The sequence below is a fragment of the Bufo bufo genome, chromosome 4, assembly GCF_905171765.1.
Source record: "Bufo bufo chromosome 4, aBufBuf1.1, whole genome shotgun sequence".
In the NCBI taxonomy this organism is placed as follows: domain Eukaryota; kingdom Metazoa; phylum Chordata; class Amphibia; order Anura; family Bufonidae; genus Bufo; species Bufo bufo.
Genome location: NC_053392.1, coordinates 178,533,359 through 178,605,447, shown reverse-complemented (window position 1 = coordinate 178,605,447; position 72,089 = coordinate 178,533,359). Strand labels below are relative to the sequence as shown.

General features: G+C 44.3%; 1 protein-coding gene across 1 annotated transcript; it reads right to left on the bottom strand.

The window, feature by feature from the left end:
- Window positions 1-24,386: 24,386 nt before the first annotated feature.
- On the bottom strand, window positions 24,387-60,158 carry LOC120997832 (TCDD inducible poly(ADP-ribose) polymerase). The gene is made up of 6 exons (XM_040428140.1): window positions 59,997-60,158; window positions 53,597-54,547; window positions 35,197-35,365; window positions 34,907-35,088; window positions 26,259-26,534; window positions 24,387-25,040 (listed from the first exon to the last, which is right to left on the bottom strand). The coding sequence occupies exons 2-6, from the start codon at window positions 54,520-54,522 to the stop codon at window positions 24,593-24,595; spliced, it is 2,001 nt and encodes a 666-aa protein (XP_040284074.1). The 5' UTR covers window positions 54,523-54,547; window positions 59,997-60,158; the 3' UTR covers window positions 24,387-24,592.
- Window positions 60,159-72,089: the final 11,931 nt, after the last annotated feature.

Below are 72,089 nucleotides of genomic sequence, written 5' to 3'. Positions count from 1 at the left end.
ATTGATAGTATCCCTAATAACAGTGACATCCACAACCCCCTAACCCTTAACACTGACCCCCACAGTGCCCCGCCTCCTTGAAATGGGACCTTCACAGCAGCCCACCCCCTTAACTTTTACCTTCACAGCAGCATGTCCCTTTAACAGTGAGTTCCACAGCACCCTACCCCCTTGACAGTGACCTCCACAGGGGCCCGCCCCCTTAACAGTGACCTCTACAGCACCCGCCCCTTAACACAGACCATAGGTTACAGTCCCCTTAACTGTGACTTCCACAGCGACTGCCCCTTTAACAGTGACTGCCACTGTACCCTGCTCCCTTAACAGTGACCTCACAGTACCCCGCTGCCTTAACAGTGACCTCACAGTACCCCACTGCCCCTTTAAAGTGGCCTCCACAGTCCCCTCCTCCCTTAACAGTAACCTCCACAGTGCCCGCCCCTTTAACAGTGACCTCCACAGCGGCTTTGCCCCCTTAACAGTAGCATCCACAGCGCCCTCCCCTTTAACAATGACCTCCACAGCGGCCGCCCCTTTATTAGTGACGTCCACAGTACTCTGTCTCCTTAACAGTAATCTCCACAATAACTCGCCCCCTTAACAGTGACCTCCACAGCAGCTGCCCCTTTAATAGTGACGTCCACAGTCCCCCACCCCCTTAACAGTAACCTCCACAGCGGCCGGCTCTTTATTTGTGACCTCCACAGTACCCAGTCTCGTTAACAGTGATTTCCACAATAACCCGTCCCCTTAATAGTGACCTCCACAGAGTTCCCTTAAAATGTGACCTCCACAACACCCCACCCCCTTAACAGTGACCTCTACAGAACCCCGCCCATTAACACTGACCTCCATAGCGGACCATCCCCTTAACTGTGACCTTCACCGTTCCCTGCCCCCTTAACAGTGACATCCGCCCCTTTCTTAATGACCTCCACAGTACCCCATCTCCTTAACAGTGATTTCCACAATGCCCCGCCCCCTTAACAGTGGCCTCTGCAGCAATCTGCTCCTTAACACTGACCTCCATAGCGAACCGTCCCCTTAACTGTGACCTCCACAGCAGTCTGCCCCCTTAACTGTGACCTCCAGAGCACTCCGCTCCCTTAACAATGTCATCCACAGCACCCCGCCCCTTTAAAGCTTACCTACAGCAGTGAAGAAAAATGGCTGGGTTGTTATGGAAACCTGGTGTATGTGGAGACAAAGGGCCTGCGAGCTTCTATTGGCTGATAAGGGTCATGTGACCATGTGTATGGCAGTTGGGATATGAGGAGAAAGACCTGCAGGCTTCTATTGGCTAATGTAGGTCATGTGATGTGCCATATTTGCATTTTTTTGGGAATATCTCAGGAACGGTACGTGCTAGAGAACTGAGACCCGGTCTAAAACCTTCCTGGGCACCTGATATATCTGTGTGCCAAATTTTGTGATTGTATATGCGATGGTGTGATTTCCTTTAGCGGACATACATACACTCAGCTTTATATATTAGAGATTTCTTTGGATTTATAGAATATCTAAATAGATTTTAGAAGGAAATTATCAGAAATTATAGCACTTTTTGCTTATATTAAGGGCTCATGCACAAGGCCATTGTCCGGCCGTGGACGTATTGCTGCCCGCATACAGACAGTCCGCTATACATGGGCACCGGTCGTGTGCACGAGGCACGGATCGGAAGCCCACAGATGCACTACGGAGTGCTTCCGCGGGTTTTCTGTACGTGACTTCGCACCGCAAAAAAAGTAGTGCATGCACTACGTTTTTGTGGTGCGGACCGTCGGATGTGGATCGCGGACCCCATTCAAGTGAATGGGTCAGCGATCTGCATGCAGCGGCCCCACAGTCGGTGCCCGTCCATTGTGGACTGCAATTTGCGGTCCGCAGCACAGGCCCGGCCAGCACACGTTCATGTGCATGAGCCCTAAGTCTGAGCAAGTGTCATGTAATCACTATCAGTGCTGCTGAAGGGCTGCGAACAATCTCACATGATCACGATCAGTGCTGCTGTCTGGTGGCAATGTCACGTGATCACTATCATTGCTGCTGACTGGCGGCAATCTCACGTGATCACTATCATTGCTGCTGACTGGTGGCAATGTCACGTGATCACTATCAGTGCTGCTGACTGGCCGCAATCTCATGTGATCACTATCAGTGCTGCTGACTGGTGGCAATGTCACGTGATCACTATCAGTGCTGCTGACTGGCCGCAATCTCATGTGATCACTATCAGTGCTGCTGACTGGTGGCAATGTCACGTGATCACTATCAGTGCTGCTGACTGGTGGCAATGTCACGTGATCACTATCATTGCTGCTGACTGGTGGCAATGTCACGTGATCACTATCAGTGCTGCTGACTGGCGGCAATCTCACGTGATCACTATCAGTGCTGCTGACTGGCTGCAATGTCACGTGATCATTATCATTGCTGCTGACTGGTGGCAATGTCACGTGATCACTATCATTGCTGCTGACTGGTGGCAATGTCACGTGATCACTATCATTGCTGCTGACTGGCGGCAATGTCACGTGATCACTATCAGTGCTGCTGACTGGTGGCAATGTCACGTGATCACTATCATTGCTGCTGACTGGTGGCAATCTCACGTGATCACTATCAGTGCTGCTGACTGGCTGCAATGTCACGTGATCACTATCAGTGCTGCTGACTGGCTGCAATGTCACGTGATCACTATCAGTGCTGCTGACTGGCTGCAATGTCACGTGATCACTATCAGTGCTGCTGACTGGCTGCAATGTCACGTGATCACTATCAGTGCTGCTGACTGGCGGCAATCTCACGTGATCACTATCAGTGCTGCTGACTGGCTGCAATGTCACGTGATCATTATCATTGCTGCTGACTGGTGGCAATGTCACGTGATCACTATCATTGCTGCTGACTGGTGGCAATGTCACGTGATCACTATCAGTGCTGCTGACTGGCTGCAATGTCACGTGATCATTATCATTGCTGCTGACTGGTGGCAATGTCACGTGATCACTATCATTGCTGCTGACTGGTGGCAATGTCACGTGATCACTATCATTGCTGCTGACTGGCGGCAATGTCACGTGATCACTATCAGTGCTGCTGACTGGTGGCAATGTCACGTGATCACTATCATTGCTGCTGACTGGTGGCAATCTCACGTGATCACTATCAGTGCTGCTGACTGGCTGCAATGTCACGTGATCACTATCAGTGCTGCTGACTGGCTGCAATGTCACGTGATCACTATCAGTGCTGCTGACTGGCTGCAATGTCACGTGATCACTATCAGTGCTGCTGACTGGCCGCTAACAATCTCACAGAACTGCTATTAGTGCTGTTGACAGGCCACAAACAATATAATGCAAATAGTATTAGTGCTGATGGCTGGTGACAAACAATTTCATGTGACCACTATCAGTGCTGATGACCAGTCATAAACAATCTCACATGATCACTATCAGAGATACTGACTGGCCGCAAACAGTCACTGAGAACATAGAAACTGTCTTATGCCCTCATTAGCATAGGTGACACACTTTATCCCTGCCCCCTACTAGCTGGAATAAAGTAGGAGGTTATTTGAGGGAGATTATTGCATCCGCTGTTTTACAGTCCAGGGCATCTGATAATGGGGTCTTTCTGGTTTCCCATAACCCCGTGACCTGAAAATTCAGGTCTGACTGTTGTTATCACATAATATAATCCCCAGGTCACCAGGAAATTGAGATATGGGAAGCTGTTTGTCCAGTTTGTCCATTGACCTCCTAAGGTGCCCTTGTTCTTGCCTATGAGGGGGAAACTGCTGTTTTAAGCCTCATGCACACAACCGTATCTTGGATCCATATCGACAGGCATTGTTTGCACATTCCACAAAGACCCATTTCTTTCTCTGGGTCCGCAACCGCAAAAAAAATAAAAAAAATGGACTGACTAACAAAACAGTGGCTGTGTAGGCTCAAAAAGGCATTATTTACATTTTTATTTTTACCATACTGAGCCATGAGAGGCATAACTTGAAGCTCCTGGGTCCCAGGTGCAGTTAAAGACAATCTGTCACCAGCGACCTCCCTATCCAGCTGTTTGCACAGACACATAGCTTTGGTTCACCTGATTAAAATCCAGTTGTTGTTTTTTTTGATCTGAGTCTCCATTCCCGAGTTATGACACTTTTTCTTAATATACAAATATACCTTTGGTGCAATGAGGGCGTCACTATTGCTCTTGCTGTACCTAAAGTCCACACTTCTGCAGTCAACCCCTCCCTCGCTGACAGCGAAGCAGAACACTGGGCCTTTCCCTGTTGACCCTGCCGATTTGGCGTTCTGCAATGGCTGTAGCTGCTCCGGCAGTTAGCGCCAGAACTAAACAGCCGCGTCCGTTTCTGTAGTGGGCGGAGCTAGCTATTGCAGCCCTTCTACCTTTCACATCGGTGGGGGCAGTGACCGGCTCCACCCACTACAGAAATAGAAGGAGCTGTGTATTTCCAATGGAGCTACTGCAGGACAGCTGATTGGCAGGGGTGCGGGTCGTCAGACCCCCACCGATGAGACGTCGATAGCCTATCCCGAGCATAGGCTATCCATATTAAAGTGCTGGGAAAGAGCTTTAACTCAAATGATCAAGCCACTTACTTCTTTCTATGGCAGAGTATACTGTGACTGTTTATCTCTCCTTTTCTCACATTGGGACATTGCCCCGTCACATGTAGCCCTCTCCTCACTAACATAATCACATTATGAACAGATCACTGCCTCACACAAGATTAGCATCCTCACAGGACACGCTGTGAATGTTCTGGTGACTGCCGGGAACAGGGCACACCACGGGTGAGCTGAATGAACTAACTTTCCGCCATACCAAGGCTTCCCCCTCAAAATAGCAAGGCTTGGCAAAAATAAGTGCTGTCATGCGGTCATAATTGGGCACAAAGGTACTTTGAGAGTAATGATGCAAACCCCAACACTGCGGCATATCTGTTCTCGACTGTGCGGGGGAATTTATTTCAATAAAGCCTCCTTTTCCAGCAGTGTTTTAAGACTTCAGTAGCATATTGCTTTGTAAATTGCATGTGTCTTAGATTTTAATTTATTTTTTTAAATGTCAGTGCAGAAATCAAATCTTGGGTATCTGTTATGTGAAATCTCTACCAAGGCCCACCAACACCAGCTGTTAACAGAACTGGAGACCTCCATGTGGTAAAAGGATTGTGGGCCTTCTTGGGTCTTCTGCAACTCCTATAGTTATGCACCTTCATATATCAAACTACAGGAATATTAGAGCACAGAACCCAACAATGCAAGTTTTTTCTGTATCCGGAGATACATGGTAGGGCTGAAAAATAACACTTGTCCATCAGATTCAGCCAAGGGATGGGAGGGGTTGTATATGAAGGGAAGGTACACTAGATAGAAATCAGATTTAGGCTGGTGTCACATCTGGTTTACACCAGTCTTTGTTTCCCATCTGAGCTGCTGGAGAATTTGGCTAATTTCTGAGGGGGCGTGCATCCCAAGTGGTGAGGACGGAATAAAAACGCCTGTGCAACAAAATATTGACGCATGGGCGTTAAAAAAATGGGGTCATTAAAATGTCAAAGACAGTGGTTCATAAGAACAAGGTTAGGCAGAAAACATTGGAGACAACAAAGCCACAGACTGGCAAAGTGCAGAAACGACTTTCTACTGCCTGTGATGACCGTCACCTCATTTAAATCTCACTTAACAACCGTAGGATGACATCAAGTGACCTACAAAAAGGATGGAAAGCAGAGCTGGGATGAAACGCACGGCGAGGACACCTTTACCAATAAGAAGCAAAGAAGAGCCATGCTGAAGTTTGCAAAACAATTGGACCATAGAGGACTGGAGAAAGGTCATCTTCTCTGATGAGCCCAATTTTCAGCTTTGGCCAACACAAGGTTGTGTAATGGTTTGAAGGAAACCTGGAAAGGCCTACAAGCCACAGTGTCTCGCGCTTCAGGCATGTTGGGGTGTTTTAGCAAGGCTGGAATTGGACAGATTTATTTGGACACATGAATAAAGCCATGTACAAAGTTATCCTAGAAGAAAGAAGAAGACTTAGGAGGTCATTTATTAAGACCGACGTTTTAGACTCCAGTCTTAATAAGCCCTTTATCTCCAGGTGGATCCACCGAAGTTATGTAGAGGCGCCATCCCCTACATAACTTCAGTGTATCCAGCGCTAGTCTAAATGTAAGCCAGCTTCCTTGCTGGCTTAAATATAGGCATCTTGCACACGAATGTTTTTTCTTTCCGTATGCCTTCTGTTTCCGTTTTTCCTTTCCATTCAAAGATAGAACATGTCTTATTATTGTCCGCATAACGGACAAAAATAGTACTTTTCAATCAGGGGCCAGCTGTTCCGTAGCGCAAAAAACGGAATGCACACATTTTTTTTGGATCCGTTTTTTTGCGGACCGCAAAATACTGAAAAAGCCATACGGTCGTATTTAAACCAGCCCCTCCGCCTCCCCACCCACATCACACCACTTTTTTTTTTAGACCTGGAGTGGGGAGAAAAGTAGCAGATTTGCGGCACAATAACCTTTGCGCCAGAATCTGCGCCAGAAATATGCCTAATATAGGCCATATTTCTGATAGTAAATGACCCCTTGGTTTTTTCTGCTCTGACAATATTCCACAACTCTTAGGCCCCTGCAGACAAGTGTGTCCGGATTAGGTCCGGATGCGTTCAGTGAAAAATGTGCGATTTCGCAAACAAGCCATTCAGTTTTGTTTGCAATCGCGTTCAGTTGTTCAGTTTTTATCATGCGGGTGCAATGCGATTTACTGCGTTTTGTACGCGCTTGATAAACATCTCTTGCAACCATCCATAAAAATCACATTGCATCTGCACTTGCTTGCCATGATTGAGCAGAGAACCATTGGCTCCCTTCCCCACTAAGCACAGGATGGTTTATGCTGAGCTTGAAATTGATGGCGTATCCTTAAGATATATCATCAGTATCTGATCAGTGTGGATATGACAACCAGTACTCCCGCCTATCTGAAGAGGCCATGGCTCCCCCAGAAAGCAGGTGCCTCCTCACAGCTTGTATAGGTCCTCACTAGTAGGCCTCATGCACACGACCGTAGTTCGGTTGTGCTGTCCGCATCCAGTTGCTCCGTTCCGTGGCCCCGCAAAAAAAATATAGCAATGTCCTATTCTTGTCCGTTTTGCGGGACAAGAATAGGCATTTCTACAATGGGCCGCCCGTTCCGTTCCGCAAAACGGAACGGTCGTGTGCATGAGGCCTTATATAGCACCTGTGCTTGGTAATGCAGCTCGGGCCCATGCTCTTGAATGGAAATGAGCTGCAACCAGGACATGTAACCAGTGAATGGAACTTCAATGGCCTAGGATAGGGGCTGTGGGTGCTTACCCAGAGCGTGTAGCCTCTATAAATAGCTTAAAGAGCGGGGCCTCACTACACACTACATGCTATACAGCTAGATGGATTGATGCAGTCCTGCCTATGATATAGCATCATGGCTGAGCAGCCTGACAGGAATGCACACCAATGTGTAGTATATGCAAGTGCCAGAACCTAGTGTCTAGTGAGGCCTCACCACCTTAGGCAGCTCTGCAAGTGGAGGCAACCTGTCAGGTTGTTGACTGCCATTTTTAATCATTCCTGGGGAACCTCTTTAAGGCTACATTCACACGACCGTAGTGTTTTGTGGATCCGCAAATCGTGGATCCGCAAAACACAGATATCAGCCCGTGTGCGTTCCCCAATTTGCTGACAGCACATGCCCACCGCTATCATAGAAAATACCTATACCTAGAATAGGACATGCTCTATATCATGCTCTATATTTTCTGTGGGGCTGCAGAACGGAACTACGGACAGCATCTTTTGCAGCCATTGAAATTAATAGAGTCCGCACCCATTCCGCAAAATTGCGGACGGATGTGGACTCATTCATGCGGTCGTGTGAATGAGCCTTAGGGTCCATTCACACGTCCGTTTTTCTTTCCTGATCTGTTCCGTTTTTTGCTGAACAGATCTGGACCCATTCATTTTCAATGGGTCCTGGAAAAAAACGGACAGCTCAATGTCTGATTTTTTTCAGGACCCATGAAAATGAATGGGTCCAGATCTGTTCAGCAAAAAACGGAACAGATCAGGAAAGAAACAACGGACGTGTGAATGGACCCTAAAGGTAGTGATTTGTCACAGATTTTGCTGTGGCTTCGCTGCAGTTTCCACCCTCTGAACGTTGGGGGAAATTAAAACCCACACCCAGGTCATTTTATGCTGCAATTTTTTTCTCATCCATTTGCTTGTATTATAAGGTGTCCTGGATTTTATTTATTTTTTTCAAATCTAGTTTCCATTCATGAGCATAACATTAGCAAACATCAGCTTTCATTTAGCCATTTCTATAAATTTTGTGCTTACCAAAGACATCATCTACATCAATCACTGCAATACACAATGGCTACCATTCTCGGCCTAATACTCCATTAAAGCTCCCGGAAATTTCTTAGTCTTTTGTGCCCAAAAGAAAGCAAATTGGAGATGTTTTCACTGCACAGTTGTTGGCAGAATAGATAATTGTTGCAGGATTTTTTTTATTAAGTATTTTCCTGTATTTTTTTTTACCTACTTTGTACTTTTTCTTACATAATTATTGTTTCTTCCATTACTGCTTTTATTCCTAATACATTCCCTTAAACACTTTCAAATTTAAGTAAGTCAATAAGAAATTTCTCCAGACTGTGATTAAAAAGTAGGCAGGATATTACCCGCTGTCTTGGGTGAAGCTTTAAACCCAGACTTGTACAGTTTGATCCCTTTTTAGTGAGGCAGAGTTCAGCTGGGTGGAACACAATTCAGCAGGATGTCTTTCTGTGATGAACAATGCGCTGCTCAGAGCAGCTGCAATGGTGTTGGAACATGAATACAAATGAACACAATTTGTTCTACTTGCTTTCCTAAAACATTCTTCTAGATGAGGCGCTCACAGTCAGGGCTCCTGCCCGGGGCATTGTACAAGCCCTCACCAATGAAAGCTCAGCACAACACGTGACTCATGGATCAGAACAGTTTGTTCTGTGACACACTTGTGGAACTGGATTCAGGTTGCAAACGGCAGTCATAAAGATATCTGGAAGTAACCACCTTCACAGCTTGATGCACCTGGAACCAGCGAATGTGTTCGCTGGTCTACGGCTTCTTACAGGACTAGGCAGATCTGGATTCAAACACACACCACATTGTCAGTGATTTAAGTGTTTGTAAAAAGTGCCATGAATTTTAAGCATTTTGGTGTTTTTTCATTTTTTTTGAATATTTAAAGGGATTGTCCATTTTGATGATCTATCCTCAGGGCATGCTGTGATTTTGAAAAAATGCCATGGACCTAAAAAACACACTGTAAGGGCTGTTTCACACGAGCGTATGCCGTGCGTGACATCCGCTCCGTGAATGACAGCCAAGACCCGATGCGGACAGCAGAAGCACAGAGCATTAACATGACTGATAATGCTCCGTGCCTCTCTGTGATCTCTTTACTACGAAATCACAGTGAGATAAAGTTGTCACTGTGATTTCGTAGTAAAGAGATCACAGAGAGGCACGGAGCGTTATCAGTCATGTTAATGCTCTGTGCCTCTGCAGTCTGCATCGGGTCTTGGCTGTCATTCACGCAGCGGATGTCACGCACGGCATCCGCTCGTGTGAAACAGCCCTAAGGCATCTTGCACACGACCGTATGGCTTTTTCTGTATTTGCGGTCTGCAAACAATGGATTCGCAATAAATACGGATGACGTCCGCGTGCATTCCGTTTTTTGCAGAACGGAACAGCTGGCCCCTGATAGAACAGCACTATCCTTGTCCGTTATGCGGACAATAATAGGACATGTTCTATCTTTGAACGGAACGGAAAAAAAGGAAATACGGAAACGGAAGGCATACGGAGTACCTTCCGTTTTTTTTGCAGATCCATTGAAAAGAATGCTTTCGTATAGGGAACACAAAAAACAGAACGTAAACGGAAAAAAGGAACGTTTGTGTGCAAGAGGCCTAAGTGAAGAATTTCATAACGTAGGGTGGGTTCACATCTGCGTTCTGGATTCCGTTATGGCTTTCCGTTATAAAATGGAAGACTGAAGGACGGATCCATTATGCTGCCCAGACTTGTATTATGACGGAATGCAAAACGGAAGCCTTTAAAGGCATTCCGTTTGCTCTCCGTCCTAATAGAAGTCTATGGGAACGCATAACGGATCCGTCTGGGTCCTGTCGACAGGACTTTGTTTTCCGTCTTGCATAACGGGACCCAGACGGTTCCGTTATGTTTTCCCATAGACTTCTATTAGGACGGAGCAAAACGGAATGCCTCTGAAAGGCTTCCATTTTGCATTCCGTCATATGGATTCCGTTATTTTCCGTTCTAACCATGTTAACGGGAAAGCCATAACGGAATCCCTAACGCTAGTGTGAACCCACCCTTAAGGGTGCATTCACATCACGTTTAGCTTTCCGTTCTTCTGATCCGTCAGAAGAAGGGTCCATTCACACATCCGCAATTTCGTTCCGCGTTTTGTGGAACAAAATTGCGGACCCATTCATTTCTATGGGGCAGCACGATGTGCTGCCCGGACACGGAATTGCGGACCAGCACTTCCGGGTCCGCAATTCCGTTCCCCCAAAAAATAGAACATGTCCTATTCTTGTCTGCAATTGCGGACAAGAACAGGCATATTCTATTAGTGCCGGCAATGTGCGGTCCGCCAAAATGCGGAAACGCACATTGCCACTGTCGTGTTTTGCGGATCTGTAAAACACGTTGCGGACGTGTGAATGGACCCGAAGAGAGAGAGAGAAAAATATAACAGGATCCAGTAAAAAAAACGGATCCTGTTGCATCAGTTGTCATCCGTTTGGGCCATTTCCTGTTTTTTACACTGGAAAAACTGCAAGCAGTACTTTTGTTTCCATCTAAAAAAATGGATCTCATATGGAAATGGCTCAAACGGATGACAACTGATGCAACTGGATCCGTTTTTTAACTGGATCCTGTAAAAAAACGGATCCTATGCAATCCTCGGCATAACTAATGCAACAGGATCCATTTGCATTCTGAATGGAGAGCATTCCGTTCAGAATGCATCAGTTCAGTCCCTCTTACGTTTTTTGGCCAGAGAAAATACCGCAGCATGCTGCAGTTTTATCTCCGGCCAAAAATCCTGAACACTTGCCGGAATGCCGTATCCGGCATTAATTTCCATTGAAATGTATTAGTGCCGGATCGGCATTAAGTGATCGGGCAAAACGGAACCGGTTTTCCGGTCTGCGCATGCGCTGACCTTTTAAAAATGCAAAAATAAATAAATACCCGATTTGTTTTTCCGGATGACACCGGAGAGACGGGTGCGGTATTTCAATGCATTTGTCAGACAGATCCGCATCCGGATCCGTCTGACAAATGCCATCTATTTGCTTCAGGCAGACGGAACTGCCTGCCAAATCCTCTGCCGCAAGTGTGAAAGTACCCTATACGGTGATGTGAATGCACCCTTAGTTGTCAGTAGAAACCAATCAAATTGGTCCTTTCATTTTCCAAAGGAGCTCTGAAAAATGAAAAGTGGAATCCATTGGTTGCTATGGGCAATTAAGCCAGTTTTCCTTTGCACCAATTTTGATAAATCTCCCCTATGTGTGAGACCAACCTAAGGGCTCACACACACGAACGTATTTTCTTTCCGTGTCCGTTCCGTTTTTTTTTTGCAGACCGTATGCGGAACCATTCACTTCAATGGGTCCGCAAAAAAAACTGAAGTTACTCCGTGTGCAGTCAGTTTCTGTATGTCCGTATTTCCGTTCCGCAAAAAGATAGAACATGTCCTGTTATTGTCCGCATTACGGACAAGAATAGTACTGTTCTATCAGGGTCCAGCTGTTCTGTTCCTCAAAATATGGAATTCACACGGATGTTATCCGTATTTTTACGGATCTGTTTTTTATGGTTGTATGCATGAGCCCTAACACTGGAAGACCATCTCTCCTGTTCTGACCTCCATACACCGAGGGGCACATTTATTAAGACCGACGTTTTAGACAGACTTAATAAACCCCTAAGCTCCAGCCTCTTCATAACTTCGGCGTATCCAGCGCCGCTTCTGAAATAGGTGTCCCTTTCCCGCCCACTTTTTTAGACCTGTCGTGAAAGGGGAAAGGTCACAGATTGCGTGTGACTAACTGTTGCGACTGAAATACACAGAATATAGGCATATTTCAGCTTAATAAATGATCCCCCAAGTGTGTATATGTTCATTGGGGAAAGGGCAATAACCTGCTGTCAGACAACTCTGGCATCAACTTTTCTCTCCCAAAAATAAAAGGATCAGGTATGTTGAAATCCACAGACCAATCCTTCTCTTCCCCCACATCTACTGCTGGGAAGAGTCACAAGTCCTGCTGAAGTTGGAAGGTTCAGCCAACAGTAGCCATCTTACAGGGACACTTCCGTCAGACATGGATATTTTTTTAACTTAATATTCATAGAGAACATTTTGTCTGTTTTTCTTTTTTATTTCATCAGCACTCTGCCACTGAAAATTAAATACAAAATATTTCCCATCTGTCAGCACAGAAATAAATCTACTATACTATATATAGGTAACCCATTGTTAGTTTACTGCTGCTGTGAGGGAGAGATGATATTTGTTAGTAAATTAGTAGACTGTAGAATTGGAATAACAGATGGACAGTTCTACTGTTCTTTTGATAGGCCTAGATAAAGATGTCCACAGAAGAGTGTAGTACTTATCAGTGTAAGGCCTCATGCACACGACCGTGCCGTTTTTTGCCGTCCGCAAACCACGGATTCCCAAAAAACGGAAGCCGCCCATGTGCCTTCCGCAATTTGCGGAACGGGCGGCCTATTGTAGAAATGCCTATTCTTGCCCGCAAAACGGACAAGAATAGGACATGCTATATTTTTTTTGCGGGGCCACGGAACAGAGCAACGATGCGGACAGCACACAGAGTGCTGTCCGCATCTTTTGCAGCCCCATTGAAGTGAATGGGTCCGCATCCGAGCCGCAAAAAATGCGGCTCGGATGTGGACCCGAACAACGGTCATGTGCATGAGGCCTAATGTTCAATGTTTGATGTAGAATACAGAACCGCCTGTTTTTGTATATATATATATATATATATATATATATATATAAAAAAAAAAATTCACCCATAGGCTGTTAGTATGTGAGAAAATAAACATTTTGATGGCAGTGTCCCTTTAAGTGTAAGTTCACATATGTCAGATCTGTGCGACTATGGAGATTAGTTCCATTCAGCTGAACACGGTTCGAAGGGCAGCAAGCACATGGGTTTTTGCAAATATTCACCCATAGGCTATATATATACCCATAGGCTGCGCAGACCGGTAAAAATGTGAAAAAAGATACAAGACGGATCCGTCTGTCCGCATGACAAGCGGAGAGACGGATCCGTCCTTGCAATGCATTTGAGAGACGGATCCGCATCCGGATGCGTCTCACAAATGCTTTCAGTCAGCGGCGGATCCGGCGGGCAGTTCCGACGATGGAACTTCCCGCCGGATCACACTGCTGCAAGTGTGAAACTAGCCTTAGCCACACGTGAGAGACTCTTTATGATCCATTCCTGGCTTTGGCTAAACAAAATTCATTAAAACGGCATGGATACATTTTCCCTGAACGTTAGGTTCTGTGGATCTGAGCACTGTACAGTCGTGGCCAAAAGTTTTGAGAATGACACAAATATTTGTTTTCACAAAGTTTGCTGCTAAACTGCTTTTAGATGTTTGTTTCAGTTGTTTCTGTGATGTAGTGAAATATAATTACACGCACTTCATACGTTTCAAAGGCTTTTATCTACAATTACATGATATTTATGCAAAGAGTCAGTATTTACAGTGTTGGCCCTTCTTTTTCAGGACCTCTGCAATTCGACTGGGCATGCTCTCAATCAACTTCTGGGCCAATTCCTGACTGATAGCAACCCATTCTTTCATAATCACTTCTTGGAGTTTGTCAGAGTTTGTCAGAATTAGGCCTCATGCACACGACCGTTGTGTGCATCTATCCTGTCCGTCAAAAAAATATGACCTGTCCTATTTTTTTGACGGACAACGGTTCCCGGACCCATTCAAGTCAATGGGTCCGTGAAAGAACACGGATGCACACAAGATTGGCATCCGTGTCCGTAGGTTAGTTTTTATGCAGACGGATCTTCGGATCCGTCTGCATAAAAGCTTTTTCATAGCTGAGTTTTCACTTCGTGAAAACTCAGAACCGACAGTATATTCTAACACAGAGGCGTTCCCATGGTGATGGGGACGCTTCAGGTTAGAATATACTAAAAGAACTGTGTACATGACTGCCCCCTGCTGCCTGGCAGGTGCTGCCAGGCAGCAGGGGGCAGGCCCCCCCCCCCGTAGTTAACTCATTGGTGGCCAGTGGGCCCCCCTCCCTCCCCTGTAGTTAACTCATTGGTGGCCAGTGCGGCCGGCCCCCCCCTCCCTCCCCTGTAGTTAACTCATTGGTGGCCAGTGGGCCCCCCTCCCTCCCCTGTAGTTAACTCGTTGGTGGCCAGTGGCCCCCCCCCCCTCCCTCCCCTGTAGTTAACTCATTGGTGGCCAGTGGGCCTTCTCCCCTCCCTCCCCCTCCTAATTAAAATCTCCCCCCTATCATTGGTGGCAGCGGAGTGTACCGATCAGAGTCCTAGTTTAATCGCTGGGGCTCCGATCGGTAACCATGGCAACCAGGACGCTACTGCAGTCCCGGTTGCCATGGTTACTTAGCAATTTGTAGAACCATTATACTTACCTGCCAGCTGCGATGTCTGCATCCGGCCGGGAGCTCCTCCTACTGGTAAGTGACATGACCTGTCACTTACCAGTAGGAGGAGCTCCCGGCCGGACGCAGACATCGCAAACATCGCAGCTCGCAGGTAAGTATAATGGTTCTACAAATTGCTAAGTAACCATGGCAACCGGGACTGCAGTAGCGTCCTGGTTGCCATGGTTACCGATCGGAGCCCCAGCCATTAAACTGGGACTCCGATCGGTACACTCCGCTGCCACCAATGATATGGGGGAGATTTTAATTAGGAGGGAGGGGAGAAGGCCCACTGGCCACCAACGAGTTAACTACAGGGGAGGGAGGGGGGGCCCACTGGCCACCAACGAGTTAACTACAGGGGAGGGAGGGGGGGCCCACTGGCCACCAACGAGTTAACTACTAGTGATGAGCGGGAGGTGCCATATTCGGTTTCGCGATATTTCGCGAATATTCGCATGAATATTCGTGTTATATTCGTCGAAATCGAATATTCGCAATTATTCCAATTATCGCGAAATTATTTTTCGCATATTGCGAAAATTTATCTTGATAGTATAAGGCAACGTTCCTATGCTAATGACTATGGCTAGGCTAATATGTGTATATTACGAAATTTCGTAATATTGCTCTAACTTCGTCTCTTAGAATATTACGAATATTCTAAAAGACGAAGTTAGAGCAATATTAAGAACATTTGCAAAAGTCGAAATTGCGATGCGAGTAATATAACACGAAATAGTCGCATGAAGATTTAAACTTAGCACTGCTATATTCCATATTCTAGCCTAATATGGAATATAGCTGTGTTAAGTTAGCACTGCTATATTCCATATTAGGCTAGAATATGGAATATAGCTGTGCTAAGTTGAAATCTTCATGCGACTATTTCGTGTTATATTACTCGCATCGCAATTTCGACTTTTGCAAATGTTCTTAATATTGCTCTAACTTCGTCTTTTAGAATATTCGGAATATTCTAAAAGATGAAGTTAGAGCAATATTACGAAATTTCGTAAAATACACATAGATTGTATTTAAGCTAATATACTGCTATAGTAATAATTTTTAATAGTGTACATATTTTACAAAACTTAAGTTCAGAAGAGGCAAAAAAAATTACAGGAAAAAAAAGGGATTATAGCACTATATTAGCTAAATTACAATCTATATGTGTATTTTACGAATTTCGTAATATTGCTCTAACTTCGTCTTTTAGAATATTCGTAATATTCTAAGAGACGAAGTTAGAGCAATATTACGAAATTTCTAAAAGACGAAGTTAGAGCAATATTAAGAACATTTGAAAAAGTCGAAATTGCGATGCGACTAATATAACACGAAATATTCGCATGAAGATTTCAACTTAGCACAGCTATACTCCATATTCTAGCCTAATATGGAATATAGCAGTGCTAACTTAGCACAGCTATATTCCATATTAGGCTAGAATATGGAGTATAGCTGTGCTAAGTTGAAATCTTCATGCGAATATTTCGTGTTATATTACTCGCATCGCAATTGCGACTATTGCGAAATTTCGTAAAATACACATATAGATTAGATTGTAATTTAGCTAATATGGAATATAGCAGTAAGTTGAAAACGCCACTGACTGGAGCAGCCAGGAAGCCAGGAATCCAAAGGACAGGTAAGAACAACTTTAGGGAAGTGGGAAAGAAAAAAATATAATAAAAAAAAAAAGAAAAAAAAACGAATATTCTATTTCGCGAATATATAGAACGATATTCTAAATATTCGCGAAATCTCGAAATTGCGATATTCGAGAAAAAAATTCGCAATTCGAATATTCGCGCTCAACACTATTAACTACAAGGGAGGGAGGGGGCCTGGCCGCACTGGCCACCAATGAGTTAACTACAGGGGAGGGGGGGGCCCACTGGCCACCAACGAGTTAACTACAGGGGAGGGAGGGGGGCCGGCCGCACTGGCCACCAATGAGTTAACTACAGGGGGGGGCCGGCCGCACTGGCCACCAATGAGTTAACTACAGGGGAGGGGGGGGCGCGGCCACACTGGCCACCAATGTGTTAACTACGGGGGGGGGGCGGCCCCCTGCTGCCTGGCAGCACCTGCAGTCCCGGTTGCCATGGTTACTTAGCAATTTGTAGAACCATTATACTTACCTGCGAGCTGCGATGTTTGCGATGTCTGCGTCCGGCCGGGAGCTCCTCCTATTGGTAAGTGACAGGTCATGTCACTTACCAGTAGGAGGAGCTCCCGGCCGGATGCAGACATCGCAACTGGCAGGTAAGTATAATGGTTCTACAAATTGCTAAGTAACCATGGCAACCGGGACTGCAGGTGCTGCCAGGCAGCAGGGGGCAGCCCCCCCCCCCCGTAGTTAACACATTGGTGGCCAGTGTGGCCCCCCCCCCCCCCTGTAGTTAACTCATTGGTGGCCAGTGCGGCCGGCCCCCCCCCTCCCCTGTAGTTAACACAAGCCTTTTTCCAGATGCCCCAAACAATCGGAAAGAGGCTTCATCGGAGAATATGACTTTGCCCCAGTCCTCAGCAGTCCATTCACCATACTTTCTGCAGAAGATCAATCTGTCCCTGATGTTTTTTGGGAGAGAAGTGGCTTCTTTGCTGCCCTTCTTGACACCAGGCCATCTTCCAGAAGTCTTCGCCTCACTGTGCGTGCAGATGCGCTCACACCTGCCTGCTGCCATTCCTGAGCAAGCTCTGCACTGGTGGCACTGCGATCCCGCACCTGAATCCTCTTTAGGAGACGATCCTGGCGCTTGCTGTAATTTCTTGGACGCCCTGAAGCCTTCTTAACAAGAATTGAACCTCTTTCCTTGAAGTTCTTGATGATCCTATAAATTGTTGATTGAGGTGCAATCTTAGTAGCCACAATATCCTTGCCTGTGAAGCCATTTTTATGCAACGCAATGATGGCTGCACGCGTTTCTTTGCAGGTCACCATGGTTAACAATGGAAGAACAATTATTTCAAGCATCACCCTCCTTTTAACATGTCAAGTCTGCCATTTTAACCCAATCAGCCTGACATAATGATCTCCAGCCTTGTGCTCGTCAACATTTTCACCTGAGTTAACAAGACGATTACTGAAATGAGCTCAGCAGGTCCTTTAATGACAGCAATGAAATGCAGTGGAAAGGTTTTTTGGGATTAGGTTAATTTCATGGCAAAGAAGGACTATGCAATTCATCTGATCACTCTTCATAACATTCTGGAGTATATGCAAATTTCTATTATAAAAACTTAAGCAGCAACTTTTCCAATTTCCAATATTTATGCAATTCTCAAAACTTTTGGCCACGACTGTACACTGCATACAGCATACTCATAGTATATATTTGTATCTGATTTTAGAAAAGGACGGCACTGATTGCAATGTGCACGTTAGCCCTACATCCTGATGTATTCTATATTAGTTAATGATTCATATTTGCTGATTATCGTGATTCATATCATGCCATATTGTCACCATTCCTATTGACTGCTAGATGTGCTGTACGTTCCCAACACTCGCTGTTACAGAGGGTAAAGAACATGACCTTCAAATACAATAAAATCATATGCTTATTGCTACATTTCCCATCTCCCTATGGTTTTTGTGGCGGCAGTTCTTTGAGTTCATATGGTTATTTGTCGCTTATGTCTTGCTCTAGCAGTTAGTTCAGGATTTCCCCAGGGACATGCAGTTTCTGGGGTCTGTATAAATCAAGGGGTCTGGAGTCTGAATAAACAGAGGGTCTAGTCTGAAATCTGTACAAAGGGAGTCTGATCTGGGGTCACTCTTCAAGGGTTGTCTGCCTTTCTTTAGGGGGTCTTGTTTGGGGGTCTATATTTTGGTAGGTCTGGGTGTTTATATTTATTAGAGGGTCTGTGGTCATTTTGGTGTGTAATGAAGGGGTAATAAGTACAGTACTATTTGTGATTCAAATTCTGTAATTTGGGGACATACCGTATATCCAATATCAAAGGGACGGGGATAAAGCGAAAAATTCTTCAGAATCCTCCTGATATCCCTTTTCAAAAGTTGGCAAGTACTACTTTGGTTTACTGGTTTCAAATGGTTTTGTTTTCATGTTTCCAGGACAGCGGAGGTTAATTCTCGCTCTGAGGTTGAGCATAAAAGAGGAAATTTCTACTGTGCAAAAAGCCCTGCACTGCTGTGGAGACGAGATAACGCCTTATCTGATCCCTTTTAAATTAAATAAATATCTCATGACGGATATTGGTGATATTGGAACCTTGACTGTTACAGAAAATACAACCAGATCATAAAGAGACAATATTTTTTATGTTGACAAAAGGTAAAGTTGCGGCGCTGACATCTACATTGGTATAGAACGCGATCCAGTAAATTCTGTCGCCTCGCTTTGCCACCTAGATTATCCCTGTGATACTGTGATGTTATGTCTGTCCACATTTCTTTTGTACCCTCACTATCTGTTTCTATCTAATGGAGTAAACGAAAACAAGAGTGACAGCTCCTAAGAAACTCTTCACCTCCTCGCTGTGTTTACAGTCTGATGGTTGTTCCTTTTTTCTGTTTGGATTGTGGGTTTAGTGTCCCTTTAAATACCACACTAAGACGCTGCTCACAGCTCATTTTAAATGTACGTCTAGCACAGTGATGGCGAACCTTTTAGAGACCAAGTGCCGAAACCGCAACCCGAAAGCTACTTATTTATCGCAAAGTGCCAACAATAGGCATTTCTACAATGGGGCGCCTGTTCCGTTCCACAAATTGCGGAAGGCACACAGGCGGCTTCCGTGTTTTGCAGATCCGCAATGTGCGGACAGCAAAAAACAGAACGGTCGTATGCATGAGGCCATTCTGGCAGAAAAATCTGTCTCAATGTTAGCCAACCAATAATTGGTATAGAGTAAGAGAAAAGGATCTACCCCTGCACCAGACTTATCATCCTGAGCCCTGTGATAAAGCTGGTGCTGGTCTACACCGCCTGTCTAAGCTTATGTTATCTACAGGATTAGGCTACTTTCACATTAGCGTTTTTCTTTTCCGGCATAGAGTTCGGTCACAGGGGCTCTATACCGGAAAATAACTGATCAGGCATATCCCCATGCATTCTGAATGGAGAGTAATCCGTTCAGGATGCATCAGGATGTCTTCAGTTCAGTCGTTTTGACTGATCAGGCAAAAGAGAAAACCGTAGCATGCTACGGTTTTATCTCCGGCGGAAAAAACTGAAGACTTGCCTGAATGCCGGATCCGGCATTTTTTTCCATAGGAATGTATTAGTGCCGGATCCGGCATTCAAAATACCGGAATGCCGGATCCGTCCTTCCGGTCTGCGCATGCGCAGACCTTTAAAAATGAGAAGAAAAAAAATACCGGATCCGTTTTGCCTGATGACACCGGAAAAACGGATCCGGTATTGCAATGCATTTTTCTGACTGATCAGGCATTTTTCAGACTGATCAGGATCCTGATCAGTCTGAAAAATGCCTGATCAGTCAGAAAAAATGACATCCGTTTGCATACAGTTTGCCTGATCAGGCAGTCAGTTCAGGCAACGGAACTGCCTGCCGGAATCAAACAACGCAAGTGTGAAAGTACCCTTAGTAAATCTGGGCCAGCGCTTTTTGAAAAAACGTCACTGCAGTTTTTTCATTTCTTTTCCGCGTGGGTGCAATGCGTTTTGATACGTTTTGCAACGCGCGTGATAAAAAAATGAAGGTTTACAAACAACATCTCTTAGCAACCATCAGTGAAAAACGAATCACACCCGCACTTGCTTCCAGATGCAATGCGTTTTTCACTGAAGCCCCATTTACTTCTATGGGGCCAGGGCTGCGTGAAAAATGCAGAATATGGCTACAGGCACACGACTGTGTGTGTTTTTGCGGTCCGCAAAACACAGATGGCGTCCGTGCGCGTTCCGCAATTTGCGGAACGGCACGGACAGCCTTTAATATAACTGCCTATTCTTGTCCGCAAAGCGCAGACAAGAATAGGACAGGTTATATTTTTTTGCGGGGCCACGGAACGGAGCCACAGATGCGGACAGCACACGGAGTGCTGTCCGCATCTTTTGCGGCCCCATTGAAGTGAATGGGTCCGGATCCGAGCCGCCAAAACTGCGGCTCAGATGTGGACCAAAACAAGGGTCATGTGCATGAGGCCTATGGCTACATGCACACAACCGTATGTAATTTGCAAAAACCCGGATGACATCCGTTTTTTTGTGTGGATCCATTGTAACAATGCCTAAAACGGACAAGAATATAGGACGTTATATTTTTTTTGAGGGGCTACGGAACGGACATACGGATAGCACGCGGGTCTGCATCCTATCCACCAAAAAACGGAATGGACACGGAAACAAAATACGTCCGTGTGCATGAGGCCTAAAGAACATGCTGTGATTCTCACGCAACACACAAGTGGTGCGTGAAAAACAACGCTCATTTACACGGCTCCATTGAAATGAATGGGTCAGGATTCAGTGCGGGTACAATGCGTTCACGTCACGCATTGCACCCGCGCGGAAAACTCCCTTGTGTGAAAGGGGCCCTTAGGGTGTGCCTTCACACGCTGCAGATTTTGTTGTAGTATTTTCCGTGACTGAAAATCAGCTCATTCCCCTGTTGTTGCAGAAATCCATGTTTGCTGCCCTATTCAAGTAAATAAGACTGTGAAGGCACCCTTAGGGCTCATGCACACGACCGTTGGCTATTTTGCAGTCCACAAAACACGGATATCGGCTGTGTGCATTCCGCATTTTGCGGAATGGAATGGCCGGCCCCTAATAGAGCAGTCCTATCCTTGTCTGTAATGTGGACAAGAATAGGACATGTTTTATAATTTCACTTCAATGGGGCTGCAAAAGATGCGGACAGCACACGGTGTGCCATCCACAAAATGATAGAACATGTCCTAGTCTTGTCCGCATTACAGACAAGGATAACACTTTTCTATTAGGGGCCGGTTGTTCCGTTCCACAAAATGCAGAATGCATGTTGGCCGGTATCTGTGATTTGCATACCACAAAACAGCCAACGGACGTGTGCATGAGCCCTTATAGAGTTCTATTGAGTGGCAGCATGCATGACTGTTGGTCCGTGCAACTGCGCCCCACTATGTGCAAGTTGTTGGGAAAAGAAGGAGCAGTTCCAGTGATCAGTGGAGGATCACTGTTCAGTGGGGGATCACTGTTCAGTGGGTGATCAGTGGAGGATCAGTGGGGGATCACTGTTCAGTGGGTGATCACAGTTCTAGTGATCAGTGGGGGATGACAGTTCTAGTGATAAGTGGGGGATGACAGTTCTAGTGATCAGTGGGGGATGACAGTTCTAGTGATTAGTGGGGGATGACAGTTCTAGTGATTAGTGGGGGATGACAGTTCTAGTGATCCGTGGGGGATGACAGTTCTAGTGATCCGTGGGGGATGACAGTTCTAGTGATCCGTGGGGGATGACAGTTCTAGTGATCAGTGGGGGGGTCACAGTTCTAGTGATCAGTGGGGGATCACAGTTCTAGTGATCAGTTGGGGACTCTACCAAAGCAACAACTGCCATTTATCCCATGGATAGGTGATAACTAGCGATGACGGAATGCATTGAGAGGACTCCTGCATGGACGGATCCGTATTGCAGCCCATACACTTCTATTATGACGGAATGTATAACGGAATTCCTCTAAAGGCATTCCGTTATGGAATTGTGTTATGGTCCGTGGTAACGGAATCCATAACGCAATTCACCATATATATACCCGAACTTCAAAACTCAAAGTTTGCTCATCCCTAGTGATAACTGTTAATGGCTGGAAAGCCCCTGTAACCTACACTAAAAACTGCAGTCACATTAACCATAGCAGCAGCTCTTTTAGAAAACCACAGAAAAATAGCAAAAAAATATAAATAAATCTGAATTTTTTGGAGCAGATGTGCCATGCACCACAATGCTGAAAGTGCAGGCCCTATTATGAGCCCTATACTGAACATTACGCTGCAATCATTTATCAGCTTATTTTCATTCATCTCCTGTGCTGCAGACACATAAATGCTATTTATTTAAGGAACAGATGCCGAGCTTCCGGCCCTGGAGAACCTTCATTTTTGCATATTCAAGATGAACAATTATTTCCATACAAGCTTACTCATCTAGTAAATAACTGAATCAACTTCTATGAATGCTGCTGATATACATGGATGGACGCGGACTGCCTGTTAGCGGCTTCTCAGTCTGACTAAAAGACGCTCTGAGGACCTCCCTTCTATGGTGGTAACAGGGCACATTTAAAGGGGTTGCTCAGGATAAAACAAACCCTTTATTTCCATGTTACATTCATGGGTAAATCAAAACTCCACTCCATTTTTACTGTAACTGTTTTGTTACTATTTTACTACCGATAGGTGATGGTTATTATTTAAAGGGTCCAAGAGGTCAAAAACAAACAATATATGTCCTTTACAAAAAAGAAAATAGTAATCACCTCTTCAATCCCCTGCGGATCCAGCGCAGATACTTACGTGTCCCCTTACTGGCCTTTGTTACACTCTGCCAATCAATAAGAATGCCAGTCACATGCTGTACTACTGGCTTCACCAATGAGCGGGGCATGGCTGGCAGCCTGTAACCAAAAACCAGCAGGGGGAGGGGGCACCAAAGTATCTGTGTTGGATTGGCAGGGATTGAAGGTTTTTTCCCCTTAGTTTTACAATATTTGCTACTCTTGGACAAGCCCTTTAAGTACCTTGTACATTTTGGGAGCCATTAAAGAGGAGGCGTGCTACTCTTGTCCATTGCCTGCAGCCAGCCCTATTCCCTTGACTGCCTGTTTATGGGATGATTGCTAATTGTTAAATGGTCAGGACAATATTTCCTCTTTAGCTATCTGAAATCAAAGTGGTTATGGGCGGGTTCACATCACGTTTTTCCCATCCATATAACGTACACAAAAACATATACGTTAAACAGATGCCTCAGACTAATGCCATATAGTGGCATCCGTTCACCATAGAGTTCTATTGTTAAAAAAAAACATATACGATTTTTTACCGTCCTCTGCAGGATACAAAAATGTGGTGTGCTGTGTTTTTGCATCCTTTTTTTTCTAACATATAGGTCAAATGGAGGCATAAAACGTGATGTGAACCCTCCCTGTATCTGTCACAAGCTGTAGATCCTATGATAGGTGCAATGAGCGCCCATTTGAACATTCGTTACCAATCTATGCCTGGTATAAACATGGCTGAGACCAGCCAGCAAACATTTGTTAACGTATTGCATTATGTGGGCATAAAACTGCTTGTAGATGTGCTGCCAGCAGAATGTAAAATGAATGAGAGGTGGGTGGACGAACGATCGCATTAATGATCCCCCTTTAACCCCTCTCCAACTGTTGCACAATGAAAATGAAAATAATAATGAGTGCAACTGACTTGTCGTATGGGCATAAAATGTGCCCGTGTAAAAGGACCCTTATCCTCGCCTTGACTTAATGTGTGATAATTAACTGAAATAAACGTTTTCAGCAGAAATTTCTATTTCAACTCATGGATATTTACTGACATAAATAAAACATTTTTATTAACAAAAAGGCACACAAACTGTTAACAATGAAAACTATTTACAATATGCACATACATTATTAACAAGTGCACTGTTGGTCATTGTCACAGAGCTTGGAAGTTTCAGGGCTTTATTATTAGTCTCTTTGTCGTATTAAATAAGGACTCTGAGGCCTGACTGTAGCAGCATCCTTTCATTTAGATGGAAACTGTGTTACTAACTTCTTCATACTGGATAATAAAATAGGGGTAGCTCTGGTCATCGTTAAATATAACAAAAATCTGAGGTTCAAAGAAATTGTCCACACAGGAATCATAAAGGTCGCTGGTTATGTCTCCTGTGTTGAGTGGAGGAGGCCTCCTCATGGTATGATTCCCTACAACGTATCTTCCGGTTAATACTTTTGCCAGGAACATGTAGTGAACTCCTTTTTGTGACCTCTTGGAGAAATTGTGAGAATAACTTGATTTCCTGGCAAAGTAACTACCCTGTCCAAACATGGTGGCATGTTTCCCACAAACTCGGGGGTCAAAGTTATGTTTGCAAATCCCATCGACGACGTCCTGGGAGGTCCCGTGAAACAGATGTCTCTCATTCATGATCCTGTCCAGTCCAGTCATCTTCCTGGCCATGAATTCTTTTTTCCTAGGAGAAAGGAGATAACACAAGTTACAATTATGGCTCAAGGAGAACCAGATCACATCACAAAAGATGAGGAATGTGAGCACCCTGACAAAAGTGACCACCACTGTTATATACAACACCTGACGTGATGGCCTTAAAGAGGTTGTCTGGTTTAGGGAAATAAAGTTTAATGTGATTGTGCGGTGGCTATGCTCTGAATAGGTCTTCAATATCAGATCGGCGGCGATCCGACTACCAGTACACCCGCCCTTGTGCAAGCCCGGCTTCCTCTTCAAAACTTACACTGTGCTGCCTCTACAAAGGAGACGATGCACGGGTAATTCTGAAGAGGAAGAGCGTTCTGATATCGATGACCTATCCTGAGGATAGCTCATCAATATTAAGCCCAAGCACAAGCCCTTTAAGGCATAATTACATTATAAACCTTTCAGTTCATTTACTTACTAGTATTCACTAAAGTCTTTGGAAAATAAGACCCATTACCATGCCTGATCTTCCCAGAGCAGCCCAGTAAGAAAGTAATATGTCATCTACTTCTTCTGCATATCGACCTCATAAGATCCTCCCATAAGAATGTGATCTAATAAGCTAAAGTGCAAGTATAAGGAGAATTTCTACTATAGTGACCTGGGTTCCACAGCCCCTGAATATACAGCTCTTTCTAGCTGCCTGTCCGCTAACGTACAAATGCAGTATGGTGGAGGCAACTGTATGGTAAAGAGGTGGGCACATACTTGTTATACACTTGTTTTGGGCATAGATCCAAAGCTAGAACCAGCCCCCCCCCCCCCCCCAAATATTTATTTCAATCTGGCAGATTAGAGTGTGTCCTTTCTGCTGCAGCTCGGGGGGGGGGGTCCTTTCTGCTGCAGCGCTCTCCCTGTAACTGTTACAACTTCTAACGGTACACATGGCTGGTGGCAGTTGGACAGGAAAATAGGGAAAAGAACAAGCAGGTGGTGCTACAGAGATACATTTTATTGAATAACTCGTGGCTATACTAAATTTTTAATTGCATCCAGTTACAAAACTGTTTAGAGCCAGATGCAGGGTTGAAAAAAATAAATATATTTTTATTTAATTTTTTTGTGGGACAGCATGTAGGGGCCAGGTTGGGTGGGCTGTGCTACACTATGTCCATAGCTCTCATAGAAGTGAGTGGGATCCATGCAAACAGCCTAGTACAGTCTACTTGGCAACATAAAAGCAGACATTTACCTTTTGTATTTCTCCCACAGGAAGAGGTTCTGAACTCGCATTATTTTTAAAATTTTGAACTTGGTCTCGGGAACGGTTTTGTGAAATAAGGTATAAACTGTTCTGTAACTTTTATCTTCCTTTGGCATAGGCACTTGGACAAACTCCTGAGATGAGTCCATGGTAATCCAGGTTTCAGGGTAGAAATTTGGGGTTGTGATAGCAACAGGAGACAAGACTTGCAGAGATGCTGAGTCGACCATTGCAGAGGCAGCTGGGGATACTCCACTCAGTGTCCTAGGGTTCGAAAAAAACAGAAATATTTAATATGGCATTTTATGGGATGATGAAAAGCATATTAAAGTGCACTTATCCCTAAAAAGGAAAATCCTCTGCAAGTCAAGATGTCAGTCATTCTATCCAGCATCGGTTACTTAAAGGGGTTATCCAATAGTAGAAATACCCCCACAATGCCTGGGTCCCTCCTATGGACAATAGTTACCTGGTCCCTGGCACCCGCATTGCTGAATGCCCACCACTGCATTTACCTGTTGCACAGATCAAAACATTTGGCAACGAGGTAACAGCCAATAGTAGGCCGCGGGTGAAGCTAGGGAGGCTGGTCACTGTCATGGCCTACTATTGGCTGCTCCCCCCCGTGACGGGGAGATGCAGTGGCAGCCGTGCAGGGATCTGGAGGGACGTGGGAGCTGGGGACCAGGGAAGTATTGTCTATAGGAGGGGCCCGGGCATTGTGGGAGGGGGGGGGGGGGGGGTGGGCTATTGGATAATCCCTTTAAATATGTTCATGGGAAGGCTAGGCAACAAGTAACATGGCATCTGTAGGAAATGTCACCCAGCTTCCCTACAGTCCTGAATGGCAGTGAAGAACGTGGTATGGCATCACTAGACAGACCTGCCATTCAGGAGAAAAGCTGGGTGGAAAACTCTGTGGCATCTACCAGTCATCTTGCTAGAACCACAGAATTAAGAAGCTGACATATCAGGGGAAACTCAAAGACTTAGGTATGGGGGGAAAATGTTCTTTTACGTAATCCAAAAATTCAGCAACTGATTAAAGCACGGCATTAAATAAACGGCAAGCTGTAACGAAAATCACACAAACTAAAAGCATCATAAATGGACCCTTTTAGTTTGTTCTGTAAGAGCAGACAAAATACATTTTGGAGAGGAATTGATTTCAAGCTGAGCCAACACTATAATTGTAAAACCATTCATTCCGAAATGTCTCCTTAGTGCTATGGGTATGGAAGCAAGATTTGCGCGACACTGAGTCCTCACAAAACAAAATTACTAAGTGCCGGACCAATAAAAGCTTTTCCAGCACAAGTTTTAATGTAACCCATTCATCTCATTTATACCAAGAGAGCCCCATATATACAACATGCACCGCAAAATGACAGAGCCCTCTATGGGGAGATTAGGATGTATTTTCTGATAGGCTTCGGCGTACAATCAACTTAAACCATATGAATGGTGGATATTTTTTTTAATGGCTCATCAGCTGATTGAATGTACTAAGTAAATGTACAATATGAAATATAAAGCTGGCCATACAAGATTCTGGTTGGAACGGCTGACGATCTAACGTGTATGGAGGCCTCCTGACTCTCCCTTAAAGGGGTTCTCCGGGAATTAAGAAAATGAAAATACTTAAATATTACTTTATTATAAATATATTCTCAAATACCTTTCATTATTTATAATGGCTCGTTTTGTCTGGGGAGCAATCATCAGGGGAAACAAAATGACCGCTGTCCTATTAGTTCACACAAAACCTGTCCTGATCACACATGAGGACAAGTTACTTTACAACACTGAGGTAAAAGGCTGCCTCCTCCTCCTCTCTACCTAACAGGGATTATGATCCTGAATACAGATGATAAGAACTTTAGCTGAATCTCTGTGGGAATGGAGTTCATGAGGAGACATGAAGTACAGAGAGGACTGACAGGATAGGGTGGTAATGTGGGGCTCTGGTAATGGAGACTGTAAACAAGTGCTGCTGCTCATTAGCCACACCTCACCCTCCTCTCATGTCTCCTCATCATCTCCATTCCCACAGAGATTCACCTGTATTCATAATCATGATTCCTGACAAGCAGAGCAGAGAGGAGGATGAGGCAGCACTATGGCTCAGGGAGCATTCACACGACCGTGTTGGTTTTGCGGTCCGTAAATCACTGATCCGTGGGTTCCGTATGTCTTCAGTTATCTTTCCTTTTCCGTTCCGCAAATCCGTATAATACAGACGTGGTGCTTCCGTGTGTCATCCGTTTTTCACTGTCCGCAAAAAACTGAAATGCGACTGAAATGGGGTTTCCTAGAATGTTATCAGTCCAGGGGTCCATTAAAAACGGATGACACACGGATGCATTTCCGTGTGCTATCCGTTTTTCATGGACCCAATGACTTTCTATGGGGCCACGGACCGCGATTTGCGGCCAAGTATAGGACATGTTCTAAAAAAAAAGGAACAGACACACGGAACGGACAGCACACGGATTAGAATAAAAGGCATACCGCAATTTTCACGGACCCATAGGAATGAATGGGTCCGTACATTGTCCGTCAAAATTGCGGAACGGACGCGGAACGGACACGGAAGAAAAACACGTTCGTGTGAATGCTCCCTCATTGTGGTGAAGTAACTTGTCCTCCTGTGTGATTAGGACATGTTTCGTTTGTACTGATAGAACGGCGGCCATATTATTTCTCCAAATGATTGCTCCCTAGACCAAAAAAAAAGACATTCTAAGTGATGAAAGGTATTTGTGAATATATTTATTATAAAATAATATTTAAGTATTTTCATTTTTTTAATTCCTGGAGAGCCCCTTTAATGGCAGATGTTGGGGTGATAAAGATCAGGCAGTTAAATTTCAACTGCATGATCCTTTTGTTTGGCAGTGCCTTTCTCACCTCTCGGCTGGGCTGCACAGCATGTGTATGGCAGAAAATCTGTCACCTGATGCTGTCAGTCCGCAGTATTCTTATGTGTATGGTGGCCTAAGATATATCTAGTTGGTAAGTCTGAAGGTATGATTTACCTCTTATACTGAGACTCTTTAATGAAAACCAGTACCCTCACCCCGAGCTGCATCTACGGCATGTCATTCACCCAGGCAGTACCCTGCTCTGCACTGACGAGGGGCATGAAGCTGTAAATCGCGGTTTACAGATGGACCACTCTTCCTCTTTGGACGTGTCCTTGGTATGGTTGATTTAAGCTACTTCACATAAGCCTTTCCCATGGAGCACTGCCTAGAAAATAAGTCTCCACACGTTTGCTGGGACTTTTCATGACAGCTGGAGGTCATGAGGATAGCAGGTTATTTTGCTCAAAAAAAAAGCCACTGGTGACTAATATTTAGCCATTGTTATACAGCAGCGCTTCTGACACTGAGCAGTGGGGAACAGACATTTCCTAGTTAAAAATATATCATATCACCCATACTACGAAAAAAACTGTAAATGGTCAGGAGTGTATGAGTATAACGCAGCTGCCAACAAAGGCCTTAGAAACCACACAAAGATACGTAAAAGAACATAAGCAGGAAGATAAAAGCAAAGTTCTCCATAAGCAACATAACAAACAGTGCCATTTACGACCCAGTGTAATGAATCATGAGTTCCCTCCTAGCAGGGTGCCAAGTTGTCAATACAAACACAGTGCCACATCATACGGCACAGAGAGGAGTGATCGCCACTTCTACACTGCACGTGATCAGCCACCTCAACCCAACGCACAATGACTTTATTGATTTATACGGTAAAAAACTGAAGTTCTTCAACCTCCAACAGATGGTTTGTTGAGAACAGAAATTCCTGAAGTTAGCTGCAAATATTGACGGAGAAGAGTTCTTGGCTCTGCTGCTTCCACTCCATTACCTCTTCATAGCTGGAGGTGCTCAAGCCTAAACATGTCGGGCTATGGAATATACCCCATGCTAAAAATAGCAGACAAAACATTTCACATTTTTTGGCCTTTCATTCAGCTCCTACGTGCGGCTTGGTGCTACATCCATGGCGAGTGTGTGAACTCTGTGACAGTGTGTAACTGCTCATACAGCCTTCTTCTGTAACGTGCGGCTCACGCTAGCTAGACCATGAATGTCAGCCCTCCAGGATAACAGCTTCCCTCCATGCCTGAGAGGACAATGTGTTCCTAAATACAGGACTGTGCAATCCGGCCTCCAGCTGTGCACGAGATGCCATGAACAACTTTTATACGGCTTCGGATCAAAACAGATTAGGCTTCGGGGCTTGCCAGATAAACGCAGACATCCGCTCAAGTCATCACGACAAATATTCTGACAAGGTTCACAGGGCAGAATGTTACTGAGGACTACTCTGGTCCAGACCCAGCTGTGTTTGTGCAAAACCTTTGCGGTGTGACAAGCTAAGACCAAGTTCACGTCACTATTACCTTTCCATTCTTATGATCCATCAGAAGAACAGAAAGATGAAAACAAAAGTATCTGTTATTTTGAGCATCAGTTTGTGTCCCTTCCGTCAGATCAGTTATTTTTGAACGGAGAAGAAGTTCTGCATGTAGGACTTTTTCTCTCGTCAAAAATAACTGATCTCTGATGGAAGAGACACAAACTGATCATAACTGATGCTAAAAAAAAAAGAAGACGGATCAGTTATTCTAAGTGCAAACTGATGCTTACACTTTGTTCTTCTAAAAGATCAGAAGAATGGAAGGCTATACAGTCATGTGAACTCGGCCTAAGAGCAAAGGAGTTATCCAGTCATACTACTGTATACTACCATAAAATTTAAACCTGTGAATCTACCTAATGTGAACAGGCAGAGGAGTACACCTAGGTAATATGAACAGGCAGAGGAGTACACCTAGGTAATGTGAACAGGTAGAGGAGCACACCTAGGTAAGTGAACAGGCAGAGGAGTACACCTAGGTAATATGAACAGGCAGAGGAGTACACCTAGGTAATGTAAACAGGTAGAAGAGTACACCTAGGTAATGTGAACAGGTAGAAGAGTACACCTAGGTAATGTGAACAGGTAGAAGAGTACACCTAGGTAATGTGAACAGGTAGAACAGTACACCTAGGTAATATGAACAGGCAGAGGAGTACACCTAGGTAATGTAAACAGGTAGAAGAGTACACCTAGGTAATGTGAACAGGTAGAAGAGTACACCTAGGTAATGTGAACAGGTAGAAGAGTACACCTAGGTAATGTGAACAGGTAGAACAGTACACCTAGGTAATATGAACAGGCAGAGGAGTACACCTAGGTAATGTGAACAGGTAGAACAGTACACCTAGGTAATATGAACAGGCAGAGGAGTACACCTAGGTAATGTAAACAGGTAGAAGAGTACACCTAGGTAATGTGAACAGGTAGAACAGTACACCTAGGTAATATGAACAGGCAGAGGAGTACACCTAGGTAATGTAAACAGGTAGAAGAGTACACCGAGGTAATGTCAACAGGTAGAAGAGTACACCTAGGTAATGTGAACAGGCAGAGGAGTACACCTAGGTAATGTGAACAGGTAGAGGAGCACACCTAGGTAAGTGAACAGGCAGAGGAGTACACCTAGGTAATATGAACAGGCAGAGGAGTACACCAAGGTAATGTAAACAGGTAGAAGAGTACACCTAGGAAATGTCAACAGGTAGAAGAGTACACCTAGGTAATGTGAACAGGCAGAGGAGTACACCTAGGTAATGTGAACAGGTAGAAGAGTACACCTAGGTAATGTGAACAGGTAGATGAGAACACCTAGGTAATGGAGGGACCCCGTACATTATGGAGGGGGACGCATGGCCATACTGGCATTGCCTGATGACTGTCGGCCCTTGGGGATTGGGGTTTGTCTGCCCTGGACAAGGAGGTTATTCTGGAAGCCCAGTTTTGGAGGGAAAAGGTTTCCCGCTCTTGTGGGGTCACTGGGCAGAGGATTATTTCTGCCAGGTGAGTGTCCTGCAATTGGCGGGGATAATAACCTATGATGTCCCAGGGTTCCGGGGAAGGTTAGCGGAGCCCTGGAGACAGCTTATGATTGGTGTGGTGGGAGGTTTTGGGGCTATAAGTGTCCAAGCTCCGCAGGCTGGGCTTGCCTTTGATCTGCACCTGCCTGTGGAGCCGGATTCTTTGTGCCCCTCCCGCCCGCCCACTTTGTTGAGGGTAGTTGGGGCCATGGCCTGAGGTTGGGTGAGGTAAGTATAGTCATCCCGTGATGGGATGGACTCTGATATATTTATGGTATTGGAGTCTGAGTTTATGACTAGACTCTTAAAAGTTTTCAGTTAAAGTTATATGGGTTAAATTGTTTAATAAATCAGGCCTTGGCCGTTTTACCTCCACTCTCTAGTCAGTGTCTTTTGTTATGGAAAGGTATGCATGTATTATGGTGTTATAGGTTAGGCATAATATGCCATGTATTGCCATGTGAACAGGCAGAGGAGCACACCTAGGTAATGTGAACAGGCAGAGGAGTACACCTAGGTAATGTGAACAGGCAGAGGAGCACACCTAGGTAATGTGAACAGGTAGAGGAGCACACCTAGGTAATGTGAACAGGTAGAGGAGCACACCTAGGTAATGTGAACAGGTAGAGGAGCACACCTAGGTAATGTGAACAGGTAGAGGAGCACACCTAGGTAATGTGAACAGGCAGAGGAGTACACCTAGGTAAGTGAACAGGCAGAGGAGTACACCTAGGTAATGTGAACAGGCAGAGGAGTACACCTAGGTAATGTGAATAGGTAGAGGAGTACACCTAGGTAATTTGAATAGATAGGAGTACACCTATGTAATGAGCAGAGATAAATAGCAGTACACCTGGGCAATGTGCAGAGATAGCAGTACACCTAGGTAATGTAAACAGGTAGAAGAGTACACCTAGGTAATTTGAATAGATAGGAGTACACCTATATAATGTGCAGAGACAGCAGTACACCTATGTAATGTGCGGAGACAGCAGTACAGCTAAGTAATGTGCAGAGACAGCAGTACACCTATGTAATGAGCAGAGACAGCAGTACACCTAAGTAATGAGCAGAGATAGCAGTACACCTAAGTAATGAGCAGAGATAGCTGTATATATAAATAATGTGCAGAGACAGCAGTACACCTGGGTAATGTGCAGGGATAGCAGTACACCTGGGTAATGTGCAGGGATAGCAGTACACCTGGGTAATGTGCAGGGATAGCAGTACACCTGGGTAATGTGCAGGGATAGCAGTACACCTGGGTAATGTGCAGGGATAGCAGTACACCTGGCTAATGTGCAGAGATAGCAGTACACCTGGATAATGTGCAGGGATAGCAGTACACCTGGATAATGTGCAGGGATAGCAGTACACCTGGATAATGTGCAGGGATAGCAGTACACCTGGATAATGTGCAGGGATAGCAGTACACCTGGGCAATGTGCAGGGATAGCAGTACACCTATGTAATGTGCTGAGACAGCAGTACAGCTAAGTAATGTGCAGAGACAGCAGTACACCTAAGTAATGAGCAGAGATAGCAGTACACCTAAGTACGGTAATGAGCAGAGATAGCAGAATATATAAGTAATGTGCAGGGATAGCAGTACACCTGAATAATGTGCAGAGATAGCAGTACACCTGGCTAATGTGCAGGGATAGCAGTACACCTGGCTAATGTGCAGGGATAGCAGTAGGCCTGAATAATGTGCAGGGATAGCCGTACACCTGGATAATGTGCAGGGATAGCAGTACACCTGAATAATGTGCAGAGATAGCAGTACACCTAAGTACGGTAATGAGCAGAGATAGCAGAATATATAAGTAATGTGCAGGGATAGCAGTACACCTGAATAATGTGCAGGGATAGCAGTACACCTGAATAATGTGCAGAGATAGCAGTACACCTGGCTAATGTGCAGGGATAGCAGTACACCTGAATAATGTGCAGAGATAGCAGTACACCTGGATAATGTGCAGGGATAGCAGTACACCTGGCTAATGTGCAGGGATAGCAGTAGGCCTGAATAATGTGCAGGGATAGCCGTACACCTGGATAATGTGCAGGGATAGCCGTACACCTGGATAATGTGCAGGGATAGCAGTAGGCCTGAATAATGTGCAGAGATAGCAGTACACCTGGCTAATGTGCAGGGATAGCAGTACACCTGAATAATGTGCAGAGATAGCAGTACACCTGAATAATGTGCAGAGATAGCAGTACACCTGGATAATGTGCAGGGATAGCAGTACACCTGGCTAATGTGCAGGGATAGCAGTAGGCCTGAATAATGTGCAGGGATAGCCGTACACCTGGATAATGTGCAGGGATAGCCGTACACCTGGATAATGTGCAGGGATAGCAGTAGGCCTGAATAATGTGCAGAGATAGCAGTACACCTGGCTAATGTGCAGGGATAGCAGTACACCTGAATAATGTGCAGAGATAGCAGTACACCTGGATAATGTGCAGGGATAGCAGTACACCTGGCTAATGTGCAGGGATAGCAGTAGGCCTGAATAATGTGCAGGGATAGCCGTACACCTGGCTAATGTGCAGGGATAGCAGTACACCACACCTAGGTAAAGTGAAGAGATGTACAGCACGGCTGTTCCGTCTGCTGAGCACTTAGCATATTTAGTTATGTTACGGACAGAGGATGAAATGGTTTCTACTTACTGGAGATGTGGCAATAACATGACAGAGGACCGGAACAAGGGCCTTCTCTTGATTTCTTTCCTGAAACAGGCGTTCTGCTGGAAGCCATCTTTTATGTTCAGTATATACTGGTTGTGCCATGTAACAAATCGGACTTCCTTCAGGCCACGGCAGTTGGCTTCCTCTATCAGCTTCACAACAGGCTGTCATACAGAACAGATGGTCACCACAAGTGAGAGACAAGTCATTTCAGATGGGTCACTATATAGTGTACCCTGCATTATTAGACTGCGTGCAAGTGTGACGTTTACCTCTGAATACTCGCGCCACCCAAAGTGATCTCTGCAATAGTATTTCCAAACTGTGTGGTAATTTGAGGCAGCGCCAGAGGTAGAAGGAGTAGACAGTCGTCGGATTTGGTCAAATTCAAGACTTTCATAAATGGTCATGGAGTCCAAATTTACTAAAAAATCATGTCCCCTAAAAACAAAAGTAAAAATGCATTGTTAAATGGCAGTTCACCATAGTAGCCATGTAAGATTACAGAATATAAAGAAAGTATTCCATATCTGCAGGTATGATAATGCCATGTATACACTAGTCACATGCAGAGCGGGCATAAGATAAGACACCCCCAGTGACTTATGGACACTATGGTACATGAGTCAGGGGGCCCGATTCCCACTTAAACAGTAAATGTCACTCATTAATCGCATTCTAAAACTTGTCCCCTTGCATACACAGGGCATTAATAAGGATTAAAGTGTATCTCCAGTTATAAAAACAACTTTTCATAAGTAGTATATAAAAAAACTTTGTAATATATCTTATTAAAGAAAAATGCTTATATCACGCTTTATTTGTTCTTTCCTGCTTTTAAAATTGATGTCTATGGAGAGAGGAGGCTTCTGGATGAGGAACTCATGACCTGCAGTTTCTTAGAACTGCTACACTTAGCACTTCTGACTCTACTATATCTGGTAAGATAAGGCTGGGTTCAGACCTGAGCGTATGCGATATGCGCTTTTTACAGGCGTTTTTAATGGGGGGAAACAAGCAAACGCCCATTTAGGCGCGTTCCCACTGAAGTCTATGGGTGGGAACGCGCGCCAATACGCCCCAAAGAAGCTCCTGTACTTCTTGAGGCGTAGGGGGTTTTAACAGCGCGTTCATACGCGCTGTAAAACACTCAGGTGAGAACCATGCCCATAGGGAAACATTGGTTTTAGGAACGCGCTGTAAAACGCTCAGGTCTGAACCCAGCCTTAGGCTCTACCACTGTTAAGTGCGGTAATAAATCACTTACTAGCTGGCAGCAGCCTTGTCATCCCTCCTCCTCTCTCCATAGACTTATGTGTGACCCTGGAGACAGACAGGAACTACTAGAGATAAGAGGCTGAGTGAAGGGAAGGTGGGGTAAAGAAGCCCAGAAGCAAGCATAATTCTTTAATAAGATATATCACAAAGTTTCTCATATTCACCTGCACTATTCAATTCTGGAAACTGCTTTATAACCGAGGTCCACTTTGACAAAAGGAAATTTAAAGCGTAGGTAAGATATGAGCCATAAATATCTGGTTCCTCTATGTAAAATGCACCATACAGTTTTCAGAGGACATCCTACAAGTGTTCTAACATCTCCATTGACATCTCAGTGACGCCCCCACTGACACAGCTTATCCATCGGAGTGTCTTTTTGCCATGTGCTCGGCAAGTATAACTTTTTATCTGTGGTATGGAAAAGCGTAGTAGACTATGCGGTTCTCTACAAAGGTACCTGTCCTGTTTTAACATATCCCACATAGGGGCAGATTTACTGGAATTTTCGCTATCAATTTTGTTGCAGATTTCAATAAAAAGCATTGCAAAGGGTGAAATCCGTGGTGGAGGAAATTTACATGCTGTGGATGTGAAACCGACACCACCAGTCATTTTCGACGGCGGATGTTCTGTACAGCATGTGTCGCTACAGATTTTCAGCACGTAATTCTTCTGCGGACAATCCACAGAGTGCATGTGACTGTACCCCAACTGTGAATATACCCTATAAATGCTGTATCCATAGTGTTTAGGTAACCCTGCAGGGATCATATGATTCCAGATCGCCTCATCTAAGTTTTACGCAACTACCATAAATGAATCACTGCACCACTTCGCAACCAACGCTTCGGCAAACCTAGGCTGGTATCTGAGCTTCATTTGCGATTTGTCCCTACAAGCCTGAAATCGGATCATCTGTTCTACAGCTGGAAGCAGAAACGTGAATGAAAAAAGGAAACTGGGCAATGTTCCCGAACACAAGGTTGGCTTTTGAGAACCGAAAATGTTCAGCCCTCTGGTGTGCTAATCGTGCATGTCTAAGGCTACTTACACATTAGTGTTTTTTGCACATCCGTCATGGATCTGCAAAAACGCTTCCGTTACAACAATACAACCGCATGCATTCGTCATGAACGGATCCAGTTGTATTAGGTCTTCTATAGACGTGACGGATCCGTCTTGAACACCATTGAAAGTCATTGGGAGACGGATCCGTTTTCTATTGTGCCAGAGAAAACGGATCCGTCCCCATTGACTAACATTGTGTGTCAGTGTCTTGCTCCGCACCACATCGCAGACAGCAGCTTTTTTCTGTCCGCAATGGGGACGCAACCAAACGGAACGGAATGCATTTTGGTGCATTCCGTTTAGTTTTGTCCCCATTGACAATGACAGAGGACAAAACGGAAGCGTTTTCTTCCGCTATTGAGATCCTATGATTGATCTCAATAGCGGAATTGAATACGCTAATGTGAAACTAGCCTAACACATACGGCCCAACTTGTTAACCTTCAAGCACATTTCCAAGGCAAACACCGCACGCACAACGTAAAGATGCCGAAACAAAGAAAGAAGTGGGAGGACGCAGAAATAAATACACAGTATATTACGACCCATTTGTTTGTAATAGGAGGCTCTAGCCAGTCCCTATACAACGCAGTATATACGTGATGTCAGCATGTTAGGAAGGAATTTCTGCTTTCAGCGTAACTGGGCCGACTACTGCTATCTAAATATGTGCTTAGCACGACTATAAATAATAATTTGCATGAGAAAGACAGAGGCTGCAACAGTTTCTCTCACGCTATCGTGCTAAGGCTGAGCGTTTTGCAATACAGAGACTTCTTAGAAAAGGTATCATCGACCATGACCTGGGAAACTATTTACTTCATGGCATTACGTCACCATCTTACCGTGGATTAGACTTCAACTGATTCATGTCTAAAAACTGTAAGTTTCTCTTACTTTATATGGACAAGTTTAAATCAGAAGTCATATACAGGAGGACGTTCACATGGCCGGTAATCTCCGCTGATGCGCCATTCTTTCTGCTAAAGACAAACAGAATATGCAGGGGTGCACCTAGCCTGAGGTGAAAACAGAAACGGCGCCACCCCCCCTCAATGCTAATTTCATAATGCCACAATGAAAGCTAATATTGCCCATGGCCCTTCCACTGGCACCCTCTTGCCCCTACCTGGTGCTGCCTGAGGTGATCGCCTCACCTGGCCTCATTGGTGGTGCACACCTGAGAATACAGATGGTCCTAGGTGTTTCACTAGGGCTGGGATCAGCAACCTTCGGCACTGTGAAACTACAACTCCCAGCATGCTCCTTTCACTTCTGTGGGAGTTCAAAGAACAGCCAAGCAAGTGTGCATGATGGGAGATGTAGTTTCACAACACCTGGAGTGCCGGAGGTTGCTGACCTCTGCACTAGGGATCCATGAAAGGAGGCTTCAGTGGTAACCGAGTTAATAAGTGAGGCATATGGGTAGCTTTCTCTAGGGGGGCACAATGTTCCCGACACCCCTGCTGGTCAGATGAACACTGCCAAGACTAAGCGGGCACTGCCAGTGCTGCTCATGTAAAGGCTAAACAGATCTAACTGGAATTGTTTTAGGCACTATACTTACAAGGGGGCACATGAACACTGCCATGGGGACAACCATCTTGGATGGCTTTTAGTCATACAGTATAAACAGACACATTCCGTGTGATGACTGCGTTGCCACCACTCCTCGGACCTGAAGTCACAGCATCGTAATAACTTAAAGAGCATCTGTCAGCACGAACAACCCTATAAGTGGGGCATACTGCCTGGTAGGGACAATCCTACTGATTAAAATGAGACCTGTCTTGTGAAAATTGGTTGTGGCATTCCCAAGAGAAAAAAGAGTTTTATTCTATAGGCAAATGAAAGCTTCAGTGCACCAAGGGGTGGGATCTGGCCATCTCCTCAGCTTCCCAGTGCCCCTCAGGGCCCATGAGCCCTAAAGAATAAGTCCTTTTTCTCACAAACCCCACAACAGATTTTCACATGACAGATATCATTTTAATCAGCAGGATCATCCCTACCAGGCAGTATTCCTCGTTTAATACAGTGGATCTTGTCTTTTTTCTCTCTCTTGAGAACGCCGCAACCAATTTTCACAAGGCAGGTATCATTTTAATCGTCAGGGTCGTCCCTACCAGTCAGCATGGCCGAATGAATGGGATTGTTCCTGCTGACCAATGCACCAAGTTATTATGATGCTGTGGGTTCAGGTCAGAGGAGCAGTGTTTGCTCCGGGACATTCAGCCATCACATGGGGAGTGTTTTCCACAGTGAACACATTCATATTAAATCAGACGAAGAGATGTTTGAATTGAAAATTTTGTTACGGACCAATGGAACATGAAGAAACAAATCATTCACATGTTAGACAATCACGGCAAAGGATGAAATCCATATTGAAAATAAAAAAAAATGGGAATGCAGTGGATTTAAAACCCATCCACATCAATCTCCGTTCAGATTTTTCTCTGTGAATGAGATTTGTTAAAATGTCATCACTCTGCTGCTATTGTAATATGCTGCTTTCCGCCCACAAAGCTGGATGGACAATGTGCTGTGGATCTGCTAAGTGTGAACATATTCTAATGGTCCTGGATCTCAAAATTTAGATTATTTTTTTTTAAATTAATTTATTTGTTGATGCTGTATAAGTCCATTTATGTTGTCTTAAAGGGGTTTCCCAGGCTCCTTATATTGATTACTTATCCTCAGGATTTCATCAATATTCGATCAGTGGGGGTCAGACAACCCGTGCCCCCACCGATCAGCTGTTCCCTGCAGCCTCCGGCACTGGAACAAGCACACTGAATGGAACAGTGAGCACAGCGCCATTGAAAGTATAGTGGTCATGCTGGATTACTGCTGACTTTAATGGGAAATGAGCTGCAGTTACATGGCACGGCCATGAGACTTTGAATGGAGCTGTGCTGCCTTTTCAATTCAAAGGGCAAGTTCCAGCGCTGGGGGTGCGGGGTGTCTGGCCCCCACTGATCGGATACTGATGACCTATCCTGAAGGTAGGTCATTAATATTAAGAGTCTGGAAACCCCCTTTAAGTGGACATACCTTTTAGGTAATGTGTTGTGGAACTCTACATTACAATATCCATCCAGACATTATAATCTGTTATGCATGCTATTACCAGCCTCTCCCAGTATACTTCACACCACAATTTAATCTTTACTGTAATGGACCATGTGCTGGCCACAGATCATACCGTACAGAGGTTACACGGATTACACAATAGTGCACGGATGGAATGTTACGTGACTATGAAAACCCTGACGGCTGCCACAATCGCCAGGCCGATCTGTGACAGGAAGCCTGAGAAGTTGACATCCCATGATGTGGTCACAAAACTGTTAAAAGAGATGGTAATCTGTAGACACTTTGCTTCAAAGGCTTTGGTTACCCGTGTTATCAGCACCTGGGTCTTGTTTAGTTGGTTTCCAGTTTAGTCATCTGTTTTTCAAGAGTCCCAACAGGTGGCATGGCATACTTTGCTTCTCAAGTCCACGGCACCAGAACTGCAGAAGGCAGCATACTTACCCCCCGGGTTCCAGCTCCTTTACTCCCCAGCCGCCGCTCTCAGTTTCGTGGAGTCACCATCCAGATGGACATGGGTCAGTGACTGACCACAGAGGTGACATGTGCCCATTGAGGCATGACGCATGGGGGTATGTCAACACTGCTGTGGCCATGTGACGTCAGACCAGATGTTGATGCATGGAGATTGAAGAGCAGCAGCGGGGGAACAAAGGAGCAGGTATGTATGCTTCCCTCCACAGCTCCAGCGGCATGGGGGAACCCTCCTGAAAGATCTCCTAGGGTGCACAACCCCTTTAATAAAGTGAACGGTACCCTGGTACAGTGTGTTTCCACCAGGACCTGCTAGGTGGCTCTGACTGTCCTGTAACATTGTATCTGCACAGGGGTAGAGTGGTTACAGAGATGCAAGACTACACACCTATTCTCCCCCCATACATAGAGAGAGAGGAATAAAGACCGCTTTACACATACTGACAATTGGGGCAATTATCGGGAACCACTTTCCCCATGAATGCTCGTTCCCGATAATTGCCTTGTGCCACCGATCATCCGATGCAGACCCTCATTCATACGGTGATCACATCTTTCCTCGCCGGCAGCAGATCATTTTGTGATGATCCCTGAAGATGTCAGGGAGAAGGATCGGGCACACTGGATTTCAACATGACATCAGGGTGTAACTTCAACATGAGCGGGAACTGGGTTCATATTGGTACTGGTTGTAAAACAAGAAAAGGACCAAGCTGGGGACGGGGGGTAGTGTTTTTGACTGAAGAGAAACGGTGCTGTATGAAGACTTATTATTTAAGCAATGCCCCCTGGGAAAATTGCATGCAAATTAGCTGATTGTTTGGCTGATATGAGGTTATCTGCAAGAATGTGATTAGAAAACAGCGGTATAGGATTTTTAACATTCCAGTTAATGTAGGCGACCCCCTATAGCTTCCAAGTTAATCTCCGGTTCCCCCTCCTTTGTACTTTTTAGCATTCCACTTCACTTGGCTCAAGCTCTATCCGTACTGCCAGGCTTGTACTTCTTAGCGAGGTGCTCCATGCCTCCTACCCTGTGGGAAAGCTGACTGGCTAATTAAAACTGATATTATAGTGCATATTTTAATCACGGCACAGTGCACTTACACCCACAGATCACATTCACATCCCCAGCCCATAATTATCCAGGCTGCTGCGTGACATTAGAAAAGGACAGATGAATTTTAAGCAGGCGCAGCAGGAAAGGCAGCGAGGGTGTGGAAAAGTGGGGGTCACCGATTGAAGTTTAATAGGTTGTCATGCTCCTTGTACCACTTCTAAACTTGCGCTACAGATTTCCACAGAAAGAAAAGCCTAGTGTAATTAGGTTACATTATTCCAAGACATGAGGCGGAGATGCTGCATATGGTGAGGCCAATAAGGACATATATTTTGTCATCTGCCTCTAGTGCTCCATAACAGTCCTGCATGTTTAGCTGGCCTTTACATTTTACATAGCTGTTGGCTATTCCTTCCAAAACCCCCATACACATGCATGCTCGATTTGGCTGAGAGGGAGTGAGCCGCTGACAGACCCCTCTGTCAGAAACGTATTTCCCTTAAAAATATTTGTGTTGGACATGATGAAATCCAACATGCTCAACCCTACTTTCCTGAATCCTGTTCTTGGGGGAACACCCCTTTACACACAAGATGGTCAACTGGTCCCACCAAACTCATCCAAGATTCATCTAAAGTGTATGACCTTCTTCAGACACAAGAAATATTTGGACACAGACCCAATCACCTTGGCAGGGCCACCAGTAATTTAATAAAGAGGAGATACTAATCGATCCCCCACTGATGTTTACATCTTCGTCCCTCCCGACACACAGGAAATGACTGCTCAGCCAATCACAGTCTGCTGACTGAGTGGTCATTTCCTGTCATTCCAGAGGGGCCAGAGAGGACCTAGCAAGTGCTGGAACATGAGTGGTGGTACTTGTGGATCTATTCGTTGGGTATCAATTTTTTATGCCATTTTGACCCTTTTTATTTAAAATGTATTAGCCAGTCAACCCCTTTAACGTCTCATGTAGTGGGGAAAATAACAGTGTTACAAAACTCTAAAGGTTAAGTAATTCATAAAATGCAATAAAAAGAAGTAACACAAAATCTGACTATGAGCGTGGAGGCAAACAAAATATACGAGACTAATACGAGAAGATGCAGCCTGGATTAAGGGATTATTCAGGACAGCGTGTAAGGAGCCTGACACACACGCAATGTGCTTTTTCCATGGTTTGTAGGAGAATGAACCAGGATATGATCAGAGAGTTTAGAGAATGTAATCCACCAGCAGCATTTTATTACAGCAAGTGCCACAAGGATGGCAACTAGAGCCGGTCACAAGAATATAAAAAGATATATTTATAAAAAATGAAAATAAATCTTACTCTGGAAAATATGATGAGCTCTTTAGGGAACTTTTTACCTTAGGCTACATTGCAGTCTATATTTGCCGTATGTGCTGGGAAAGAGGGTCCTTTTGGACCCAGTCCGGGCAATATATATAATATATATATCAGTCGGTTGCACTATTCCATTAGAACCAACCAATACCTCAGATATCATTAAACATAGGTCAAGGGGGCCTAGAATAACATGAACCAACTCATACAACAGAACTATCTAATAGCCCCAATAAATATACAAATAGTATTGTATAAAATATAGCAAAAATGGAAATACATACACATATGGAAATACATATACATAAGTGAAAACATGGGGGAGGAAAAGCCCTAAGGACCCCTCCACCAAAGAGCCCCTGGTGATAGAGACCACCCGAGAGCAACTACAGGTCACAGAACTATGGGAAATACAATAATGGTGCCAAAAACATAATAATACATATATGCAGCCTGGTTAAGTACCGAGTATAAACACAAATGGAGGAATGCTTTACATTGGAAGCAACGGTTCCCTCCAGTCCTGCATTGTGTAGAAACCATTGGGGGGGGGAAGAAACCTGTGCCCCATATCAAGGATGCATAATAGCAAATCTACACAGCAGGGCATAAATACACAGACTGCATGGCAAATAGTATCAAAATGGTAGCTATAACGGCATGAGTAGATTACCCATAGCAGACAGGTGACCCGAGGCTCCCGGTATACTGATGCCTCAACGCGCGTTTCGCCAACCCACTGGCTTCGTCAGGAGGCTAGGTTGCACTATTCCATACAGACGCATCCATTAAAACGATGGGCGACGTATGCCATTGTATATATAGCGGCATCTATTAGAGGTATACATTGTGGAATCCTCCTGATGTATGCCAATGACCACCGAACAAATACAGTGGGGCAGATTTCCTATTTATTTATTTTTTGGGTGCTTTGCATCACATTTACTGGTTTACACACCTTTCTAAGCATTTTATCTCTCTTTCAACATTGGACCCCACTTCTCGATAAAGCGGCCTGGCTTTGTTGTAAACATGGCATGATGTGAATGCGCCTCCATGCCCAAGAAATGCCTCAAAATGTTGGAGCAATTTGAAGCGAAAATAACCAAACATATAGGTGGCATAAACTTAGACTAGACCGTTTTTTTTTCTTTTCAGTAATGACAAATTTTTGGCACAGGGGCCAAACTCTAGCATAAATCTGGCACAGGATTTACCATACTTTATCAAGATCCACGTGCCAGAAACATTTGTCTGTGACTATTTATTCTTAGAGTAAAGTGCGACACCTTTAGTAAATCTGCCCCAGTGTGAAAGGATCCTAACTGTGAAAAAAACACAATCTAGTCTCTTCCTAATTAGACCTGTTGTCAGAAAGTTAGCAGGTATTTAAAGGGATTGCTCAAGATCTAAATATTTTAGAGGTGTCTAGAAGCAGTAGAGACCGGAGGCACATGTGAAAACAATGTAGTCATTTGTGCGACCTTGTGGTGCATAGGTGTGTGTACAGAGTGGCGGTTTTCAGTTCCTGAATTCTGTTTTTCGGTTGCTGTTCTATGTGCACATCACAGACTCCGAGCCCAAGACAATAAACACTTCCGTTGTTTACTACTGGGCTGGTTGCTGCCATTTTATCAAGTATTCTGGCACTTCAGAAAGGAATGTGTAGATATACCACTAACAGCCGGAACGTTTAGAGCCACATGGAAAGAGCTTTGTTTTTTTATGCCGTTTTTGAAGCCAAAATCAGGAATGGATCATTAAAGGAGAGAAAGCGTAAAGGCTAGATTCGACTTCTCCTCTTTTTTAAATTCACTTCCAAAGAAGCACCAAGAAACTTGACCGTGTGGTCGTACCCTAAGATCGGTCAACCATCTAATGTATATGATGGTGTCCCAAGTCTCCTCCAACAGCAGATACGTTAAGAAACAAGGGTCGGCCTTTGTGCTGAAGAAAAATAGACCTCTGCTTGAGATGATTGGCCACAGCTTACCCCGCCTTATTGACACTACTCGGCTTTAAAAAATGTAGACAACCATAGACCCCCCAACACAGCAATATATATATTTTTTTTATGTATATTAGCAGCATATGGATATGCAATTTGACATATTTCGAATGTGATTTTCACCATAAGAGCTCGCAAGGCAGAGTGGTCTACAAACTATATCCTGCGGTATAACTGGCTTATGCGAGCTTCATGATCTCATAGGAGACAATCCAATCAAGAAATTAGAGTAATATACTTGATCGAAGGTAAACAGCCCTCGAATGAACCGCTTAGTCCATGCCTCCGTACAGTGACAACCAGCAGGATTTAGACAGAAATGTGCCCTGCCAGGCAACATACCAATATGTAAAGGTCACATAGGTAGGTGCCACACCACACTAACTGTTTATTTGGTGGGAAATGAGCAATTCCGATGAAGTGGAGTTGCTTTTGTGTTACATCCTGCTTTGCTGATAAGGACTTTTTGATAAGTAAAAGCCATTAGTAAAGATGATTGTTTGCAAAAAACCTTTGTGTAAGGGCTAAACGGACCAAGGAGCAAAGTCATCAATTAAAGGAACTGCAGACAAATGGCTTATGTGCTGTGAAACGAAACCATGGGGGCTTGTTAAGACAACACTGCGCATCAACACGTAGCCCTTGACTGGAGAGGTAACCTACATACAGTAAGACTCTTATGTAAAATGCAGGTCAGCCGCAGTGCATGCCATCTGCGCCCTCTAGTTATGAGTCCTAAACGCATTAGAATAATCAGTTTTCGGTTTCTTTCGCATGACCTATCTTCCTAGAAGCCAGCCCTCTCCATCTACAAACATGTATTGGGCACATTTTACATGGAAAACTGCACCAAATGTGTTCAGGTTTAAATACTCCCGGAGAAAGGGCCAGTGTGAGGGGCCCCATCCTGTAGCATTGCATCGACACCATTGAAATCAGGTTCCTATGAGCTCCGGCTTGTCCACCACAGCCGAGGGCAGTGCCCGATGCTGCGCTCAGCAAAAGCATTCTGGCTTCAAACACGCAAGCATTTTGTTTGTTCTTATTTAAGAATAAAGATCTTAGACACAAAAAGTGCTGGACTTTCCAAATCTTCAGCAGTTTGTGTCTGAGAAGGGAAGCCGAGAATAAGTTTTGCTATGGACGGGGCAAATTAAATAGGAAGCCAAGAAAAGTCAATTGTAAAGAGCGTGGGAGCGAAGCACAGAACTGCCACCGAGGTTTTGCCGTAAATTGCACTAAGCTACCAGGCCTTGAAGATATCTTCAGCCCCTAAAGATACCACAGCAATATAATAGGGTAAGGAGATAGGGACAATGGCCTATATCTCCAAGAGAACCAGTACCATGCTGAGGTGAGCATAAAGCATCTGATCCTGTGCCCAGTCAACCCATGTACTACCAGTGGGAGTCATTTCTGGTCTTCAACAATTATAACAGGCAGGGGCACCTCGTTCCCAACTAACAGGGGCACCTTCTACGGAATACTACCAAAAAACACCTCAGTAACGTCCTGTGTTTGAAGAAGACGTTCTGTCCTCCCCCTAGTCATCATTTCCTCACATTTTGCTCATGGAAGATGATTAAAGGTAATGTGTCACCGGCCTGATAACTCTCATCTTCTGTAATCTGCTGGAATGAATTGTGCAAGCCCATAAAGTGTGCCGATGGCAGAATGCAGGAATGTTATCTTGCACCACCCTCAGTAAACACCTCAGAGCGCTCCTTATTTCGCTGTATACGCCATTACACATATGGCATGGGTCAAACGTGACAATCCCATTCAAATATGTAACACATGGTTCACAGCAAACGCCACACGAAAAAAATGCAGCTTGTAGGCAAGGCATAGAGCGCAGAAAATGTCAGACGGGCTGACAGCGAGGGGTATGGGGCGGTCAGCTCTGCTTGTTAAGGGCTCGTGCACACCACTGTAGCCCGTTTTGCAGTCCACAAATCACGGATACCGTGCGTGTTCCGCATTTTGCGAATAGAACGTGATAGAACAGTCCTATCCTTGTCTCCAATGCAGACAAGAATAGGACATGTTCCACATTTTTGCAGATGCCACGGAACGGACATACAGATGCAGATGGCACATCATGGAAGTGACCAGCAAAAAATGCGGATCGGAAGCGAACAAAAAACATACGTTTGTGTGCATGAGCCCTAACACTGTATTACGGCACACTTAAACATGGGCGTAGGAAGTATCATGAAGGGATAAAGGAAAAGGCTGCAGAAAAAAACAAAAAACAAATGCTATGTGGTCAGCAAAGAGTTAAAGCAGCATGAAGCGCGACCGGGCTGACGTACAGGCGACAGATGCTCCCAAAACTCTAAACTGTTTATCTGGCGAGACAAATAGTGAATACATTTGTGAGCAAGGAATCTCCAGGACGACACTTCAAAGAGCCCCGACTTCTTGGCTCGTCGGCTTAGAAACCAATTTGTTTCATTTCATATGGAAATGGGAAAATATGCCGCTGATGGTACCCAGGCCGCCCACAGCATGTATTTAAAGCCTCTTTGACGTTCCCAGTACGCTGCAGCTTTGTCACTGGTGGTGCCAAGTCCTGGAAAGCATCACGTTAATTAAACATACCACGCCGACATATTGTAGTCTGCAGCGCTCATGACTGTCCTATTACGTACGGGCAACATTTCAGCTCTCACCCTACTCTTTCGAGACAATTCTTACCTATCCATCCCATACGTATAAGACTGAGGAGCACACCTACAACGTCACCATCACAGGTAGGGTACAAGCGGTCCTCCAGACGCTTATCTCCAAGAATGGCCTGGAGCGGCCCACCATTATGCTTACTTTTTCTTACTAAAACTGGCCATACACATTCAACAGCTGTCGGAGGAACCATCATTCCGCCAACAGCTATCTCTAGCGACCCCGTCCAGGCCCGTCTGAAGGACACCTACGGGAGAAGAAAAGGATAGGACAAAAATATTCATTTCGGATGTTGTCTGGGGGGAAAGAAAGCATTCACGTACATAAATGTAAAAAAGAGGAAGGATATATAGAAGTCTATCCTAACAAATACGGCCTGATCTTTCTTTTCCATACAGTGGTGTGATGACAGGAGGCAAGTCATCCATAGCTGACTGGAATATATAGACACTGGGTGGTATGTCCATCTAATGCGTGTATCATGACGGACGTTCATTAAAGAGACACTGACGTAGGACACGTCTGCAGCGTAGTCCTGTGTTACCAAGACTGACTGTAGGCTTCTTCATAGGATTAGTGATCAGCCCCCGTGGCCACTACAGAATCGCTTCTATACATAGGTGGGAATAATGTCTCTTTATAGGATTTTCTACTATAATCTGTGCGTCTACTGCTCCTTTAAGACTGACGAAGAAACTGAGTGCTGCAGATCTCTGGCACACGGAAGGGTTCTAAGGTCGCGCTGAACATGTGTGCATTCCTTCCAGTGGGAATAATCAATTAAGTAGCAGTTTGTGATTACAGCGAATAAACATCTCTCCTCTCTGCATTAGTGTTGGAAGTAGGATGGAAAGGAAAAAAAACAGGTTTGCTTTGTAAGATCTGACGGAGGTTGTCAGCACGTTGTAACGTAAAGGTAATTAAATGTAAAAATACACCGCAGTAGTGTACGGTAAGGATAGAAATGACAGCAAATACTGGAAATCTCAAAGCATGAATTATTAGTGACTAGTGTTGAGCGAACTTGTGTTTTAAGTTCGGAGTCCAAAGTTCGGGCTATCGAAGAATCCCCTTATGGATTCCACTACCAGGGACCATAGAAGGCATGCGGCGTGGACATAGACGGTATCCGTATTTCGTGGATCAGTTGTATACGGACCAAAATGCGGGCACGGCCGTTTGCATGAAGCCTTAGACCTATGCAATTGAATACAATACCAGCCTATGGACAAGTGTGGGGGTGTAGGAAAAACGGCACATCCTCGTCTCTACTGTTATACCGCCCCCTTTCAAGTAACAGTACCCATAGCAAGCAAAAATATTAGTGTTAGATCATAATGAAATTACTGCTGATACTTGTGTCTCTGCAAGTAACAGTGCGCGGAAAGCTGGCGGATACCAGGCTCAAAGGCCAAAGTACGACACGGTTCTCAGCCCATGTACACAGCTCTACAGAACTGGACATGCCTTAAAGGGGGTTTTCAACTTTGGACAATTCCTACTGGTTAGAAGGGTCCCTTGACAATGAAACTGGTCATACACCTTAGACTTCTGTTGGTTGAATATTGCTCCTGCTAAGAGTTAGACCTTACGCACATGACTGTAGTTTCGCGTGGCTGATCCACCTTTTTTGCAGATTGCACGTGGACTCGTTCATCTAAATGCGAACAGCACACAATAGTCATCAGTGTGTTGTCCACATCCGTGTGTCCGTTCTGGAAATTACAGAACATGTCCAATTCTTGTCCATTTTTCTACGAATGGGAGTGAGAAAATGCACGTGGACAGTACCCTTATTTTGCGGATCTGCGGTTTGCAGATACGGTCGTGTAGATAAGGCCTTGCTCCAACACACCTGACCCTCGTTTCCACTGCCATCTGCTGTGAGTGGAGCCCTGGAATATATAAAACTTTATAGAGGGTCCTTCCAAAATCAGCAGGTTCGTCCGACATTCACCAAGTGTGTACGGGCACCTTGAAGGGTTTCCCCAGGATTTAACAGCTGACGACCTATCCTTAGGACAAGGTATCAGTATCAGATCGGCGGGGGTTTGACATAGCTCCGTCCGTTGTGTACCCGGTGGAGCTGGTTACCGCAGCATTGTTCCCACTGAAGTGAATGGCAGCAATGCTGTACTAACTAGGGGAACCCTCTTTACACAGATTACAAAGAGAAGCTCTCCATTCTGGCCAAGAGATGAGGACCCTGAACAGAGGACCCCCTTCCACTAACTCACTCAATTTGCTAATATATGAAAATGGGTTTTCTAAACCAGACAACCCCAGTACTATTCTAATGAAGAGATAGCTGTGGTGTAAATAACTGTTCCACACATGTATATGACTGGATTCACCACCTTCATATTCGGATGTGTCACTGCCCAACTGATCCCGATGATGCCCATGCCTTCAGGTCAGTGGGCCGTGACTCATCCATGTATAACACGTCCGGCACACTGGACCTGGAATCCAGCCTAAGGATTATTTATCCACATACGGTTACATCCAAGCAATAAAAGCTGAACATCTCCAACTGGAAATCAGACTGATGTGGGTACCACAACCCATAATGCCACACATGATTCGTGTACCAGCTGTTGAAAGTCTGAGTCACTCATTATGTACAGTCCTGTGTACTCAGACTAGGAGAAGTTTATCTCAGGTCATGTTCCAGGTGCCACTATAAAATAAATAAATGGTGACAAAACTGTTTCTATAAGTTACCGACGTAGAACAATGGGTAATGTTATGGATGACGGGGCACTACTTTCTTCCAGTGCCAAGGAAACTGTGTTTAAAACCAAGAGGCACAAACAGCTTCTAGCCATTGGTTGCCAGCGAAGCTCCTCATACTTGTCCTCTCATGACCAGGAGAAGTGCTGAGCCGGCTCGCCCTGGTTCTGCAAGGTTTGCTGAGCCTGTCCGACCACAAGAGATTAATAGCTCTGGCCAAGTAATGTGGGAACAATGCAAATCATAGGCCACATTGGCTTGTTAGGGAGCATCTCAGAAAGGATCAACACTCAAATTATTTGTGTCCTGTTACCAAGCAACTTTCCATAGCCCTGACCTACCCTGGAGACAGAGGCTGAGGTGGCCATGGAAGGCACTGATAAAGACCTTTTCTCAAGAATAGAGCTTCAACTGACAGCGACCTGAAACTTGGAACCAAATTTCTAGATGGCACCTGGGATCAATTTTTCTTGAGGGATTTATACTATAGCCCAAACAAGTAACTGACATAAGTGAGAAAAAGAAAAAGTGTCAAGACTGCAATAATAACAGCCAGATCCAATAAAGACATATAGACGAAGTGTAATAAGCACATAAACAACTGAAGACTATACTGTGAAGCTCCGGGCATTATGGAGCCACATGGAAAGATCTTTGGGGACGGCCACACGGTCAGGTTTCTGGAGGCAGTTTTGGAAGCCAATATCAGGGGTGGATGATAAAAGAAGAAAAGTATAAAGGACAGATACAACTCCTCTTTTTTTTTTTTTCATTCACTCCCAGGTTTTGGCTTCCAAAACTGCATCAGGGAACCTGACCGTGTGGCCGTACCCTTACAATGTGTATGGGCACACACGTGTTGTATTTGACTATGTGCAGTCACCGGACCTAAGCCGCACAGCGGTCATTATCCTCGCTGCATGTGAATGGGGTATGAAATGACCCATCCACTTGCAAATCTAAAAGTGTGAACATGCCCTAACTTATGTTCAGACACAAACCAAGTCAATGTACCGCTACATTCAAGTCAATGCAACCTTAACCAATAGGAGAGCATCACTGGCACTGCCCACTTCTAGTACTGTTCCATAATACGTCATTAGCAATTATCCCCCCCCCCCCCCAAAAAAAAGCGCCTGCCCAGGTAAGACTTTACTCACCAGTCCACGTCACATTAACACTTTGTACAGTTGTTTTACGTGCGATGAGGCTGATTTTCAGAACGCCTGCTGAGCCACAATAGCGGCTCTGTGAATTAAGCAGGGTTAGGTGATTTAGCAAATCACATCAAATAAAGTGTTTTGAAGTATTCTAAGTATCTAAGCCCCAAGATCCCTTCTTAAACGCTGCTGCTTGAGTTATTAGAATAATAACATAAAGGAATTTTCTGGAGGAGGACACCGCTATATCTTACGTGTAACATTCCATTTTGGGGTAAAAAGTGAAAAAGCACCAGTCACCTCTCCTGACGTGTCTGTTTTATTAACTACTTGCACCCTTTATGTAATAAACTTACATGAAAAGATGTTCCAGAATTATGTTGCACCATTCTTGTACGAGAAGATTATGAATGAATTCTCAGCCGTCCGTTGGGGGTGAGTCCCCGTACAGTCAGAGCACTGAGTGGATAGTGTCAAACTGTGCAGGGACACGTGAAACACCAAAGTATATCAGAATTATATTAAAGTAAATACACCAAAGGTAATAATCATGGTGAAACAATTCATATCATTTAGCATTGAAGATTCTCACAAGGCAACAATATTATTAGAAACATCTCTTGTAGTGGAGGCGGTCGGGGGGGGGAGGGGGGGGGGCAGGAACTATCCAATAACAAGCATATACACGTAAACCAATGAAAATGACAATAAATAGTATTAGATGGACGGTTGAATCTAGAACATGATTGGAAAATAATATCCAAGTGGAAAAAATACAAGGCAAAAACCAACCAGCAAATAGTACTCCTGCTCAGATCCAGACCACCACCACGCCCGCCCCAAAACGCGTTTCACGGTCAGCTTCCTTGTTATTGGATAGTCCCTGCCCCCGACCGCCTCCACAAGAAGAGATGTTTTTATTAATAATTTGTAACCATTGTGAGAATTTTCTATGCTAAATAAAATGAATTGTTCCATCGTGATTACCTTTGCTGTATTTACTTAAATGACTGTAATATGATTCCCATATACTCCGATTGGTGTTTCATGCGTTTTGAATTAATATATACAGGTGAAACTTGAAAAATTAGAATATCGTGCAAAGTTCATTTATTTCAGTAATCCAACTTAAAAGGTGAAACTAACATATGAGATAGACTCATTACATGCAAAGCGAGATATTTCAAGCCTTTATTTGGTATAATTTGGATGGTTACGGCTTACAGCTTATGAAACCCCAAAGTCTCAATCTCAGGTCCCCTTTGCTCAGGGGGTATGGATTAATTAGCAGACTAGAGTGTGACACTTTGAGCCTAGAATATTGAACCTTTTCACAAAACTCAAATTTTAAGCTGCATTAGTGCAATTCCTTTTAATTTGCTTTACTGAAATAAATGGACTTTTGCACGATATTCTAATTTTTCGAGTTTCACCTGTAGTTTTTGTTCAACATATTCAGGGAACGTTAGTGTTTTGGTGTTCATATGCAGGTACACCCCCCCTTCCCCCCAACTGGTAACAACCAGTTGGGCCTTTATTGCAGATTGCTGGCAATTCATTCATAGACTGCTAGCAGGAATAATAGAGGAATGGCACAACATAAAATTATCTAAAAAGATGCTCCAGAATTGTTAATACATGGGAAATGCAAGTTACTAAAACAGACATGTCAGGCGAGGTGACAGGTCCTCTTTGAGAAGGTCCATAACAGAAATCCAATACAGTAGATGAAATCAACTTCCAAGGATGAAATACTTACTGATATCGCATTTTAATCCGGTCGCTATCAGGGCTACAGTACAGTCTTTCCATATGTTCCTGCGAATCGTCCATTACACTTTGCCATACGCCCGTGGCTCTCCTTCTCACTTGCCAATGATAGGGCAACACCGTGTGATGTTTTTGGCAATCTTTACCATAAAAACACAAACCTTGTAAAAACTCAACACAAATGTCCACCCCGTCTTTCTGATGGACGTGGTATTGCAGCTGATTTAGAAGTTCAAACACAAGAAGTAGAGACGCCTCCTCGGTTTTGTCCTCAAATATCCCAGCGTTATTGTTTTGGCTCACATTGTATTGGTCCAGACAGCTGGTGTCCTGGAATAACCCGGATGAGTAACTCTCTAACATCTTGTCCAAGGAGGTGGCGTTGGTAGAATCACTAGAATTTGTCTGTATGAGAGGATCCTGGAAGGAGCTGTTGGCAGTGGTAGGAACGGTTCCACTAGTGCTTTCGGATGGAAATGTCGGCTCTGGGCTCTCCATCGCATTGGACTGGTCTTCATCAAGATCTTGGCTTGTGTGAACGGATGTCGTGTGCTCCGCCACCGGCCTAAGACTGGGATCCCCAGATATTAGTGCACTGTTCTGAGGGCAATGTTGGTCAAGGTCTAGTGCCTTCTTGACAAGGGGTTCACATAAGTTACTAGCGTTCCCAGCCTGATCATTGGATACAAATATTCCATTAAGAGTCCCAGATCCTAAAAAACTAGTAAAGATTGGCCGCAAAGCTTGAAGGGTTTCAGGGTTTAAGATTTTTTGGGCCGGTTTCTTTTTGAAACATGGCTTCACTGGAGGAATTTTGTCAGAATGTCTGGAACAATCCACACTTGACACTTCTGGAATCTTTAAGGTACAGTCTTTTTTCATTTCCGCATCCAATAGTTGCAAGGAGCCTTCCATATTGCCCAGCAGTCTCCAGTCCGGCCTACATATAGAAAAAATATATATATAACTACACGGGAAGACGTATGTTTAAAACCAAGACTCCTTAAAGTACACAATGGGGGAAGACGCCACCATCCATTGTCATCCGTACATATGGAAGCAGACATAAAGGTATGCATGCTGCACACTGAAGAGCTTTGCTTCTTGGTATTTAAAGCCACAAATACCTTGAGCTCATGGCTCCACGAGATTTTTGCACACGTCTTACCTTTTAATGACACTACGGCACACAAAGCACACAATGTATCACAAACAGGCCTAGCAAAACACACAGGCTGACTACAAGGCACCCTTGAGGTTACATGCGTGCGTACACACCCTGTCTCACTCACTATCTCGCGCGCCGACACACACCCAGTCTGACACATTCACACAGCCAGTTCTTCATTCCCAAGTGCAAGACTTGGTGGCGCACACACACCCAACATCACACATCTGCTCGAAGAACGTGGCTTCATTTCTGGGAGTCTTATCAGGAACCACATTGGAAGCCATTAGTCTATTCATCCTGACGGACGGCTCAGATGTGGTGACGCACAGGAATGCCCTCTTTACTTTTTATTTGGGGCTCTGGAGGCATTTGGAAAGGTTTCTAAACCACTTCTATGAAGTGTACACCACAGAGAACATGTCACCCTGGATGAGACATCTGATGGCAAGGAGTACTGTCACGGTAGGATTGGGTCAACTCAAGGAAGTGGTGGCAAACCTTCACAAGTACCTATAATATACACTGACATACTGATTCCCTGCTGGCCAGCGTTGCCGGCAGTGTCACATTATAGATGTTGCCTCTCGCTCCTCCCCCATTCTGTTCTATTCTCTATCAGCAGCGCACCCCTGACTATACAGGAAGATGTGCTGCCGATAATCCGGCATCTTTCCTCCCCAGAGTTTGCTAGTTCATTGGCTGCCCAATTATACGAGACGATTATCGGGAACGAGTGTTCCTATTCCCGATTATTGGCCTCGAAATCATGCAGTGTAACAGGGCCTTAACTTTTCACACAACTTTACATAAATCAATAGTACAGGCGACCATAAGAAATTTTGTAATATGTCTCAGAGAGAAATGTCTAGTTCTCGCGTCATCAGCTTTTTACCTCCTCCCTCCGCAGCTAACTGCTTTGCTCTTTGAAATTTGCTTTGAACCCGTCCAGGACAGGAGCGGTTCACTGAAGGATTAGATTACACATGTCAACGCAAGTCTATACAGTTCAGCCATAAAATATGGGCTTGTTCACATCTACTTTTTTCCCTTTGCGGTGCTCTGTCATGATCACAGCGCTGGATCCGGCACATGACCCCACTGACTATAAAAGAGTCTGTCCGGTTTCCGTCATTTTAACTGACAAAATATTGCTGCATACTGGGCTTTTTGGTCAGACGTGAACACAGCAGGTAGTGTTTTAGTACATTCCAGTGCAAAAAAAAAAAAAAAGGCCTATATAGAAGCATAAAAAACAGTATACACAACATATATTGGAGGTGAGCCTCGATCCCATCATTACTGATGGTAAAAGGAGTATGTCTTCTCAGGTACGCCAAGTGCAGTGCCTACAGGAAAGTGTCATGACAACTGCAGATACAGTCAGGCACTGATCACCGCCATGCTCCATATTCCCACGGGCGTACCCCTTGTTGCGGGGAGATATAGAGCCCACTATAGTGAATATTCCAACAGGATATAAGATATACTCTATTTGCAAAGCTGACCCATTCTATATACTTAAAGGGAAAGTGTCGTCAGCAAATGACCTACTGTTTAAATCGAGTTTTTATGTTAAACATATTTTTAAAATCATTTTTGGTGATCTTGTTTTTACTTTACCAGGTCGCTATCTATATTTAAAAAACACCAAAACACCTAAAATCCTTCAGTTTACACTGGCCGCTAGGCCTAATATTAGGCGTCAGTGTACAGATCGGCAGTCATCTCATTATCATCACAGGCAGGATTACAACGACAGATATGACCTATATGTACATAACAGGAAAGTGCAGATAAGGCTGTGACAATGACCTCTGCCCAGAGCAGGCCTAGATAACTCTCTATGGCCATGTGGCTGCCGTAATGCATATCTATAAATGCTACAGCTTAGGCAAGATGGCCGCCCCCATAATCATATTCAGGAAAAAATAAAAATAAATCTACAATCAGACAATAAAACGGATTAAAAAGAAGGATGTGTGTCGCTACCTGGTAGAAAGAAATGATAGGCGACACATTCCCTTTAAGGAGTCAAAGTCAACGATGTCACGGAGCTCCAGGTCTCGTTCACTCCGCTATGTATAGGGGCTTTCTGGATGTTCTCAGACCCGGGGAGATGTGACGCCAGGTAGTGATCAGTACTTCCCATCAGTGAGGAGAACAGAGAACCACTGCAAACAATACCGACAAGGTTGAGGAGTGCCCCTTTAAAAAGGTCGAGGCTGAGGAAACTGCAGGGTTTAGTAAGTTCACCACTTCTGCCTCTTTCACCCGTTTCCTGACATTATGTAAAGTAGTGAAATGTGTACAATGATTGCCCCTCCCCCACCAGGTTACATCCGCTCACGAGCAATCGTACGCCATTATAAAACCAAGATCAGTGTGTCCCGTGAATGAGGCAATACTCCTGTCAAAATGACATAGCAGAGCCCGTCGGGTGACAGAAGGGGGCTTCTAGGAAAACAGGCATGAGGCAATTCAGCGGGAGGTTTTCATGGCAACTTATGGGAATTGCATCAAGAGGGAAAAAAACAACAAAAAACCCATAATGAGTTCATTAAAGCGTGGCAGGTAGGTCCCCTGAGCATTACTGACATCCCCTACAGTAGGTGCTCCCATTATGTATGTTCTGTAGCTCCACTGACAATAGAAATTAACCCCTAAAATGCCAGCATGGACACCTGTTAGGTCTACAAAATCAGCACGGCACGTATGTAGTCCCAGATTCCAGGGTACGGTGATCATATAAAGAATCACTGTCCTGCTACCTCCATGTGCGGCAGAGTGCACAGCGCAATCGCATCCTGTGCACCTCCTCTCTGCGCATATACTGTATACAGTCACTGGAGGGACACAGGCTATAATCCCACCGGGAGCCATCCCCAACCACATCCCTCATGATCAAGAGCGACAACCAATGTGTGGAAACTTTCCTGATCTCTTCAAATCAAGCTTCTGACCATTGTGGTAACACAGCTGCTATCCAGTATCATACAGAATACTGTCACTGACGGGTACTGCAGGTATGGATTCAGTATACGTGGTTGTATGGTCCCTGTGCGAGACGTGTACTGCTGGTATGTAGGATGTATGGTCCCTGTACGGGACGTGTACTGCAGGTATGTAGGATGTATGGTCCCTGTACGGGACGTGTACTGCAGGTATGTAGGATGTATGGTCCCTGTACGGGACGTGTACTGCAGGTATGTAGGATGTATGGTGAGGTCCCTATAAAGGATGTGTACTGCAGGTATGTAGCATGTATGGTCCCTATAAGGGATGTGTACTGCAGGTATGTAGGATGTATGGTCCCTATACAGGACGTGTACTGCAGGTATGTAGCATGTATGGTCCCTATAAGGCCTGTGTACTGCAGGTATGTAGCATGTATGGTCCCTATAAGGGATGTGTACTGCAGGTATGTAGGATGTATGGTCCCTATAAAGGATGTGTAATGCAGGTATGTAGGATGTATGGTCCCTATAAAGGATGTGTAATGCAGGTATGTAGCATGTATGGTCCCTATAAGGGATGTGTACTGCAGGTATGTAGGATGTATGGTCCCTATAAGGGATGTGTACTGCAGGTAGGTAGGATGTATGGTCCCTATAAGGGATGTGTACTGCAGGTAGGTAGGATGTATGGTCCCTATAAGGGATGTGTACTGCAGGTAGGTAGGATGTATGGTCCCTATAAGGGATGTGTACTGCAGGTAGGTAGGATGTATGGTCCCTATAAGGGATGTGTACTGCAGGTAGGTAGGATGTATGGTCCCTATAAGGGATGTGTACTGCAGGTATGTAGGATGTATGGTCCCTATGAGGGATGTGTACTGCAGGTATGTAGCATGTATGGTCCCTATAAGGGATGTGTACTGCAGGTATGTAGGATGTATGGTCCCTATAAGGGATGTGTACTGCAGGTATGTAGGATGTATGGTCCCTATAAGGGATGTGTACTGCAGGTAGGTAGGATGTAGGGTCCCTATAAGGGATGTGTACTGCAGGTAGGTAGGTGGCTGAATGCCATGAAGGTGTTGGCAGCACTGCAGACTGGAGCAGACAATGCCTGCAGCACTCAGGTCTACGGCTTCACCCACCTGGTGCCAGTCAGTGCCCACAGAGAAGCAGCACACAGCTCTATGTGGCTCCATCATACCAGTTGTGGATCCTCCTATAGAAGAGCCTGTGCAGACCAACATAGGAGACAGGCTAGAGACTATGGGGCTCACTGTGCCCCCCCGAGGAGAAGACTTTATTAAGGTGGCGGGGATCCTGTGACAAGTCCAGAAGCCGGAGAGTGTCCCCTACATGTCCACACATATACACCAACACCGACACCCAGTATACACATATGGAGTACATATGCTAACTTGCACCGTATTTATGAACGTGGTGCATGGTTTTTATGAATTTGCCTAAAAGCGCCTATTTCAGTGAAGGTTATCTGGTGAGAAGGAGCGACCGCTTCCAACTTTTACATAAATATGACTGATTTATTGGTAAAAGCTGACCAGCCCCTCACCCACCTCACAAATGCAACTTCTGTCACACAATGATGCCTGTGACTCCACTCTCTATCCTATATATATATATCACACAAAGTATATACCTATGAAACACACACATACATATATATACACATACATACATATATATTTATACACAGACACATACATACATATAGACACACGTACATATATATACTACAGACACATATACATGTATATATACACGCACATACATATAGACACATATACATGTACTACAGACACATATACATGTGCATACATATAGACACATACATACATATAGACACACGTACACACATATATACATGTACACACACACACACACATATACACACACACATGTACACACACACATATACACACACACACATATACACACACACACATATACACACACACACACACACACACACATATACACACACACACACACACATATATACACACATGTACACAAACATACACACACACATATACACACATATATATATACACACACACACACACACACGTAGACAGGTCCACTTATCTGCACAGACACATTCCAGTCCTATCAGCAGGAAACCCCCCGGCCTCCCACTACGTGCTCCCAGGATAGTCCTTTGTTCTGTCCCAGCAGTAGGCTGCACTTCCAGCTCCGCAGTCACATAAAGTTATCAGGGAGAAGTCCGGAACAGGATCACTTACCTGCCCGAGGATCGCCCCTGGTCTGGGGAGAGAAGCAGCAGCAGCCTGCTATCCGGTGGCTGAAGCTGTCTATGAGGAGCTGGGAGGTTTCCAGGTCCTACCCGGCTCTCTCCTCTGTACGTGACAGGCGCCCCATCCCCGCTGTGTACAGTGTGCGCTGCCGCCCGCGTCCTCACAAGTCATAGAGCCCTAGAGCCACCCACCGCTGCTGTGCACGACTCGGGGCGGAGCCTGGGCTCATCATAACGTACAGTAGAGGCTTCTAGCGCCACCTAGTGGACGTGTCGCGGAATGCCTCCTCTCATGGTGTCATAGATCCCAATTGCGACGATAACTGATTAGCTGTTAGTAAACCACCTTAACCCCTTCAGGACCCTGCCATAGTTCATCTTAAGGACCAGGCAATTTTTTGCCAATCTGACCAGTGTCACTTTATGTGGTAATAACTTTAAAACGCTTTTACTTATCCAGCCATTTCTCATCACATATTGTACTTCATGACAGTGGTAAAATTGAGTAAAAAAATTTCATTTTTATTTATGAAAAATTACCAAATTTACCAAACATTTTGAAAATGTGAAAATTTTTCAATTTTTCTACTTTTATAATAGATAGCAATACCTCCAAAAATAGTTATTACTTTACATTCCCCATATGTCTACTTCATGTTTGGATCATTTTGCGAATGCCATTTTATTTTTGGGGGACGTTAGAAAGCTTAGAAGTTTAGAAGCAAATTTCCCAAACCTACTTTTTAGGCCTCCTGCACACGACCATTTTTTTTTCCGTTTACGGGCCATTCATTTCAATGTTTCCGCAAAAAAACGGAATGTACTCCGTATGCATTCCGTTTCCATATTTCCGTTTTTCCGTTCCGTTGAAAGATAGAACATGTCCTATTATTGTCTGCAAATCACGTTTCGTAGCTCCATTCAAGTCAATGGGTCCGCAAAAAAAAGGAACACATACGGAAATGCATATGTAAGTCTTCCGTATCCATTCAGTTTTTGCGGAACCATCTATTGAAAATTTTATGCCCAGCCCAATTTTTTTCTATGTAATTACTGTATACTGTATATGCCATACGGAAAAACGGAACGGAAAAACGAACAGAAACGGAAACACAACAGAAATAAAAAACGGAACAACGGATCCGTAAAAAACGGACCACAAAACACTGAAAAAGCCATATGGTCGTGTGAAAGAGGCTATAAGGACCAGTTCAGGTCTGAAGTCACTTTGTGAGGCTTACATAATAGAAACCACCCAAAAATGCCCCCATTCTAGAAACTACACCCCTCAAGGTATTCAAAACTGATTTTACAAACTTTGATAACCCTTTAGGTGTTCCACAACAATTAATGGAAAATGGAGATGAAATTTCAGAATTTCACTTTTTTGGCAGATTTTCCATTTTAATCCATTTTTCCAGAAACAAAGCAAGGGTTAACAGCCAAACAAAACTCAATATTTATTGCCCTGATTCTGCAGTTTATAGAAACACCCCATATGTGGTCGTAAACTGCTGTACGGGCTCACGGCAGGACGCAGAAGAAAAGGAATGCCATACGGTTTTTGGAAGGCAGATTGGTGGACAGTTTTTTTACACCATGTCCCATTTGAAGACCCCCTGATGCACCCCTAGAGTAGAAACTTCAAAAATGTGACCCCATTTTGGAAACTATGGGATAAGGTGGCAGTTTTGTTGGTACTATTTTAGGGTACATATGATTTTTGGTTGCTTTATATTACACTTTTTGTGAGGCAAGGTAACAAGAAATAGATGTTTTGGCACCGTTTAAATTTTTTGTTATTTACAACGTTCATCTGACAGGTTAGATCATGTGGTATTTTTATAGAGCAGGTTGGTTCGTACGTGACAATACCAAATATGACTACCTTTATTGGTTCAAAATGAGAAAAAAACAGCTCTCACCTGCTCCCTGCTGTGCAGAGCACGGACAACAGCCCCCAGGCTTTGCTGTTCCAACCTTTTGGTTGTTTGTTTCAGTTTCAGGGTCTATTCACACGTCCGCAATTCTGTTCCGCATTTTGCGGAATGGAATTGCGGACCCAGTTATTTCTATGGGGCCGCATAATACGCTGCCCAGATCTGGAAATGCGGACCCGCACTTCCGGGTCCGCAATTCAATTTTTTTCGGGAACGGAATTGCGGACCCATTCATTTCTATGGGGTCGCATGATGCGCAGCCCAGATCCGGAAATGCGAACCCGCACTTCCGGGTCCGCAATTCCGTTCCCGAAAAAAATAGAACATGCCCAATTCTTGTCCGCAATTGCGGACAAGATAAGGCATTTTCTATTAAGTAGCGGCTATGTGCAGTCCGCAAAATACGGAACGCACATTGCCGGTGTCTGTGTCCGCAAAACACACATGGAGGTGTGAATGGACCCTTACATAATAAAGCATTTTTGTAAAAAATTCTTTTTTCTGTGTCTCCACATTCTGAAAGCTTTTTGTTTTTATTTTTTACGGTGTTCACCTGAGGGGTTAGGTCATGTGATATTTTTATACAGCAGATTCTTACGGACACGGTGATACCAAATATATCATGTTTTAGTGTCTCCATATTCTGAGAGCCATAGTTTTTTTATGTTTTGGGCGATTGTCTTGGGTAGGGTATCATTTTTTGCGGGATGAGGTGACGGTTAGATTGGCACTATTTTGGGGTGCGGACTTTATGATCACTTGCTATTACACTTTTTGTGATGTAAGGTGACAGTAAATGGCTTTTTTGACACACAATTTTTTTTATTTTACAGTGTCCACCTGAGGGGTTAGGTCATGTGGTATTTTTATAGAGCAGATTGTTACGGACGTGGGGATAACTAATATGTATACTTTTTTTTATTTTCTTAAGTTTTACATAATAACAGCATTTTTTAAACCAGAAAAATGATGTTTTAGTGTCTCCATAGTCTGAGAGCCATAGTTTTTTTATTTTTTGGGCGATTGTCTTAGGTAGGGTATTATTTTTTGCGGGATGAGGTGACGGTTAGATTGGTACTATTTTGGGGGGCATACACCTCTTTGATTGCTTGGTGTTGCACTTTTAGTGATGTAAGGTGACAAAGCACAGTTTTTATTTTTCTGACAGTGTTCACCTGAGGGGTTAGGTCATGTGATATTTTTATAGAGCTAGTCAATACGGACGCGGCGATACCTAATATTTTTACTTTTCTTTTTTCCCCTATTTTTTACAAAAAAAATTTATTTTATTTTGGGAAAAGGACGATTTTTTTTTTTTACTTGAAACTTTTGATTTTTTTGGTAAAACTTTATTTTTTAAACTTTTTTTTAAACTTTATTATTTGTCCCACTCTGGGACTTCAACTTTTTGGGGTCTGATCCCCTTTACAATTCATCACAATACTTCTGTATTGTAAAGCATTGTCTCTAAGTGTATTACCACTGTTATACACTTACAGCCTGTTTGCCTGTGAGATCCAGGGGGCTGGATCTCACAGGCTCTCCCAGGAGGCAGCCACGATGCCTAAGGAAGGCATCGAGCTGCCTTCCCGGCCATCGGGTCCTCGTCACAGCAGCGCGGGGACCCGATGGCTGCTCTCTGCCTCCCTCCACACATTGCATGTGCCGCGGTCAGCGCTGACTGTGGCACATCAAGGGTTAATGCGCTGACATTGGGGGTCCGGCTATCAGTGACTGCTGGACCCCTGCCGCTGATCGGGTGGGCGCATCTCCTGCACCCGCCTGATAACAGCGCCGTACATGTACGGCACTGGTCCTTAATTCACAGACATCTGCGCCGTACATGTATGGCGCATGTCCTTAAGGGGTTGAATTTGTTAAATCTTTTATTAGTGGAAAGATATTGGCCACAGTGCTTAATGTTACCTATTATATTAATATAACTAACCAATTAACATATCCAATATACATTAATAGCTTAACCAACAACCTAGTCCACTCGAAGAGTGACTTAACCCCATTCTCAGCACTGTGACATAATGTATTAAATTAATAAAACAGGGGGGGGGGGTTTCTTCACTGCCACTTACATGAGTGCGCAGCTAACGGTCTTTCTCCTTCTTTTATAGATTGACCCTCAAGGCAACCATTGACTCTTCCTCCAATCAAGTTGCTCCTTGGCTCTTCTATGAGGATTTCAGTCTGATCCATGTCCATCTGTTTCCAGGTCAGTAGGTTACTGATGTGTAAATTTGCACATGCAATAGTGGGGTCATGACACCATGTATCCCCTATTTGCATCTGCAAATAGGGTATGTTCATGGTATCATAGATCCCAATTGTGATTATAAATTATTAGCCGTTAGTAAATAATGATTAACCATAATAATAATGATTAAATTTGTTAAATCTTTTATTAGTGGAAAGATATTGGCCACGGTGCTTAATGTTACCTATTATATTAATGCTAGCAGAAGGACCCGGCTTCGCACGGGTATATTTAATCTATTTTATTTAATGTTTCTGTGTGTCGTTAAAAGATATTGACAGTATCCCCCATAACAGTGACATCTACAGCACCCGCCCCTTTAACAGTGAACTCCACAGTCCCCCACCCCTTAACACTGACACCCCCATAGTGCCCCGCCACTTTAAAATGGGACCTCCACAGCAGCCCATCTCCTTAATGTTGACCTTCACAGCAGCCCGCCCCTTTAACAGTGAGTTTCACAGCACACCACTCCCTTAACAGAGACCTCCACAGCACCCGTCCCTTTAACAGTGACTGCCACAGTACTCCGTTACCTTAACAGTGACCTCCACAGTACCCCGCTCCCTTAACAGTGACCTCACAGTACCCCGCTGACTTAACAGTGACCTCCACAGCAGCTTCTCCCTTAATAGTGGCCCCTGCCCCCTTAACAGTGACCACCACAGTGCCCGCCCCTTTAACAGTGACCTCCACAGCGGCCTTTCCCCTTCAAAGTAACATCAACAGTGAACGCCCCTTTAACAGTGATCTCTACAGTGCACGCCCCTTTAACAGTGACCTCCACAGCAGCTGCCCCTTTAATAGTGCCCCCTGCCCCTTTAACAGTGACCTCCACAGCGGCCTGCCCCCTTAACATTAACATCCACAGTGAACGTTCCTTTAACAGTGACCTCCACAGTGCCCTCCCCTTTAACAGTGACCTTCACAGCAGCTGCCCCTTTAATAGAGGCCCCTGCCCCTTTAACAGTGACTTCCACAGCAGCTTCCCCTTTATTAGTGGCCCCTGCCCCCTTAACAGTGACCTCCCCAGTGCTCGCCCCTTTAACAGTGACCTCCACAGCGGTCTGCACCTTAACAGTAACATCCACAGTGAACGCCCTTTTAACAGTAACCTCCACAGTACCCGCCCCTTTAACTGTGACCTCCACAGCAGCTGCCCCTTTAATAGTGGCCCCTGCCCTCTTTAACAGTGACCTCCTACTGATTGGTGCACTATGTATTGTTGTGACATCACAGCACTATGTCTGTAGCATGTATGTATGGACAGCAGAACCTATCACACTACCTAACACCCTGCACTGGAACCTATCAGCTACACTATATCAGGATATAACCTACACTGACTAACTATCTATCTAATGTAATGACACATGAAAGCACAGCGCACAGCAATGACACTGCTCTCTCTCTCAGATCTGCAAAATACTGCATACAAGGGCTGCTGGGGAGGTTCTTATATAGTAAGGGGTAGGCAACTTTCCTATTGGTTGCTAGGGATGTTGCTAAGCTCAGACAAAGACATTGCAGCCTTCTCATTGGCCCACAAGCAAGAAGGGAGGTTACTGATGAAAAAAAATCTAGAATATTCGAAATTACGAATATATATCACTGTATTCTAAATATTCGCGAATTCTCGAAGTGCCGATATTCGCGATTCATATTCGCTATTCGAATATTCGCGCCCAACACTACTGATCACTGATGAAGAGAAAGACTTTGCAGGCTTGTATTGGCTAATGCAGGTCATTTTTTGGGAATATCTCAGGAACAGTATGTCCTAGAGAGCTGAGACCCCCACAAGATTTATTTCCAGGTAGCAAGGGATGTGACTTAACCCCTACCGCTATAAAGCACAGCTGTATGGCTAACATGCACCGAAGCCTTCTTCAATCACATTTTGTAGTCCAACATTAAATATGTCTAGGCCAATGTCTGACAATGTTTGTTTTGATTTGTCATATAGACCTTTAACATATCCCTCCAATTCTTTATGTCTATAAGAACCAAAAATTGAATTCATATATTTTTTGATATTTTTTATTTAATTCGTATTCAGATTTTTTCCATGAATTTCATCTTCTCAGAATTCCAGGCCCATCTTGGCAGTATTTCCGAAAAGATGATCTTGGTCAATGGGATATGAATGTGGATATTTTACATTGTTATTAGTTCGTGTGTACGCAATCTGCCCATATCATGAATAATTAGCATCTCAGGTGTCGGACAAGTTTCTAACAACTCTATACACTCCTTAAATATATTTTTTATGCAAATTCCATAAATACTTTTCCAGGAAATATTGACATTAGTGCCGAAACCTAAATTACCTGCTTTAGGCCCCCTGCACACGAACGTGTGCACCCCGTGGTCCTGCTGCGGCCAGCAAAATGTGGACGCAATGCACAAACACAGTCCGTGGGTCAGCCGCAGCGGATCACGGGACCCATTCACTTTAATAGGTCCACGATCCGGCCGTTTGCAAAAAGATAAGACATGTTCTATCTTTTTGCGGAAAGGAAGTACGGGACGAAACCCCACGGAAGCTCTCCGTAGTGTTTCCGTAGGGTTCCGTTCCATGCTTCCGTTACGCACCATTCCGCATCTCCGGATTTGCGGACCCATTCAAGTCAATGGGTCCGCATCCGTGATGCGGAATGCCCACGGAACGGCTTCCCGTGTTTTGCGGATCCACAAATGCGGTCCGCAATACGGCAACAGGAAGCACACGTTCGTGTGCAGGGGGCCTTAAATTTAAAAGAAGAATGCTTTCTGGCGGAAGATAAAAGTTCATTTCCGACTATCCAGATAGTCTTCATAGAATCTGCAAGAGATGAAATTAATAATTCAGGTCTGAAGTTTAATTTATATCTTGTAGAATTCCATCTACCAGTGCCCTGACACACCAGAAGACGAAGTTGTATGCAAGCTACCAGGGGGATACACAGTCTGAACCGGGGGTTTCTGAAACATACAATCACCTTGAAAACGACACGATAACAAAATAAAAAATCTTTACCAAGCTGGTACTAGATCAGCCACCTGTTCACACGCTGCTGATGTGCTGCAAACATGTCTGTGACTGTCCATTCATGGGGCTTGAGGAAATCCATTGGCTTACGTCAGAAATGACCCCATTTAGATGAAAGGAAGTGATTTTCAGTCGCAATAATTTCTGCAACCGATATGCAGTGTGTGAATTTATCCTAAAAGCAATTATTTGCATACAGTTATCTTGTGCATGTTTCAATGGAGACAAAGGAGGAAGTGGTTGTCAGACACCCCAGGGACCACTTACCTCTGCTATCTGTTAGTTTTCATATGCCAAGGAAATCTCCCGACACATGTGCGAAGCGTAATGACTCGACGTCTGCCACTTGTGTGCCATACAGCCGTACAGCGGTAGACATTGCCCACAGGCCCACTATATAGGAAATTCCTTCCTCATGGCCACAGTATCTGTAGTAGCAGTAAAATAGCTAAGATCTTATGAAACCTCATCCAGGCTCTATAAAAAAAAAAAAATGGAAATTGTCAATTTTTGCTCTGGATTTCACCTATTGACATTTGATGACAGATTTTTCAGCAGATTTGTCAGAATAGTTTTTCCGCACAAATTACATCCCATGAGAACAAACCCTTAGGGGTATGTTCACACTTAGCTGATTTTGCCCTTGCCCTGCGCGATCCAGCGCAGCCCTTGTCCTGCGCGATCCAGCGCAGGACAAGGGAGCGCATCGGAGCATGACATGCTCCGATGCTAACATCAGAGGGGCTGCCTGGGTGAAAATATGGGTATGTCCGGGTTCAGATCTGAACCCGGACAACCGCTTTAAGGAGAAGCCATGTAGAGAGGAGAAATGGAAGAGGAAGGAAAAAAGTCCATTTGTTTCTACGAAGAGCCTGCAACGTTCCAGCATTGTTATAACCCCATAGCTGCTACAGCTAAGTGCTATAACTCCTCAGCCCAGCTTCCTTTTGATTTTTCATCACTATTTGAACCTGGGAGCTGACAACAGCAGCAGACAATTGGTGATATCCACGTAGTTATTGTCCACCAATACATGTATGGCAGAAGTCAGTCTTTAAACATGGTACCAGCTCAGGAGCTGAGCAGACGCCATGGCCCAGCCGGCGGGATTCTTCTGTTTTAAAGAGCAGACACTCAGAACTAATGTCCGTGATCGGTGATAATGCAGATTACAGACATTTAGTAGCCTTCTAAAGGCTCCAAAGCTTGCCACTGCTGTGTTCCTATGAAGCCTTGCCTGTGGTGAAGCCCCTATAGACTACAGTGGTAATTCATTGCAGTCTATGGGAGAAGCGATCTAACAAATGCATGTTCAAATCCCCTAGGGGGACGTAATATAAGTGTAAAAAAAAATGTTTTAAAAATCTAAATTTTAATCACCCACTTCCCCATAATGAAAAAATAAAAAAATAAAGATCATTTGCACTGTCATGTCCCAAAACACCCATACCATTTAAATATAAAAATAATCATCCCGTACCGTAAACGGCATAATGGAAAAAAAAAGATCAAAACAGCTAATTCGGCATTTTTAAATTGCTTCACATCCACAAAAAAATTTAACAAAAAGTGATCAAAATGTCATACGCACTCCAATATCAATAAAAACTGCAGATTGCCCCACATAAAATAAGCCCTCACAGAGCTCCATTGACATAACCAGAAAAAAGTTATGGGGGTCAGAATATGGCAGTGCAAAGAAAAAAATCTATTTCTTTCCTTCAAAGTTTTTTTTTTAAAATATTAAAACACTAAAAAAAGTATAAAATGTGGTATCTCTGTAATTGTACTGACCCAGAGAATGAAGAGAACAGGTCAGTTTTATTCCATAGGGAACGCTGGGAAAATGAAACCTATAAAACTATGGAGGAAATGCTTTATTTTTTTCAATTACACGCCATTTGGATTTTTTTTTCCAGCTTCCCACTACATAGTATGCAATATTCAATAGTGCCAACAGAAAGTGCAACTTGTCCTGCAAAAAACAAACCTTCATACGTCTATGTGAATGGAAGAATAAAAAAGTTATGGCTCCGGCAAAGCAGGAAGTAAAAAACAAAAATGCAAAAGCAGAATATCAAGTTAAAGGGATGTTCCCATCTGGGACATTGATGGCATTTTGCTGGGGTATGCCATCAATGTCAGATACGTGCGGGTGCTACTTCTGGGATCCGCTCCTATCTCCAGAACGGAGCCCCCAAAATGAAGGGAGCGCAGTCTTGCATGTGCGACCACCCTTCGATCTCTGCTATGGGAGTTTCAAAAATATCCTTGCGCTGGCTCAACTATTTTCAGTAGCCCCATAGTGGTGAATAGATAGCTGACCACATTAGATGTCTTGCTTTCCAGTCGCCACTATGGGACTTCTAAACACTACTGAGTATGCATGCTCGGCAGTATTTGGAACTCCCATAGCAGTGAATGGAGAGCATGCTGCACAAATGCAGTGTGCTCTCCCTCACTTTGGGGGCTGGTTCTGGAGATAGGAGCATCAGAGGAGCATGTTTGCATGCTGTCAGTTGTAGTTTCACAGCTGTGGCAGAGGTTGCCGATGACTGCATGGATGGATGGAGCTGTGTAGTTTTCCTGCTGGAGCTACTGCAGAGCAGCTGATCGACCACGTAGAAATCTTCTGAAAAGGTCTGCAGAATTTCATGCAAATTTCGGGGACAGCCACACAGAGGTTTTTGGATGAGGTTTTGTGGCAGATCTGCAGGATTTGGCCAAAGCCAGAAGTGGATCCTCCTGAAAAGAGAAGCATAACTCCTTCCCTTATATTTCCCATACCTTTCTAATCCACTTTTGGCTTTGGGCTTTTACAAAAAATCCTGCAGGCAGATCTGCTTCAAAACCTCATCCAAAACACTCTGTGGCCGTACCCTTAGGTGCAGAATGTGCTCTAAAATCCATGGGAAATCCAACACGTGAACAGGCTCTATGTTTCTGCAACTCTAAGGAGTCCATATTTAAAGAACAACCTGTTCACTAAATACAAATGAGTTCTTCTTTCTGTACATGTTGTGCCCCTGCATGTGACAAGTGTGCTGAAACCTGACATTTCCTTCCGCATGTATGCACACAGAGACAGCACTCCATAAACACGCCTAGATGTACTGAGATCTCCAGAATGCTACATAAGACTTCCAAAGTACAGAAAGTAGTGTGCACTCAGTACAGGATCCATCCCATATACACTACTCGCAAAAAGTTAGGGATATTTGGCTTGTGGGTGAAATTTCAGGATGAACCTAAAATGCATTCTAACCTTTACAGGTGAACTTAATGTGACCTTCTCTAAACTTTTGAATGCACATGTCCAACTGCTCAGTGTTTCAGTACTTTTTGTACAACTTGCTCAACGGCAAAATTCACAACATGTGTTTGATCTATGAATCGCCAAATACATTTACAGGTTCAATTAGAATTGTTATGTAAACAGTCCTCCTCATCATGCTATTTACATTTTGACATCATGAGACCAAGATGACTCCTGACAATTGATCAATAAGTACCTCGCCATTGCGAGGCTTCAAGCAGGATGTTCTCAGATGGAAGTGGCCACTGAGCTTAGCGTGTCATCAGCAGGTTGCAACAGAGAGACTGGAAGAGTCACAGAAAGGCATAGAAGTGGACATCCTTTGGCCACATCCTACATCGATGACCGCTTCATTGTGAACAATGCCCTGTGGATCAGCATGATGAATGTCAATACAGACCTGCCCTACACTTTGTGAATGGTACAGTGACAAGCCCATACAGCTTGAAAAACATCATTAATCCCGAAATTGTGCCTCTGCATGAAGAACACAGGCGTAATGTCATCTTCATGGACAACAATCACCGAGGACATGATTATAACTGAGCTGTTGTTAACAACATTTAGAGATCTGCTTTACTCCAGCCACATGGGCCATAGACAAACAATAATTTTATGTGCCACATACACAGGCAGATCACATGGCAAATGAGCATTTGCATGTTTGTCTGGTGATTGTCAAATCCTCTACACAGGATATTTATAGGGTAGAAGCATTAGTATGAACGCTTATCCCAGATAATTTTTCTAAATGTCTGCCTGTGTAAAAGGACCTTTTACGTATTCCTGCAAAGACTGAGATAATTACACGAATCAAAACCGCTTTCAGATATAACCAAACGTCGATGGGCCACAGAGGTCTCTTTTTGTCCAAGGCAATCCTTCAATGAAAGCCAAAATTTGCGCAAATAGTGAAGAACCACCAGCAAAAGTAAAATAGATAATTTATTATACTCACAAAAGTAGCGAAGCGAAAGCGAAACCTAGGTCGGGCTGAGACATGAGGGTTGATACAACTTTGTGATATGCCTAATATTTTGCTACTTTATAAATGTGAAGAAAAAAAAATACCGGATCCGTTTTGCCTGATGACACCGGAAAAACGGATCTGGTATTGCAAGGCGTTTTTCTGACTGATCATGCATTTTTCAGACTGGTCAGAAAAAATGACATACGTTTGCATACAGTTTGCCTGATCAGGCAGGCAGTTCAGGCAACAGAACTGCCTGCCGGAATCAAGCAACGCAAGTGTGAAAGTACCCAGACAGGACCCACCATTCACAATAGGTGATTGTCAGAACGTATCTATTCTTCCCTTGTACAATGACCTCTGCACAGACCACAGAGCATGCCTAGAAATCTCCAATAGAAGTCAATAAGGTCCACTCCTGACCATTGTGTCTATGGGTCATGAGGCTGCCGTAAAGCAATTTTTTTTAATGCTTTGTTAATGCTGTTAAGAACAGCTCAGGCAAGATGGCCGCCCCCATAACCATGTTCAATAAAGAAGATAAAAAAATCTGTAA

Excerpts from the sequence above, each read along its gene's own strand:
- LOC120997832 (XM_040428140.1), bottom strand. The coding sequence starts at position 54,522 with ATGGAAGGCTCCTTGCAACTATTGGATGCGGAAATGAAAAAAGACTGT. Across the intron at positions 35,366-53,596 it reads CGGATTAAAATGCGATATCA|GGGACATGATTTTTTAGTAA; the intron begins GTAAGTATTTCA and ends TTTTGTTTTTAG. Across the intron at positions 25,041-26,258 it reads CTGTGGGAGAAATACAAAAG|GAAAAAAGAATTCATGGCCA; the intron begins GTAAATGTCTGC and ends CCTTTCTCCTAG.